This window comes from Bubalus bubalis, chromosome 21 (genome assembly GCF_019923935.1).
Source record: "Bubalus bubalis isolate 160015118507 breed Murrah chromosome 21, NDDB_SH_1, whole genome shotgun sequence".
Taxonomy (NCBI): Eukaryota; Metazoa; Chordata; class Mammalia; order Artiodactyla; family Bovidae; genus Bubalus; species Bubalus bubalis.
The window spans coordinates 3425018-3497106 of record NC_059177.1 but is presented as its reverse complement, the minus strand read 5'-3'; the positions used below and the strand labels follow the sequence as shown (position 1 = coordinate 3497106).

At 39.7% G+C, this 72089-nt stretch overlaps 1 long non-coding RNA gene across 1 annotated transcript; it reads right to left on the bottom strand.

Moving 5' to 3' along the window:
• Nucleotides 1-40921: 40921 nt before the first annotated feature.
• On the bottom strand, nucleotides 40922-63744 carry LOC123330969. Its single transcript, XR_006547335.1, has 2 exons — nucleotides 63680-63744; nucleotides 40922-41495 (listed from the first exon to the last, which is right to left on the bottom strand). It is a non-coding gene; the product is annotated as an uncharacterized LOC123330969 (long non-coding RNA).
• Between the last annotated feature and the right edge of the window lie 8345 nt (nucleotides 63745-72089).

Below are 72089 nucleotides of genomic sequence, written 5' to 3'. Positions count from 1 at the left end.
CTGCCTGCAATGCAGGAGATCTAGGTTCCATCCCTGAGTTGGGGAGATCCCCTGGAGAAGGAAATGGCAATCCACTCCAGTATTCTTGCCTGGAAAACCCCATGGACAGAGGAACCTGGCAGGCTACAGTAGCCAATGTATGAGCAAAATAAATCAATTCCAGACTACAATTCAGTCTACAATAGAAGCATTTATTTGGCATTATTTATATATCAGAATCGGAGAAGGCAATGGCACCCCACTCCAGTACTCTTCCCTGGAAAATCCCATGGACAGAGGAGCCTGGTAGGCTGCAGTCCATGGGGTCGCAGAGAGTCAGACACGACTGAGCAACTTCACTTTCACGCATTGGAGAAGGAAATGGCAACCCACTCCAGTGTTCTTGCCTGGAGAATCCCAGGGACAGGGGAGCCTGGTGGGCTGCCGTCTATGGGGTTGGACAGAGTCGGACACGACTGAAGCGACTTAGCAGCAGCAGCAGCATATATCAGAATGCACTGTAATTTTGACTTCAATTAGACATTAGAATGGTATACATAAAGGAATGTCCCTTTACATACACTGTGTGTCATTAACACGCCAGCTTTAAATAAAGCAGAGGTTAGTTAATATTCAGATGGGGGAAGGATGAGTGATAAACAGACTTACTAATTCAGAAGACACTGGTCCCAGTTCAGAGAAAAACAGAATAAGGGCTTGGTTCTCATTCCACTTTGTCTTCCTTTCCTCTCTTTCTCTACCCTCCCCCTTCCTTCTCTGCCACAGCATACCCCTCTACAGAACCCTTAAGAATCTAGTTCCATTTTTCATGAGGGAACTAACTGAAAAAGCTAAAATGCCTATGAGGGTCTGAGAGAGGCAGAAAGCCTGGTTATTTGGAGTTCTGTAGGCCAGCTCATGGCATTCACACTTAAGGAAGCCTCCTGCAACATCACCCAGAATGAGCACATGGCAGCCCTCCGTAAGCAACCATCACTAACTATTCAGTCATGTTCATTATGTTTGAATTAACGGTGACAGGACACATCCTGTTTATTAGATGATGTTTCTATTTAATTCCCTATTATCTATTAAAATCTCTCAGCTCTTGCAGAAAGGACGCACAGAAAAGTCATGCACAGAGCTCAAGGACCACCCACATATTACTTTTCCCATTCTTTTCAAAGTACAGTTCAAAAGAGTGGGCTTTAAAAATCAGCACCACCACATTAGTCCAGCACTGTAACCTCACACTTCTGGTTCTGACTAGAGTGTTGGGAGGAGAAAGGCACTGTTGCTTTTATCCCCAGCTGGGAGCCAAGTTACCCTCAGTCCTGGGGAGCAAAGTGGAAGTGACACTGAACTGCACAGTTGCTAGGTGAAAAGATGGTTTCAGTATACTGCTGGTGGTATGGTCATGTAAGCTATGCTGCACTACATCCTCTGAATCTACACACCTGTCAGTGGCTCAGTGGGCTAGCATCACAAGACTGGAAATGAAGGCTAGCGTGGACCTACTTAAAGAGCACTGCTTCTGTCACATATGTCTCCAATATTGCTCAACTGACATGATGTGGGAGGGCTGTGAAGATTAACTGCAAGGTAGCCACTCAGGAGGGGTTTGAGCTAAGACCTTGATCCTGTGGGTTAGCTCAAGTCAAGCATCTATGGAGCTTTCTATTGGGATTTTCTGAGATCTGATAGCTTATCACCACCTCTCAGTCTCTCATCCCAAGTGACCACTATGCTGATGGGATATAGCCAGCACTGGGATGGCCACACATAGACTCCAATCTCTCTTAATTTTTGCTTGAAGGGTGTTCTTCTAAAGTTGTAGGTTACCCACTGCTGCAAAACAGCTATAACCCCTCTAGAGTTTTCATTCCCATGTACAGACTTCTCTCTTCCCCCACTCTGATTTGATTAGAGAAAAAACAAAAAAATGCCTGCAGAGTTAATCGTCAAGTTCATCATGTCACAGCATGAGAAACAAGAACTCTATATATCTAAAACTAACTAACAAGAGTAAGATATTTATTTTTGTGGGGTTTCTGATTTTTGAGGTTTATGTAAAAATGGTCATCTCTTTTTGAAGACAGGAAAAGTAATACAATGACTCAGAGTGGGCCTTGGGTACAATGTGTAGACATGGCTGAATGTCCTCATACCACTTAGATTTCATTAACTCGAAGTTAATCCTGTTTTCAGGACTGATTATTCTTTGCTAAAGAGGAATTACAAAATTTTTCTCAGCAGAAAAACTGACACAAAGTCTTATTAGTAGCCTAAAGACTAAAAATTCATTTATGCAGTGCATTTTGTTTAAATTAAAGTAGCATATAATCTATTCAATGTCTGAGTTCATTTGTAAATAAATGCCTACCCCTGCTAATAATAATGATAACATGCTGCATGTGTTACAATCTTTTATACTTTTAAACACTTTCAATATGAAGTGAACCACTTTTAATTTCAATAAATATCCATAAAATTTACACATTGATTTAATTGTCAATGTTCCACCAAAAAGAGATATTGAAATCCTAAACTTCGCTACCTCAGAATGTGACTTACTTGGAAAAAGTAAGATTAAAATGAGGTCATTAAGGTAGACCCCACTCTAATATGACAGTATCTTTATAAAAAAGAGGAAAGTTAGACACAGACAGGTTCAGAAGGAAAATGATGTGAGGAGACAGCAAAAAGACAGTATGAATCAAGCCAGGGAATATCTGAGACCTCCAGAAGCCAATTTTCTTCTGCTTACCTGGAATCAGTCATTTCAAATATTGTTTTATTTAACGAGGGTTCTCTTGGAAGATCTGACATGGAAGCTGATGGGTTCTGCTTCCTAGATGAATGAACTATGGTTACAAAAGTGCTGAATTTCTAAATTTACATAATGAGTGTTCAAGTAATATGATTGTGTACCATGGAAAAATAATTTCAGGGAGCAAGTTCCTTCTTTCTAAGTGAGGGCCTGTAATTTCATTGCATAAATGTCCTAGTATATTCAGCATATATTTATGAAGTACTTATTATGTGCCTGGTACAGTATGAGACAGAGGATCATTCGTGAAACACACAATTAAACTGAGATGTCATTATAAGTAGATCTGGCAAAAGAATGACAAGTTTCCTAAGCACTCAGGGTGGAGCCAGGAATAAAAGGAGTCCCCACCCCCGCCTTGGAAAGCTTGAGCTAGGTTTGATACTATCATGGAAGAACTTGGTATATTCTCCATTAAAATAGAGATATTTTTGTTGGGCTTAATAAATAATATTAACAAGCTTTATTGTTCCATTAAGGTGATTGAATCAAATGAGATTATTAGCAATCCTCACGGTAGCAATGCCTAATCTTTGCTTACCAGCATCACTATGCTCAAAATTGTCAAGCACTCTCTTCTTTGATCTTTTCAACCACTTTATTGGGTAGGTACTACAGTACTACCTCACTTTTAAGATGAATAAACCCACACATAGAGGAGCGAATAACTTACTTATTAGGTCACAGATGTAATAACCATGATTGTCTGTTTCCAGAACTGACAAAAGAAGCAAAGGACTCTCACTTTCTAAATAGCACATCCACTAACTAGGTTAAACTTTGAGTAAAGGGACTTCCCTGGTGATCCAGGGGTTAGGATTCCAAGCTTCCAGTGGGGAACATGAGGGGAGAAGGGCTTGATTCCTGGATCAAGGAACTGGTATCTCACACACTGAGTGGAATGGCCAAAAAATTTAAACAGAAAGAAAAAAAAAAGAAATTTGGGTAAAAATTCACCTCTGAATCTCATGAAATAATAATAGCCTTTGATTCACAGTTATGCAAAATCCTCCCTTCATTTTTACAAAGTCTAGTCTAAGAGAGTAACAGTACTCCAAGAAAAGAAAATACTATAAAAACTACAGAGAGCACGGTTTACAGATCCCTCAGAATGTGAATTTCATTTGTTGAATAAATCACTCCAGAATACAAATTAGTATTTCAGAAGAGGAAAAAGTGCGTATAGATGATCATTGGAGTAAAGGAGTTAACAGATGGCAAGTGGAACCTTTAAAAATCCAGTATCGGTGAATCAGACACATGAGATTCGAAAATAGCCTTTTGTTTCTACCTTCAACAATTCTCTTCCCAGATAAAAATTCTCCTGTAAGCTATAGAGTTTATATCAAATCTACCACAAGTGTTCAAAACAAAGAGAAACCATGGTGGTGTTAAATGACAGAATTGGAAATCGCCTTAGAGACCATGTGTAACCCTCATACAAAGGTTGAAAACTCAGCACAGAGAGTTAAAGTTGGTAACAACTGTAGATGGAAATCCTATGGCTAAAATGCATTCATTGTTAATGTGGGAATCGTAAGAGTGTATGTCCAAAGTATTCTTTCTTCTCTGTGTATTCTTCTGGAGGTGAGGTCTGACATGTTTATTAGTTCAAACTGTAACTCTGTTAAGAGCACCCAGTGCTCATATATTTTCTAAAGCTGACTTTCACCAGTAAGGTATTTCATTTTCACAAGAACCTTCTCACTCATGGGCCACATGCCAATGCAGCATTTTTCCCTCATAATCTTGAACGGTGAGGCAGATTTGACCCCACCCTTCTTCCAGAGCATGTGGGCAGAGTATCAGCCACAATGACTGTGAGGAGGGTGACTTCACTGAGTTCTGGTCCATGATACACAGCGGAGAGAGGACAATTATTTTAAAACATGCTTCACATGTCCCAGCCTCTCTTCTCCTTGCATGGTGGCACTGGTAGTCTTTTGTTCCGCATGACATGACCTCAGTATGGAAACATCTCAGGTTCCTGGGTCATCACTTGAAAGAAAGCCACCCAGGAGAGCTGCCCGACCTCCATGTACTATAGTATGGGTGACAAATAATCATTCTCTCACAGCACAGAGAATTCAAGATGTGCTTGTCACCGCAGCATCACCTAACCTCTCCTGACTATCATAGGGAAGAACTCTCTGTAACAACCACTCCTACAATTGTGCTTACTCAGAACTGAGAGCATCCTGAACACATGCACACAGCTTTCCATATCACGATGGTGTTGAGAGCAAATAAAAAATCTAAAAGAAAGTAACATAGCTGGCTCTATTTTCTCTTTCTCTGGGTCTCTCACTTCTGTTTCTCATTGTCCACCTACTCTGGGGATCAGTCTATATCCCTGACATGCCAACACTAGGCTTGTCAGCTCTACACTACTGGATCAGCCTTCTCCATGTCAACACTAACAATTTCAGGCTCCACATCTTTGGTATCTGATTTGTTTTATTCACTGGGTTCATTTTTACATAACTGATTCAATCCATGTTGACATCTACTCAAGTAGTATCTCTAACTTATTAGGGTCTGTTACAAACACAGACTGTGGCTGGTATCCCTGCATATATGATAAGGATGTGGAATCAAATATCCTCTAGTTGGTGTAGCTTTCTATTTCTTCTCCAGGTTTAGGCACCATTATGGTTAACAAGGGCTTCCCTGGTGGCTCAGATGGTAAAGAATCCACCTGCAACACAGGAGACCTGGGTTTTATCCCTGGGTTGGGAAGATCCCCTGGAGGAGGGCATGGCAACCTACTCCAGTATTCTTACCTGGAGAATTCCAGGGACAGGGGAACCTGGAGGCCTACAGTTCATGGGGTCGCAAAGAGCTGGACATGACTAAGTGACTAAGCGCAGTACAGCACAACACAGCCAAAAACGCCCTTCACATTTGTTGGTTAGATAGGACTACCAGAAAATCGCTTGTTTTCACTTTTACCTTTTCCCTTGATAAGCAGTTTTACATAAATATATTATTCACCTTATCTATGTTGATAGACATGAGTGATTCCATTAACAACAAAATGTCAACAACAGCAGATACACCTAAATCTTTCCCCTATTATGGGAATGTTAAGATCTCATGAAACTTCTAAGGAGAGAATTCCCTTCAATTGGAGTTGAATGTTGGAAAAATTTCTCCTTGCTTTCTGACATGATATGAGACAGTTGCAACAGTGATGGAGAAAGAAAGGGGATGATTTGGGAGGAGACCTTGAAATGAAGAATTGAGAAGAGAGGAATTTGAGACTAGTCTGCTCCTCTGAAACCGGCAGGAATCACCAAGTCAGTAAAACCTCCAAACATCTGAAGACAGACACATATTTATAGTCTTATTTTCCTTTTCTAAAGAGGAAAATCACTACATGGGGGGAAAAGAGTGAGAATATTTGCAGCAACAAGAAACAACCTAACACCAGAGATAAGCACATGTAAAGGACACCTGCTTGCTTATGAGACACAGAAAAGAGATTATCTTTGAAGATATACAAAGAATTGCCTGAAGGACTAGAAGCTTTTATCCAGAGGAAAAATGGGAGGAGAAGGCAAATCTGAAAGAATTGTCAAGAAAACACAAGAATATGTGCAAACCATGCCCAACCGTGAGTGAGGAGGAACTCAGTCACTTAAGGAATGGGCAGTGGCTCAGAACACCAACAGCAAAGGGCATGCACACCACCCACTTCATTCACAACTTATTGGTTCTTGGTCAACAATTTTAACCCATTGTCATAAGTCAACAACCCTAACACTAACCCTAACCTGATGCCCAGTATTAATAGTGTCTGCCATGGTATCTTCACTTGACCTGTTCTGATTGGTGATACAGGACACAGATCATCACTCTGTGATCATGGCACCTATTTCTCTAGCTTTCTAGAAACTGGGACCTAGTCAATATATTTTAATTTACTTATTTTCTGCTTAAACCACTAACGATTGATTTCTCATTTGTAACCATATCACTGGAGTGGACATTTTCCATGCTCTGCTCAGATCCTCTGATTTCACTCTTCAGTGCTGTGAGGTTTCCCCTCAGATTTCCCCCTGTGCACTCTTGGTTGTAAAGGTAACTCTTGCAACTTTCTTTGAAAGGACTACCCTCAGAGTATAAAAGTGTTTTGTACACAAGCCCACAGAGCTGCAAATGCTTGAAAACTGATGCCCTCCTTAGGCAGTATTTGACAAATGATCAACATGTTAGGAATATGAAAACTCCTGTATCAGCTGGCTAGGGCTGCTATAACAAAGTACCTCAGCCTGGACACCATCAACAATAGAAATTTACTTTCTCACAATCCTGGAGGCTAGGAGCCAAAAATCAAAATGTCATTAGAGCTGGTTCTTCTGAGGCTGATCTCCTTGGTTTACCTTCTTCCTGTGTCTTCACGTGGTCTTGTGTGTGTGTGTGTGTGTGTGTGTGTGTGTGTGTGTGTTCTGATCTCTTCTTAGGAGGACACTGGTCATATCGGATTGGGGCCCACCCATGTGACCTCATCTTAACTTGTTTTTCTTTTTAATTGGAGGGTAATTCCTTTAAACTGTTGTGTTGGTTTCTGCTGTACAACAGCACAAATCAGTCATAAGTACACAGACATGCCTTCCCTCTTGAGACTCTCTCCCACTCTACCCAACAGCACACCACACCAGGTCATCACAGAATGCTGGGTAGAGACCCCTGCATACAGCAGCTTCCCTCTATCTCCTTTATACATGGTGCTGTGTACATGTCAGTGCTAGTCTTTCAGTTTGTCCCACCCTCTCCTTACCCCATTGTGTCCATCCTCTACGGCAACGCCACTATTCCTGCCCTATCAATAGGCTCACCAGTACTGTTTTTCTAGAATCCATATATATTCAGTAATTTGGTTTTCTCTCTCTGACATTTCACGCTGTATAACAGGTTCTAGGTTCATTTACCACATTACAACTGATTCAAATTCATTCCTTGTTGTGGCTGAGTAATAGTACACTGTGGGCTTCCCAGGTGGCTCAGTGGCAAAGAATCCACCTGCAGTACAAGAGACATGCGTTTGATCCCTGGGTTGGGAAGATCCCCTGGAGGAGGGCATAGCAACCCACTCCAGTATTCTTGCCTGGGAAATTCCATGGACAGAGAAGCCTGGAGGGCTACAGTCCATGGGGTCACAAAGAGTCAGACACGACTTAGTGACTAAACAACAACAATATTCCATTGTATATATGTACCATAACTTCCTTACCCATTCATCTATCAATGGACATCCAGGCTGATTCCATGTCCTGGCCAGTATAAATACGGCTGTGATGAACACTGGTGTGTATATGTGTCTTTTTTAATTATGGTTTTCTCAGGGTATATGCCCAATAGTGGGATTGCTGGGTCATAAGGGGCTTCCCAGGTGGCACTAGTGGTAAAGAACCCACCTGCCAATGCACAAGACATAAGAGACATGGGTTTGATCCCTGGGTCACAAAGGTTCCCTGGAAGACAGCATGGCAACCCACACCAATATTCTTGACTGGAGAATCCCATGGACAGAGAGAACTGGAGGGCTACAGTCCATGGGGTCACAAAGAGTTGGACACAACTGAAGCAATTTAGCATGCACACATGCAGAGCACATGGTAAGTAAAGACATTAACTCCAAATATAGTCACATTCTGAGGTACTGAGAAGTTAAGACTTCAATATCTGAATTTTTAGGGGGACACAATTCAGCTTATATCAGTGACCTCCCTTGTCTCAAGGAGATATAAACAGTGAGACATGGAATAGTCCAGAGAGGCTCTGAAAGATGAAGCTGAGGCTGGGACATGGTCTAAAATCACACTCTTTCCTGAGTTTCTTGCCCTTGTTTGGCCAGTTCCACTCAGTGTTTCAGTAGTTTCTCCTGGGAGCCCTTCCTTAATAAATTACTTGAACAGGAATTATCATCTCTGGCTCTGCTTCCTGGAAAGCTGAACCACTAGATTATCCTGAATAATACACCTTCCTTTGCTCAGATGGTATTCCAACAGAAGAAGCTTCAAGAGGATATGCAGCTCTATCCTCTGTAAAGCATCAGGAAGTGCTGCCAGTGAGACAGAGAACTGAGGACTCTGAAAACCCTCTCCTCTACAGAAGCGCTGAGGACATGGGGGACGTTGTCAGAAATCACCTTTTCAGGGCTCTGGAAATTAACCAAAGGCTTCAACACTCTAGAAAACACACATCCAAGAAAAATGGCTGAATCTCAGTAAGAACAGATGACTTGCAGGATTTCAACTTGTCTACTTCTATCCCCCTTTTCCAACACTGCAGTAGCCTTGAAAAACCAACACCCTCACAATCAGTGAAAACTAACATTCTAGCAGCCTCTGAAAGTGTCATAACAAGGATGAAGCTATTCCAGCGCCCAAATCCCAGAGAACTGCCGTTATCTGACCTGCCTGTCTATTCCCTGGAAAGGAACTCTCATAGAATCAGCTTTCATTTCACCTAATTCAGAATTCTTCCAGGGAAAACAGCTTTTCAATACACTGTAATCAAACTATCAAATGTGAAAGCAACAAGAGATTCTTGAAAGCTGCAAGAAAGATGTGTTCATCACGTACAAGGGCTCCTCAATAAGATTAGTAACTGATTTCTCATCATAAATCATAAAGACCATAGGCAGTGAAGTGATGCATTCAAAGTGCTGAAATAAAAACACTGTCAACCAAGAGGTGAAGCAACAATTCTACAGAACCAAGACTTTTACATCCAGTAAAATTATCCTTTGAAACCTAAGGAGAAAGTAAGGTATTTCCATATAAACAAAAATGGAGAGAAGTGGTCACTAAATTACCTGCTCTACGATAAATACTAAAGGAAGAAATGAAGGAACACCAGACAGTAACTTAAATCCACATAAATAAATAAATCACAGCAGTAGAGAGAGATAAACAGATAAATATAAAAGACTCTACAATGTATGTATTATGTATAGTACTTTTTCTTCCTAACTGATGAAAAGAAAACTGCATAAAGCAATAATTATAAATCTGGGTAGACGAGCCTATAAAGAAAGAAGATGCAATTTGCATGACAATAGCAGCAGCAAGGATGATGGAGAAACTAGGGCCATTTAGGAACAAAGGTTTTTAAACTACTGGCATTAAATTTGTGTTAATATGACTAGACTGTATAAATTAATATGTTGATCATAACTCCTAGGGCAGTCACTAGGAAAATGATATATACAATAAAATAAATGACAAGGGAATTAAAGTGATACACTGGAAAATCAGAACACAAAAGAAGGCAGTAAAAGAGGAAATGCAGAACAACAAGAACAAAAGAGACATGAGGCATAGAGAAAATAAATATAAAAATGGAAAACATAAGTATTACCACATAGCAATTTCATTAAATGTAAAGGGAATAAACACTTCAATTAAAAGGCACTGCTTGGTAGAATGGATTTTTTTTTTTAAAGAAAAAAAAAATCATGATCTGACTACATGTAAATCAAAACCACAATGAGATACCACAATATTCTAAGGTATTGTTTGTTCTTCCTTCTCTTTTAAAGTTTCTAGTGTTTGGGGATCTGAGTGCTTTGAATTAAACACTGAATCATACCTCACCTCTGTGTACATACAGGTACACACACACACTAGCATATTTTTATGTCTCAGTTCTACATGCTAAAATGGAGGAAACGCAATAGATAAGGGCCAAGTAATGATATTCATAGAACTTAATGCTATGTCAACAACATGCCCACATCTATCCAAATGTAGGATTTCCAAAACATTTTAGAAACAAAATTTATACTCACAAAATATGCCACATACATGCAAACTGGGCCAGAGAGCCTTGAAGAATCAGAAGGGACTATTCTGCAAATGTACTATCTCATTTTATCTCCATTGCAACCCTGTGATATAAATATTAACAGGTATTTTAATCTCCACTTAAAAAATAAAGACTTAGATGTCAGGAAGATAAATTATTTGCAGAGGCTATACAGTTAATTTGTGGCAGAAACAGTATGAAAACATACCCTGATTCTTTCCTCTCATCATACAAGCAGCCCATTGAAGCAGCAAGTGAAATTGTTCTGACTTTAGTTAAAATGCCTGAGAGAATTTTAAAGTAGGTGATGAGATTTTGCTATTCTATAACTTAATTTAAAAAGGGGAATGAAAGAAGTTGTGCTGAGAATGGGATGCAAGTCTTTAATGGCATACTTGCTTAAAATATTGTAGAGGGAATTGCCCATGAGCTGCTTATTGAAATCAAATAAATTTCCTTAAATCACTGTCTTTTTCTTTTCATTAACAAAGTCTGCATTGGCAATGAGTTTGCAGTCATCACAGTGATAAAATGCGGCCTATCAACCTGTCTAGAGGAAGTCAATAGCACACTGAACTAAGCCCCCTCCCTTCAGCATGTACACACACAAATGCAATATCCTCATTTTATGGCCTGAAGTATTTTTCTCTTCTACTGTGTGCTTTTCAAAAAGTGGCAATGCCTTGGAAGCAAAAGGAGGACACTCAAGCCACTTTTGGAATAAATTCAATATCTGTTCCTGTTAGAGAAAACTGTCATAAACCACAAGGCATCGTATTTTGGTTAAACTATCAGCCAGCCACCTTTTATGGAACTGTCTTTACTACCTACTGCATTTCTTGAAATTGCCCACGTTGCTCATAAATGTCAAACAAGGTTTGCATACTTATCTGGGCTTTTCTATTTAGCAAGTGACAGCAAAATGCCCTCCCAGTAGAATGCTATCTGTGTAATTTAGCTGAGAAAGTAAAACTAAGAACAAAGATGTCTCTTGCCCCACCATGGTTGCACCGCTGAACAAGAAAATGTCCTTTACCCTCACTGAGCAGCAGCACCAAGAGAGAGCATAGAGCGTGTTTGCATGCTGCAACCAGCTGTGCATGGAATGAACCCTTAATTAAAAATTACTTAAGAGTAATAAAACTAGGATCTCCACTGTCATTTTAATTTCAGTGGACTTGAAAGACAATGCTCTGCCAGCACTAAGCCTTTCTGTTTCATTTCTATGTCCTTCTCTAGGATGGGATAGCCAACACAGTAGAGGTTTCCAGTGCTACAAGAAGAGATTAGGTGGGAAGGCAATCAAAGACTACTTTAAGGCACAGAAAAATCCCTACAACACCTATGATATTCTTCTCCCTGCTTATAAAAAAGGATTTGGCTCCCTATTTCTTCATCTATAAAATAGTAATAAGAATATCTGACCAAGAAAACTGTTGTAAAGACCAAAAAAAAAAAAAAAAAAAGCGTGTATCAAAATCTTCTGGTTAAGATGATACCAAAAGTCTGCATGGGAAACACCACCCAAAGTCACCTCTAGCCAGGCTAACCAAGAATAAAAGACAACACAAATTGCTAGTGTCAAAAATGGATGAAATACCATCACAACTGATCTCATAGATATTAAAATGGTAACAGAGGAATACTTACTACAAAAAACCCTATGGTCACAACTTTGGCCATTTAGATAAAACAGATGAACTCATTCATATAAGGAGAAATAAATAAGTTGAATAGCCCTATATGTACTTTTTAACTGAATCAATATTTAATAGCCTTCAAAAAAAAAAAAAAAAAAAAAGTATCAGGCTTAAATTGTTTCACTGGTAAATTCTACCAAACACTTAAAAAGAAATTATACCAATTCTCTCCCAAAAAATAGAAACAAGAAATAATTCTATGAGGTCAACATTATCCTAAAACTGAAACCAGATGAATATTACAAGGAAACAAATGACTAGTATCCAAATAATTAAGATCAGGAACATATATGCGTGAACTTCCTTATGAATATTAGCAAACGACTAAAAAACTGCATAAAAAGAATTCTATAGCACAACCAAGCAGGATTTTTTCTAGGTATGCAAGGTTGGTTCAAAAATCCATCAATGTAATCGATCTTAGTAACAGAAAATTCTAGATAACTTAAAAGGATCAGAAGCAAAATAAGAATAATCATAGCAACAGAACAACAACTGAACTCACTCACTGAGTCCTTAAAGAAGCGCCCTTTCTGCTCACTGCCATACCAGTTCAGTCTTGTCCTACTAGGAACAAACAGAAAAAGGGCAAAAGGCAAGGCCAGAACGGAGGGGCTTTCTTTCTCCTTTACCCGAGAGTCTGAATGAAGATCTTGAAATATAGCTGTTTATATACCCATTTCACAGAACAGAGAAAATCAATACTCAAAAGACTAAATAACCTGCTTTGGAACAACCAGTGCTTAGGTAACAGACCAGGAAATGATGCCAGGTGTGACAGCAAAGCAGTAGCCATGGAAGCACACTGGGTCTTAGAAAGAGCAAAAAGGAAACTCCTGAGCAACAACAAAGGAGCCATTTGGGATATCCCTCTGGGCAAAGGGGCCTGGATTAAGATAAAAGCAAGTGAGTCTGCACCATAGTAGCAAACAAGGAAATCACCCTCTTCCCTCTGTGCTACTTGATTCATGGAGAGAGTGACCCTGGAGCACATGGAGCCCAAGGGCAGAGGGAGAAGCAGACAGGTAGGAAAAAAGGTATCTGCAACACTGCGGGTGTAGACAGGGGTGCTCTGCAGTGTTGGGGGTATGCCTTACCTTGGTGACTCACAGAAGGCTTCACATTGAAGGGAAGAAGTGAAAGTGAAAGCAAAAGTCACTCAGTCCTGTCGAACTCTTTGCGACCCCGTGGACTGTATAGTCCATGGGATTCTCCAGGCCAGAATACTGGAGTGGGTTCTCCAGGGGATCTTCCCAATCCAGGGATCGAATCCAGGTCTCCCACATTGCAGGCGGATTCTTTACTAGCTGACCCACAAGGGAAGCCCAGGAATACTGGAGTGGGTAGCCTATCCCTTTTCCAGGCGATCTTCCAGACCCAAGAATGGAACCGGGGTCTCCTGCATTGCAGGCGGATTCTTTACCAACTGAGCTATGAGGGAAGCTTCTTATGAAGGGAAGAGCCTTAAAGATGAATGGACATCAAAGAACTTAACTGTTCACTCTTCTATTAACTAACTGTGTGAGCCTAAGTAAGTTACATAACTTCTCTGGAGTTTGCAATGTTTCATCTAAAAAATAATAGAGGAAGGTGAGAGTTTTTAAGCCTTCTCTTAGTTCCATCAATCAAAAATTGTATGAATTTGTAACAGAATGGAAATACGTCTGACTCTCCCCCACCATCTCTCACGCATGCCGTGTTTTTCCTTTCCCTTCCGCTTGCCTTGCCAACCCACACTACCCTACTACACCCCTACCACCACCACCGCAAAGAGAGGAAGTGAAATCAAGTTTTAAAATGGCAAGTGCCTTTACTCTTAGCTAAGTTTAACACGCATTTAGTCACCTGTGGTGGGTTATTTTGGCTTTAGACTCTATTTATTCTGTCAGTCAGTAAAAAAAGGTACCACTCAACACACCACCACCACAGCATATGTGCAGACTCTAGCATGGAAAGAGGACTCCTTTCTGTGGAATTTTAGAAAAGCTATTAGTTTTATAGCATTTCACTAATATTTTTGGCATTTCAACATACGACTTCAAATCTTAGGCATATGGAATCTCTAGGAAGTCTATTACATTTGAATAAACTGTAATATTTTATTGTTAAAGGGCTATTTTTTAGATAAACTAAAGATAAAAAAAATGATGAAAATGCTGAGTCATTGTAGAAACAGAAGGAAAAAGAGAAAAGTACAGAGGAATTAGTACATATAAAAACCTTGGATTCTGACAGGTTCTAAAGGGCAGAGATGACTCAAACTAACATAGGAAGATCCAATTCTTCAAAATCTTCCTTCCATTATCAGCAAGGAAAATCAGCATCCCTGTGACCATGTTCTGTCAGATAGCTGAGCTGGAATGGCAGAGTCTAGCCTTTGCGTGAGCAGACCCAGCTTCTGAGTGCTGTGTGACTTTGGAGAAACTCTTTAACTTCTCTGAATGTCAGTCCCCGATGTGCAAAATGAAGTCTTTTGTGAGGAGAATAGAAAGTGGAAAAAATAGATTTTAGGCCATACAATCTGGGTTCATTCATTCACTTATTCTTTACTATATGCTTACCAGGCATAAAGCACTAAGGATTTTCCAATGAGTAAAAACAAACAGAAAGCTATGATAATATATTTAAACCAATAAATATAAAGATGCACTTGTGAGGTGGCCAGAGAAAAGATGTGTGACACCAGAACTATGATAGGAGCTGAGTTGTTCATGTGATGAAAATAAAAGGTTTGGGGGATGGAAGAGAAGATTCTGGGCATGGCCTTGAGGAACTGCAAACTAGAATTAACTAGTCAAGGAGGACAAGCCTCCAAGACAAATAAAGGAAAGGAGAGAAAGGAGGACTTGGGGATATTAACATTGTTGAGACCAGAACAGGTCTCTCAAGAGGCGGCCCGTGGTTGATCCATATGAGCCTGGTGACAATGAGTGAGGAGGCAGGGCCATATCTACATCTCTTAGCTTGGTGACTGTCAACACTTCTTGTGGCCAGTTTGAGTCTCAATTTCCCCAGCTGTGAAAAAAGTAATGGAGCTAACCATATCTCATTTAGAGAGAATGCCACAGTATTTGACAGAGTACGTGGTCACAAAATATTCCCCTGTATGTACAAGATTCATGCAAGAAAATTTTTCATGGCATTAATTCAGACTTAACACACCTTCAAATTTGTCTTGGTGGGGTTAATCAGAATGCTGCTGCTGCTGCTAAGTCGCTTCAGTCGGGTCCGACTCTGTGCGACCCCTATTATGAAATTGACTCCTACAGTCAAATATGCTATAGTTGATAACTTTCAGGTAACAATCTACACAGAAGTATAAACATGCAAGCAAATAAAAGCAAAGGTAAAAGGTCACTAGCAGGTAGCTCAGAAGGGTTATATGCTAGGGCTATTACATGGCCAGCTGCAGTGGTGGCAGTTCCTGTCCCCATCAAGACCAAACCAGCCGCACAGCTCCCAGAAGATTCCACACTTCTTACCCCGTTCTTCTGCAAGAATTAGAACACAACCCTCGCCTGTTGACGTTCCTCAGCAAATGCACAGCATCTACAAAGCACAGGGCACTCCCCTCTTGCTCTCCTTTCTCTGGGAGAACAGTCGGCAGGGTTACCTTTCATTTCACGCTTGTTATGTTCAAATGACCAGGTTACATGCTTCCCACACTTCATCCCCCTAAGCACCTCGCAAACCTGCCAGGAAATTACGACCCGTCCCAGCAGGGGATGAGACTGAGGCTCACCGAAGTTAGATGACTTACAGTCACAAGGCTCATACACGGAACAGCCAGGGTCTGAAATCAAATCCCTCCTGTTCTAAAACCTAACATTTTTTATATAAAATTTCCCCCCAAACTCAATAGCTCAGTGGGGTAACAATATGAGAGGTGGGGAGGGAGGGAAGGGCAAAATACCAATGATAATACTGGCAGTGAAGGAGAATCTTATCTGTAGATACTGCTGCCAGATTTAGCATATAAAAATACAGAATATTAAATGTGAATTTGAAATAACCCTTTTTTTAAAAGCAGACCCCCATGTAATATTTGGGACCTATCCACACCAAAAAAAAAAATTGTTTGATATTTAACTGAAATTCAAATTTAACTAGGCATTCTGTATTTCACCTGGTAACCCTATTTGTAATTTTTTTTAATTTAATTTAATTTTATTTTATTTTTTAACTTTACAATATTGTATTGGTTTTGCCATATATCCGCCACAGGTATACATGTGTTCCCCATCCTGAACCCTCCTCCATCCTCCCTCCCCATACCATCCCTCTGGGTCGTCCCAGTGTACCAGCCCCAAGCATCCACAGTAAAACTATCTAAAACTATTTTATGGAGGCACCTCCATAAGATAAAGAGCAACATATAATCTAGAAATTCCACTCCTGAGCATGTATCTGTAAAAAAAAACTAATTCAAAAAGATACATGCAGCCAATTCCATTGCAGCATTACTTAAAATAGCAAAGATATGGAGGCAACCAAAATGTCCATCAACAGATGAATGGATAAAGATGTGGTACGTATATATGATGGAATATTACTCAATCATAAAAAATAAAGAAAAATGTTATCTGTGTCAACATGGATGGACCTAGAGAATATTATACTAAGTGAAGTAAGTCAGAAAGAGAAAGACAAATATCACATGATTTATTGCTTGTATGTGGAATCTTTTAAAAATGATACAAGTGAAGTTATGTACTAAACAGAAATAGACACATAGACACAGAAAACAAAATTATGGTTACCACGAGGGAAAGGTGGGGGAGGTTTAAATTATGAGTTAAGGGTTGATATATACACACTATATAAAATAAATAACCAAGAAAGATCTACTGTATAGCACAGGAAACTATATGAATATTTTGTAATAACCTAAAAGGGAAGAGAATCTGGAAAAGGATACACACACACACACACACACACACACACACACACACACACTATTCAGTTGTTCATTTTCTAAGTCATGTCCGACTCTTTGTGACCCCATGGACTATAGCATTCCAGGCTTCCCTGTCCTTCACTATCTCCCAGAGTTTGCTCAAATTCATGTCCATTTAGTCATTGATGCTATCTAACAATCTCATTCTCTGCCACCCCCTTCTTCTTTGCCCTCCATCTTTCCCAACATCAGGGTCTTTTCCAGTGAGATGGCTCTTCACATCAGGTGGCCTAAGTATTGGAGCTTCAGCTTCAGCATCAATTCTTCCAATGAACATTCAGGGTTGACTTCCTTTAGGATGGACAGGTTTCATCTCCTTGCAGGGTGGCCCTGCATGGCATGACTCAGGGCTTCATTGAGTTGCCCATGCCCCTTCACCACAACAAGGCTGTGATCCATGTAGGGGATATATATACATATTCTGAATCACTTTCCTGTACACTTGAAACCAATACAACACTGCAAATCTAATATACTTTAGTATTAGAGTCTAACCCCTCTCTCCTTGGATCTGGATTGGTCTGGTACCTTGCCCAACCAAGAAATGTTAGCAGAGTGATGTTCTGACACTTCTAAGCCTGAATATTAGAAGCCTTGGCACTTCCTTCTAGGTCTCTTGTGATGTTCACTTGCCAGATGCTCCCTGTGGGAATACTCTGTCACAGAATTCTGATGAGAACCCAAAGGCATGCAGCCAGGACGTGGGCAAGAACTCTTGTTGACAATCACAGCTGAGCTCCCAGCCAGCAACTACCAATCATATACATGTCCAGTCAGGTAACCCTGCAGGTAATCAGAATCTGTCTCCTCTGACCACACCTGCACAAGAGACCTCAAGCAAGAATCACCCAACTCAGTCAAGTACAAGCTGTGAGAGACAGTCATAAATTGTTCTGCATCAGGGGCTTGATCATACAGCCATAGATAACTGAAAGTGAAGTGAAGTGAAAGTCGCTCAGTCATGTCTGACTCTGCGACCCCATGGACTATACCGTCCATGGAATTCTCTAGGTCAGAATACTGGAGTGGGTAGCCATTCCCTTCTCCAGGGGATCTTCCCAATCCAGGGATCAAATCCAGGTCTCCCACATTGCAGGCGGATTCTTTACTAGCTGAGCCACAAGGGAAGCCTTTCACTTCTCCAGCAGATCTTCCAGACCCAGGAACTGAACTGGGGTCTCCTGCTTTGCCAACGGATTTTTGCAGACGGATCCAACTGAGCTATCAGAGGATGGAGAAGCATAATTAATGGCATTAAAAAATGAAGTTCCACATAAATATTTGGGAAACATTGAAATTATATTTTCCTCTTGGAGATTCACAATGTCATATCAACAGTTCTGGAAATATGCAAGAAAAAAAGGATTTAATTTTATTCAACCACATGTTTCTTAAATAGTCATATAATTCATTCTGTATAAAACTAACATTTTGGGAAACAGTATCTTGGAAAGCTCAGTTTAGGAAACCCTGCCCCATTCCAAGCTATGTTCCATCAAAACAAATAAAATAACAAATCCTGATATTAATAAAATGGTGGACTCTAACAGAGAACTAAGATGTAGAAATATTATTTATATTATACAACATATATGGTAACTATATTCTCTGAACAAATAGGGATATACATTCTAATGAAGAAGAATACACACAGAGAGAATGGGAGGGAATATTTGAAATTGAGATCTATTGATTGTTTGAGGTCTATTCCAGGAAACCTGGGATGCAAAACATCTGAAGCAAAGTCTTTATTGTTAATAGAAAGTTCTCAATTAAAACGCCTTCTATCTTAACACAAGCTAGAGATTTCAACTCAAAGTTTCACCTCACAGTTTAAATTACACAGCTTGTCTACAGCAGACAATCTAATTCAAATCTGCACTTTAAGCCATGCTATATAGATAGGACTTTACTAGTAAAATAAATCACAAAGTACAAGGAATATTTGTCTCCACCCATTTGTCTGAAAAAGATCTCAAGTCATAAAAACTATAATTCTCTACCATTTCTTGACATCTATATACCAGTTGACATATTTTCCCTCTTTAGTTCATGATAGTAGGTGGAAAGATATTTTTTAACTTCTCATTTATCTACTTTTAATAAATCATAAAGATAGCATATTCTTTTGCAGGTTTTTTTAAATATGAGTGTTTTTAAAGTCAACTGCTTGAAGGAAAAGACATTTTTATTTATGGATTCCGCTGAGATGAAAGAAAGTAAACAGCTGTATAAATAAATTGCTACAAACATCTTCATTTTAATGTAGTTATCAAAGTACAACCGGTATTTACAATGAAACACTGCATAGACAGAAGGTAAAAACATGAAATCAACCAAGAGAGATGTCGGTAAGAAGAATTTGTGGTCTTGCTATTTTATTTGTGAAGCTTGAGGATGTTAATGAATGGGAAGCTGGGTCAGCTCAGCATAAGCCACTAACGCAGAAGGAGTTGCTCTTCACAAAACGCTCTTGTTTCATCCTATCTGTTTCACTTTGCAAAGAGGAGACTCCAGCTTAGATAAAAGCCCTCGCCTGCCCTGGGTGTGCGCAGTGGCATGTTCTCCAAAGGTAGCACCTTTTCAAAAATGTTCACATACCACTGTTATCATATATTTTAAAGAAGAGAAAAACAGATGAAGTGGAGTGAAATATACTACAAAATCATTAAGCCTCAGGAAGCACAGTAATCAAAGAGTTTTTGGTGAGTGTGTCTGTGTTGTTTTTTTTTAATGTGTTTTCTCACCTCTACTAACAATGAAACAGGCTCCATCTCTGAAGAAGACACATGGCCCTGTTCTAGGGGTTTTATTCTCATTGAAATATGTAGAAATGGGAATACGCCCCTGGGAATGGACAGGACAGACATGAGCCCTAGAGAGAGGCTCTACCTACCTCTCTCCTCCCCACTGGCTCTGCTGACAGGTTGCTGGACCTGACTATTTCCCTACAGCAAACGAGTTCTTCAAGGTCATATATCTTTCCAAGGAACAGTGGCCCACCCAAAGCGTATACCTAGTCCCTCTGATTTTAAGTCCCATTAAGCTTTTTAGTTACACCTGAACAAGAGAATTAACACCCTAAGGATATGGTAAATAGATCTAGGTTGTCATCAAGTAGGAAAAAGTAACTTAGTTACAAGTGTGTAAGAGTAGAAGCAAAGAAAGCAGAACAGTCCAAATGACCTTGTACAACATGTGAATTCTTAAAATGCTGACTCAGGATGTCTTCCCAAATGTTTGTTAGAGAGACTGAGAAGTAATCTAAAAAGACCAACGTACTCAAGAGATACCTTAGGTTCTCTTGGAAGAAGAAATACTAACAAATTTATACACACACAGAGAATCACAGCTGTGGGCATAGGGTTACTAGAATCAGTTGTATGAAAGCTTCCTTCCTTTTAAACTTTGCAGAACCTCTATAAATAAGCCAGTCCCCTGAAAGTCAAAACTTCACATCCTTGACCTGAGCGCTCCTTGCCAGAGTTTTGAATTTATCTTTTTTCATGTAATAATTATACTTGAAAGTTTATTATAGCATTTACATTCCCATGCTCTTTTTCCAATTCAATTCTCTTGACAATCCAGAGAAACTGGACCAGTTATACAAGAAATCCAAGGACAATAGGCTGCGGTAGTTTCTAGTGACACAGCTACTTAGGGGAGAGGCAAACAAGGTTGGGACTTGAAACATCTTTATTTTCTTTTTTAACTGTTAACTGCTCTTTCTCTAATGCTTGATTCTCTGTTTATATCTCTCTTATTCCCTTGCACCATTTCTGTATTCAATTTTATGGCACTATCAGGTAACTCCCAGAGTTATCTGAGATCATTACAGGAAGGTGACAAGAAAAATCAGGGTTTCCAAGACTAAACTCAGACCAGGAAAAAAGAATCTCTCTATATAACGAATAAAACAGCGCTGCAGTGGTAGGAGAAATAGGCGCTGACCTAAGTAACTTTGGAAATGAGAGGAGACTGTGAAGTTAAAGATAAAATGAACTGAACACAGGCATAGCACTGTAGTTGATAAAGGTGTTTCTCATGGGAGTTGCTGTTTAGTCAGTAAGTTGTGTCTGCCTCTTTGTGACCTCATGGATTGTAGCCCCCTAGGCTCCTCTGTCTGTCCATGGGATTTCCCAGGCAAGAGTACTGGAGTGTGTTGCCATTTCCTTCTCCAAGTCATCTTCCTGATCCAGGGATCAAACCCACGTTTCTTGAATTAGTAGGCAGATTCTTTACCACTTGAGCCACCAACGAAGCCCTTCTCATAAGAGTGAAAGTGAAAGTGAAATCGCTCAGTCCTGTCCGACTCTTTGAGACCCCACAGACTGAAGCCTACCAGGTTCCTCCATCCATGGGATTTTCCAGGCAAGAGTACTGAAGTGGGTTGTCATTTCCTTCCCCATCTCATAAGAGCTGCTGCTGCTGCTGCTGCTAAGTCACTTCAGTTGTGTCCGACTCTGAGTGATCCCACAGACAGCAGCCACCAGGCTCCCCCATCCCTCGGATTCTCCAGGCAAGAACACTGGAGTGGGTTGCCATTTCCTTCCCCATCTCATAAGAGCAGAGGCTACCAATTTTGAAACCACTTTATGTGTATACTGGAACTAAACATATAGGTAAATGGATAGTGGACGGTAGGAGCTAGGCTTCCCATTATTACACTGGGAGGTCACAGATAAACAAGCAAGGAGGTTACAATGAATAATGTGATATAGGTTGGAGTTGGAGACATCAGTATTAACTCACATTTAACTTAATAGAGACACAGATGGATAAAACATAGAAATGATTGCCGACATGTATATAGACACAGGTTAGTAAACGTATATATATATATATGTGTGTATATATATTTCTAAATTCTATTTGCTTTAAGCAATGACTTCCCAGTAGCAATGAAACATCTAGCACCCAGATCTTGGTTTACAACACAATTCTCCAATACAAGGAGAAATGGCTGATTCTAGGGCAAAGGCAGAGAATACACAAAAGGAGCCTGTATGCCACAGTGCCAGAAAGTAAGGAAATGCTCAAAAAACAAAATGATGAGTATGCCAAAGGCACGCAAGAGTCAACTGAAAGTGTTCAATGACCAAAGCTGGAACAATCAGAGCAACAAAATAAATAACATACTACTGGGCTACAGCCTAATATATAAGGTAAATATCAATGAATCCATGCTGATATTAAATAAGTTATTAAATACATAAATAAATAAGGAAGGACAGGCAAATCTCCTATATAGAAGAACTCCAAATAATTTGTGTATGTCCTCCCGCTCATAAGTACAGCATAAGATGCCCTGCATCCCAAGTGTGGGCAGCACATAGTAACTTCCTTCTAAAGAGTACAGTATGGAAAGGGAGGGGAGGAGTAACTTTACAGCCAGAAAACTATTTCAACCAAATGATCAAGAGTTTGACATCACTGGTAAAGAGTCCTGTTGATAGCATGTACTCTTTTTTTTAATTGAAGTATAGTGAATTTACAGTACTATATTAGTTTCAAGTATATAGTATAGTGATTCAGTATTTTTGAAAACACTGGGTGTAATTTCCTGTGTGATGCAGTATGTCTTTGTTGCTTATCTATTTTATATATAGCAGTTTGCCTCTGTTAGTCCCACACCCTAAATTTGTCCCTCCACCACTCCTCTCCCCTTTGGTAACTGCAAAGCTGTTCTCCGTCCCTGAGTCTGTTTCTGTTGTGCATATACATTCATTTGCCCTACTTTTTAGATTCCACATATAAATAATACTGTCTTTCTCTATGACTTGTTTCACTAAGCATAATATTCTCTAGGCCCACATATGTTGCTATAAATGGCAGAATCTCATTCTTTTTTTAAGCTGAGTAATATTCCATTGTATATATGCCACCTCTTATTAATCCAGTCACCTACTGACAGACACTTGGCTGTTTCTGTGTCTTGGTAGATAGTTGTAAGTAGTGGTGTTTTGAACACTATGGTGCATATCCAAGGTATCTTTTCAAATTAGTATTTTCATTTTCTTTCCTGGATTTATACCCAGGAGTGAAATTACTGTATCATACAATGGCTCTGGGCTTCCCCTGTGGCTCAGCTGGTAAAGAATCCGCCTGTGGTGCAGAAGACCTGGGTTCGATCCCTGGGTTGGGAAGATCCCCTGGAAACGGGGAAGGCTACCCACTCCAATATTCTGGCCTGGAGAATTCCATGGATCACAGTCCATGGGATCACAAAGAGTCGGACACGACTGAATGACTTTCACTCACTTTCATAATGGTTCTGTGTTTAGTTTTTCTGAGGAAAGTCATGCTATTTTCTATAGTGGCTACACCAATTTACATTCCTACCAATAGTGTATGAGGCTCCCTTTTCTCCACATGTTGTTGTTGTTCAGTCACCAAGGCATGTCCAACTCTGCGACCCCATGGACTGTAGCACAGCAGGCTTCTGTCACTCACTATCTCCTGGAGTTTTCCCAAGTTCATGTCTGTTGAATTGGTGATGCCATCCAACCATCTCATCCTCTGTTGCCCTCTTCTCCTTTTGCCTTCAATCTTTCCCAACATCAGGGTGTTTTCCAATGAGTCAGCCATTCTCACCAGGTGGCCAAGTATTGGAGCTTCAGCTTCACATCAGTCCTTCCAAAGCGTATTCAGGGTTGATTTCCTTTAAGATTGACTGGTTTGATCTTGCTTTCCAAGGGACTCTCAAGAGTCTTCTCCAACACCACAATTCAAAAGCATCAGTTCTTCAGCACTCTGCCTTCTTAATTGTCCTACTCTCACATTTGTACATGACCTCTCCAACATTTGTTATTTATAGACTTTTTGATGATGGCCATTCTGAGGTAACAGCTCATTGTAGTTCTGATTTGCATTTCTCTAATGATTAGCGATGGTGAGTATCTTTTCATGCTCATGTTAGCCATCTGCATGCCTCCTTGGAAAAATGCCAATGCAGGTTTTCTGTCCATTGGTTGATTAGGTTGTTTTAATACTGAATTATGTGAGTTGTTTATATAGTCTGGATATGAACTCCTTGTTCTCACGTAACTCATGTAAGTTACATCTTTGCAAATATTTTTGGCCGTTCTGTAAATTGTATCTTCATTTTGTCAATAGTTTCCTTTGCTGTGCAAAACCTTTTAAGTTTAATTATGTTTCATTTCTTTATTTTAGTTCATATTTCTTTTCCCTTAGGAGACTGATTCAAAATATACTGCTACAATTTATGTCAAGCAAGTACCTATCTATGTACATATGCCTATGTACTTTTCTAAGAATTTTACAGTTTCCATTCTTACAGTTAGGTCTTTAAACTGTTTTGACCTTATTTTTGTATATGATATGAGGGAGTGTTCTGATGTCATTGTTTTACTTACACTTGTCCAGTTTTCCCAGGACCACTTATGGATATTTTTTATCCATGGCATATTCTTGCTTCCTTTGGCATAGATTAATTGACCATAGGTGCACTGATTTATTTCTGGGGTCTCATATCTGTTTCATTCATCTGTGTGTTTTTGTGCCATTATCTTATAGTTCTGATTATTGTAGCTTTATAGTACGGTCAAAAATCTGGGAGGGCAATACTTCCAGCTTTCTTCTTCTTTCTCAAGATTGCCTTGTCAGTTTGAGGTCTTTTGTGGTTCTAGTTAAATTTTGGTATTTGTTCTAGTTCTGTGAAACAAATGTCATGGGTACTTTGATAGGTACTGCATTTAATCTGTAGATTGCTTTGAGGAGTATGGCCATTTTAACAATATTAAGTGTTTCAATCCAAGAGCATTAAATATCTTTCCATTTCTTTGTATAATCTTTAATTTCCTTCATCAGTGTTTTATAGTTTTCAGAACACAGGTCTTTTGTCTGCTTGGACAACCTTATTCCTAGGTATTTTATTCTTGATTCAATTTTTAATGGGATTTTTCATTTTTTCCTGATATTTCCTTATTAATGTACATAAATGCAACAGATTTCTGTATACTAATCTTGTATCTTTTAACCTTACTGAATTCATTTATTAGTTTTAATAATTTTGGGGCAGAAACCTTAGGGTTTTCTATGTAAAGTCATTCAATTCATTGCAAATAGGACAGTTTTACCTCTTCCCTTCCAATCTGAATACATTTATTTCTTTTTCTTGTCTGAATGCTGTTGCTAGGCCTTCCAGTTCTATGCTAAATAGAAGTGGGGGGGGGGGGATAAATAAATAAATAGAAGTGGGGAGAGTGGACATCTTTATCTTCTTCTTGAATTTAGCAAGAAAGCTTTTTATCATTAAGTATGATACTGGCTGTGGGTTTGTCACAAACGTCCTTTATTATGTTGATATATGTTCCCTGGGTACCCACTTTGATGAAAGTTTTCATCATGAATGGATGTTAAATTCTGTCAAATGTTATTTTTTTTCTGCATCTAATGAGATGATGATGTGATTTTTATCCTTCCTTTTGTTAATGCAGTGTACCACATTTGTTGATTTACAAATGTTAAATCACCCTCATAATCCTGATATAAATCCAACTTGATCATGGTGTATAGACCTTTTTATATATGGTTGAAATTGATATGTGAATATTTTTACATCTGTATTCATCAAAGATATTGGCCATCAAAGATTTTGTTTTATAGTGTCTTGGTATGCTTTTGCTATCAGAGTAATGGCCTCGTAGAATGATTTGGGGGAATAGGTATGATAGGAATTGGTTCCTCTTTATTTGTACATAGAATTCCCCCTTGAAGTTATCCAATCTTGAACTTTTCTTTTCTGGGAGCTATTTTTTTATTACAAATTCAATTTCACTTCTAGTGATCAGTCTGCTCAAGCTGCGTTTCTTCTTGACTCGGTTTTGGCAGGCTGTATATTTCTAATATTTTCATTTCTTCTAGGTTGTCCAGTTTGTTGCTCATAATATTCTCTTACAATTTTATGTGTCACTGTGTTATCAGTTATTGTTTCTCCTCTTTAATTTCTTATTTTGTTCATTTGAATCTTCTTTTCTTCTTGGTGAACCTAGCTAAAGGCTTATCAATTTTGTTTATCCTTTTTAAAAAACCAGCTCTTAGTTTCATTGATCTTTTCTATTCTTTGCTGTTGTTGATATCTATTTTACTTTTTTTTCTCTCTGAGCTTTATTATTTCCTTCTTCTGCTATTTCGGGATTTGTTTCTTCTTCCTTTTCCAATTCTTTTAGGTCATATGTTTAGATTCTTTATTTGCTATTTCTCTTGTTTCTTGAGGAAGGCCCATACATATCGCTATAAACCTCCCTCTTAGAGCTGCCTTTGATGAATCCCATAGATTTTGGAAAGTTGTGTTTTCATTTTTGTCTTGAGGTATTTTCTGATACCTTCTTCAGTTTCATCACTAATCCATTTCTTAAAAGTATTTACTCATTTACTTATTTGGATGCACTGGGTTCAGCAACAGCAGGCAGGATCTTCATTCTCCATGGTAGCATGCAGCATCTTTTAGTTTCTGCATGCAGCATCTTTGATCTTCACTGCAGCACATGTGGTCTTTAGTTGTAGCACGCAAACTCTTAGTTGTGGTATGTAGGATCTATGATAGTTTACAACCAGGGATCAAATCCAGGCCTCCTTAAATGGGACTGCAGAGTGTTGGCTACTGGATCACCAGGGAAGTCCCAACCAATTGATCTTTTAGTAGCATGCTGTTTAGTCTCCATGTGGTTTTTCTTTTCCCATTTTTCTTTTTGTAGCCAATTTCTAGTTTTATACCATTGTGGTTGGAAAAAATGCTTGATATAATTTCTACCCCCTTAAATTTGTTGAGGCTTGTCTTGTGGTCTGATATGTGATTGATCTTGAACATTCCAAGCACACTTGGAAAGAATGTGTATTCTGGGTTTTTTTGGATGTAGTATCCTGTAGATATCAATTAAGTCCAACTGCTCTAGTGTGTCATTTAGGACCTCTGTTGCTTTACTGATTTTCTGCCTGGATTATCTGTCCACTGATGTCTGTGGATTTTAAAGTCCACTACTATTACTGTATTATTGTCAGCTTCTTCTTTTATACCTAATACTATCAATACTCCTGTATTGAGTGAACATGTCAACAAGTGAAATGTCCTCTTCTTGTATTGATCCCTTTGTCATTATATAATGTCCTTCTTAGTCTTTTGTTATAGTATTTCTTTTAAAGTTCATTTTGTCTGATGTAAGTATTGCTATCCCCACTTTCTAGCCATTTCTACTTGCATGAAATATCCCCTCACTTTTAATCTGTGTGTGCTTTAAGCCTTGAAAAGAGTCTCTTGTAGATGGCACATTGAAGAGTTTTATTCTGTTACCCATTAGCCACTGATCTTCTGATTGGAGCATTTAGTCCATTAACATTTAAAGTAATTATTCACAAATATGTATTTTGGCCATTTTATTACTTATTTTCCAGTTATTTTTGTAGTTCTCTCTTCATTTCTTCTTTTTGTTTCTCTCATTGTGGTTTGACAGCTTTCTTTAGTAGTAGTATTTTGTTCTTTCCTTTTAGTTCATTTGAGTCCTCTCTCTTTTCTTCTTGGTGAGCCTAGCTAAAGGCTTATCAATTTTGTTTATTGTTTTACTTTTTTTACTTATACAATAATGTATCTATGGTATGTTTTTGATTTGTGGTTACCACAGAGTTCATATATGCTGATCCATAATTATATTTACTTGTTTTAAACTGACATGTCATTTAAGTTTAAATGCATTCTAAAAGATCTTTGTTTTTTACTCCCTTCTCCCACATTTTGTGTTTTTGATGCATATTTTACATCTTCATGCTTATCCTTTAGCTGTTTATTATAGCTATTGTTGCTTTATAATTTTTTGTCTTTTAATCTGTATACTAACGTATTTAAAAATCTTCAGTCTTTACTATATATCCACCTTTTCTACTGTGATTTCCCTTTACTACAAATTCTTTCTTCCACTAAGCAAAGACTCTTAAACATTTGTTTTAGGGTAGGTTTAGTATTGCTTAATCCTAGTTTTTGTTTGTCTGAGTTCTTATCTCCCCTTCTATTTTAAATAATAATCTTGCTAGGTAGAGTATCTTCAGTTGCATGTTTTTCCCTTTTTGCAGTTTAAATATATCATGCCACTCTATTCTGGCCTGCAAAGCTTCTGCAGCTAAATCAGCTGATAACTTTATGGCAGTTCCCTTGTGTATAACTTTTTGTTTTTCTCTTGCTACCTTTAGAATAATCTCTAACTTTTGCCATTTTAATTATTGTATGTCTTGCCTTGTGTCTGTTTGAGTTTACCTTGTTTGGGACCCTCTGTGCTTCCTATACCTGGGTATCATTAAAATATTTACCAAGTGAAGGGAAAAGCAATGCCATGAATATTTCAAGACACAAGATATTTAAAATTATCTTTATATTTGCTTTGAAAGAAACTGAGACAATCTCTTTCTTCTCTTACCTGATTTCTCTTCTTTATGAGATTTTTCTTGGGCTTATACTAACGTTAACTGAGCATGATGTAGTTACCAGTTGGCAGTGGGAGGCAGTGGTTTGACACAATGGGTAGGGGAGTCTAAGACTCAAGTATTTACAGAAGACAGGCTTGCAAAGTGGACAAGCCACGTGCGGATAAGGAGGAGTTAGTTAGTCATATGCTCGAAGTTTTCATTAATTCTAGACTCAAGAATCCAAAGTGAAACTGGTCTTTTAAATACAGTACCTTAACAGAAAATTACAGCACTAATTAGAGGGCTTCTCTCAACTTAGTCAAAAATTCAGAAGACCTGGGAAGCTTTATTTTCCTTTCTATTTCAATTCTAAGCAGCATATAGAGTTAATATAATGGACAAGCTGAACCCAGCATGGTGCAAAGTGAGTCTCTTTCATGAATGGAATAAGGGGGAGGGGAGGGAGATGCCACAGCAGTAGGGAGGGAGGGACTTGAAAACTACACTTTATATTCCAGTCACTGTAAGAATCATGAAGGTTCTGATCTACTCACTATTAATTTTTTTTCCCATTCCTAAAGAGAACAAACAAAGCAAAAGAAAACAGCTTCAGGCCTCAAAATAGCAAGTTTCAAATGCTGAGAATCATGATGCATGCAACACCTTACGGCAACCCACTGTGCATGATTTCAGAGCAATAGCAACAAGTAGCAAAGGGATACAGGGACATGGTTCACTCCAGCATTACCTGCTAAAAGTTATTACCAATCCCAGCCCAGTGAGGCTGCTCAGGAGCCCTGGGAAGCTGAAAATTCTAAATACTAATGAAAAACCAAACTGAATGCTCTTGGTCTTGATCTCCACTCAGGAAACCCCAAGCAAGTCTGTAAAAGGTTCTCCTTGAATATATTCGCTGAGCATTTGTGATGCTCTAGTCTGGGGTGCATTTGAACATTCAATGGGAAGATTTCTCTATATGAGATGGATCCATAGAATCTTGCTCTAGTTCCAAATTAACTATAGTTTCTGGCTAATTCACCAGATCCTTTCCCCAGGGCCACCTCCTCTTGAAATTCCTGGGAATTATGTTTTCTCCTCTGGGGGCAGCCCAAAGCCGATGACTGGTTCATGGGTACCATTGTTGGTTCTCTTAGAGTGGGACAACTTTTAGTGATTTATCTTCCGGAGCTCCCCATGGCATCAGGCTGAAGTTAGACCTCAGCTGAAACCACAACATCGACTAAATTCTTACTTGTCCTATTCACATTTTCTCACTTCCTTACAGGTTTTACCTGGGAGTAATCCCTCTAGAAAAACTTGTGCCAGAATCCCTTTCTCAGGTTTCTGCTTGTAGACAGTCTGATCTAAGTTAACCCCAATAAAAAATTCTAATGATGATGACATTGGTGACATTATCAGTAACTGCGAACACAATAGAAACTTTCATATACTGAGTGTTTACTATAGTCAGGCACTGTTTTAAGGGTTTTACTGAATAAATCATCTCCTTTAAGCCTCACAAAACCCATGAGGTAGGTACTGTTAATATCCCCATTTGGTAGAAGAAAAGTTTTGGAGGAGTTAAAAATACTTGCCCAAGGTCACACAGCCAGTAAAAGGTGAATCCCAGGCAGTTACTCTCACTCCTGATCTATTTTACAACCACAAAATTCTTAACTCATTCCGGACTAGGGGATTTTTGCACAAACTAATGCTGTGGCCAGTGATTTTTATTTTGGCCAGCCAAAAATTAATTGTTATTTCCCTACTACTCTGAGGGTTATTACACTTAGTAGGTACACCTGACACACCTGCAAAATCTTCTAATTTTTGTGAAATGTTGTCTTCAACCCACTCTTCTGTAGAAGCAAAGAAGCATTCTCTAGCACCATGAGCTTCACTTTTACTTTCCCTATCAGAATCAATCACTGAGAGTTTTTTGTCTTTTTTTTTAAATCTAAGAGTCACATCATCTGAATCAAAACTATATTCTGAAGAACCAAAATAAAATTCAGCAAAAAATTCTTCACTCAAAATTTTGTGATGCATAATTTTTTGAAAATTTTATATTTATAATATACACAAGGTTGGAACAAAAATTTAATGCCGCAAAATGTGAATGATAATGAACTGGATCAATTTTAAGTTCTAACAACTTCCACAGTTATGTTCATTGTATCACTCTCTAAAAACATACTGATACATCTTTAGTCATTGATACATTAAAATCAATCCATTTGTTATAAAGTTTCTTATCTTCAGAACTCAAAAATGTATCTTTGACAACCTTGAGGGATGGGATTTGGGGGCAGGTAGGAGGGATGTTCAAGTGGGAGGGGACAGGGGTAGAACTATGGCTGATTCATGCTGATGTTTGGTAGAAACTAACACAATACCATAAAGCAATTATTCTTCAATTAAAAATAAGTAAATATATATATATATTTTTTAAATGAACAAAAACAATTATTTTTAAGCGTCTAGTCTATTTTGGCCCTGGGATCTAAAGAAAGTGTGAAGAATTGAGGCCTGAAAATACAAATAGGCCAGCTACTGACTAGTAGGGTGTTGGGGACACCATTGAGAGGAAGGGGGCCTATCACTTCCTCTTCAGTAAAACTCAGGTCTCACAAAGTCAAAATCCAGATTCCTTCTGTATCATAGACTAACTTAAGGAAAATGAATACTGAAGCTCCAATACTTGGCCACCTGATGAGAAGAGCCAACTCATTGGAAAAGACCCTGATGCTGGGAAAGATTGAAAGCAGGAGGAGAAGGGGTTGACAAAGCGTGAGATGGTTGGATGGCATCACTGACTAAATGGACATAAGTTTGAGCAAACTCTGGGAGATTAGCGAAGGACAGGGAACCCTAGTGTGCTGCAGTTCACAGGGTTGTAAACAGTCAGACAGGACTGAGCAACTGAACAGCAAGGAAAATCAGGTGAAGGATCCACAGCAGCTGGTATCCTGTACTTTGGGTTCATGACTCCTAGCTTGTAAGAACCCAAACCGGCTGTAAGAACCCAGGAAAAGAGTTGCAAGAGCCTATTCTTTTCTCATTCCCGAGAATAGCTATACATATCCCCTCAACACAGAGCCTCAGGAGGGCTGTTTTTGCTTACAGCAACCAGTGAGAAAGCAAAAGGCCAGCAGTGTCCTGCCAGAGACTTACTGTGCCCTGGACCACTTCCCACATAAACAGTGTGGGGATGCCTTTAAAGAAAGGATGCCCTTGGCTTTCTGAGGGTTAGAGTGATCATCCTACAAAACCGCAACCTTTCCCTGGCCTTGAGTTCCCTGTTTGCAAAATGTAAGTATCTGTGGTTTTACTTCTGCATAACCTATTTTAACAAACCCACAAGAATTTGAGTTCCAGTGTAAGTGATTTGCCAATTACTCCAGTTAGGCATAATTAGAAAAAATAGAAACCAGGGTTTTCAGAGGAAGAAGGCGTTAACTCAAAAGGCAGACTTAGAGGAGGAAATTTGACAATAAAACCCAGAAAGGGAGAAGAGAGGGAAAACAAGGTTAACTCAGGGCCAGATAAAGACTTTTAGGCACTTACCTTTAGTGAAAAAAAAGTTTCTCTCTCTATATGTAATTCAACATCAAGTTTAGACTGTATACAGTCTTATGTCACTTTACACTTATGTCAAAATTAAACCAGTTTCTCCTAGTTTTTTTTTTTTTTTTTAATTAAAAACTTCTGGAGAAGTCCTTAGCAGCTGGACTCCTCCTATCTTTGGAACCTTTGCTTGGCCAGCCTCCTAAGATAGTTGTTGACAAAACAGCATGAGGTAAAGTGAAGCCTAGGTCTTAAAAACTAAATTCGTGTGCTTATTGGGAAGAAGGAAACTGTGATTTGTGTAGTAGTTGCTAATCTCTAAGTTTGCTATAATGGATAAAAACAAATCTGAATGCCTAGATTATTATTCTGCATTTTGGAGGCCAAGGGTGAATGCTAGAGATGGGATATAGGTAGATGGAAGCAATATTTTTGTGCTAAAAATTCCAACACTCTCTACGGCATTGAATGTTTAGGAGAAATCCTACTCAGAGGTGAGAAAAATATCTTGAGGTATGCTCATTATTGACAACAAAGTAAAGCAACTCTACTGCTGCTGCTAAGTCACTTCAGTCATGTCTGACTCTGTGTGACCCCATAGACGGCAGCCCACCAGGCTCCGCCGTCCATGGGATTTTCCAGGCAAGAGTACTGGAGTGGGTTGCCGTTGCCTTCTCCGAAGCAACTCTACAGACACAACCAAATTCACCTGGAATGGTAGTTTTTTGGAGGAGGAAATGGCAACCCACTCCAGTATTCTTTCCTGGAAAATCCCACGGACAGAGGAACCTGGCGGGCCACTGTCCATGGGGTCGTACAGAGTCGGCCATGACTGAGCACATCAGCACAGGGTGGTTCCATGATACTTACATTAAACCACTGAAACACACCTTCCTGGTTGTTAAATGGCTATTGTCCTCAGCATCCTCGGCTCCTCCATCCCTCCCCAGGAATCACAGGATTCCCCAGACCCGGTAACTAAAGGATTAACACCTATATGAACAAAAGGTCCGTATAGTCAAAGCTATGGTTTTTCCAGTAGTCATGTATGGGTGTGCGTGTTGGACCATAGGGAAGGCTGAGCACTGAAGAACTGATGCTTTTGAATTGTGGTACTCAAAAAGATTCTTTAGAGTCCCTTGGACTGCAAGGAGATCAAACCAGTCAATCTGAAAGGATCAACCTTGAATATTCATTGGAAAGGCTGATGCTGAAACTGAAGCTCCAAAACCGTGGCCACCTGATGCAAAGAGTTGACTCACTGGAAAAGACCCAGCTGCTTGGAAAGATTAAAAGGCAAAAGGAAAAGAGGGTGGCAGAGGATGAGATGGTTAGATAGCATCACCGTCTCAATGAACATGAATTTGAGCAAATTCAAGGAGATAGTGAAGGACAGGTCACAAAGAGTCGGACTCAACTTGGCAACTGAACACCACCACCTAGACAGGCTCAGACCAGCGTCCACCCTAAATGGTCAGTGCCCCACTGCTGATGGCAGACCAGTCTGTCAACATGACATTGAAACCACATGATGGGAGATCATGAAATTGTATTAGTAAATAAGAGCTGCAAAATGGAAATGAAGAATATAGTGCCTATTACAATTCATTTATAATAAATAAAAAATATTTTTAAGGAAATTCTCACTTTTTTTTAAAGTTTCTCAGTCATTACTTTTCCCACTGAAGGAGTCTTTGGGCCTAGAAAAGAAAACAACAGTCTCAAAGGCCCTTACTGAATTGTCTAATTTCAGAGAAAACAAAACAGAACTTTAGGTCCCGCCCTGATGCTCTAGGCTGGTTGCATCTATCTGGGACTTATCACCCCCAGTCCAGAAACCTTCCATCCACTACAGCTGCCCAGAAGATTTACCATCCCCTGCCCAACTGCAAATGCCATCTCAACTAAAGATGAGACAAAACATCCCGCCTGATTAGCTTGAGATGAAACATCCCTTATCGCTTCCACAAACCTCCCTATAAATATGGAGCCTCCCTGATCCCTCTCGGTGCTCAGCCTGGTCATTAGGCCAAATGTTGCCCCTCCTTGCCTGAATAAAGGTAACCTACTTCTGTTGAGGTCGTCTTTCCTTTTCTGCCTCAGCCCAAACTATATCTTACACCCACTATGGTATTTTTAAGACTCTAAGCTTTAGAGTTGGAAATACAGGTCACTATATCTAAAATGTGTTGTTGTGGGTGAGTAAAAACCTCTGAGCACCTATTGACCTTAAGTCACATTGAGCTGCTTACATGGGGCTGAGCAGGCACCCAGGACAATGACCTGCCTACAACTCCCCAGTCAGAACTCACATATGAGCAACCAATCCTGTCACACTGCGTCCTGTTTAGAATGATTCATACTTTTTAAAAATTAATTTATTTACTTTAATTGGAGGCTAATTACTTTACAATATTCTGGTGGTTTTTGCCATACATTGACATGAATCAGCCACGGGTGTACATGTGTGCCCCATGCCAAACCCCCTTCCCACCTTCCTCCCCATCCGATTTCTCTGGGTTGTACCAGTGCACCGGCTTTGAATGCCCTGTTTCATGCTTCAAACCTGGACTGGCGATCTATTTCACATATGCTAATATACATGTTTCAATGCTATTCTCTCAAATCATCCCACCCTTGCCTTCTTCAGTCCAAAAGTCTATTCTTAATATCTGTGTCTCTTTTGCTATCTCATGTATAGGGTTGTTGTTAGCATCTTTCTAAATTCCATATATATGCGTTAGTATACTGTGTTTTTCTGACTTACTTCACTCTGTATAATAGGCTCCAGTTTCATCCACCTCATTAGAACGGATTCAAATGTATTCTTTTTAATGGCTGAGTAATACTCCATTGTGTATATGTACCACAGCTTTCTTATCCATTTGTCTGCTGATGGACAGACATCTAGGTTGCTTCCATGTCCTGGCTATTATCAACAGTGCTGCGATGAACACTGGGGTACATGTGTCTCTTTCAATTCTGGTTTCCTCAGTGTGTATGCCCAGCAGTGGGTTGCTGGGTCATATGGCAGTTCTATATCCATTTTTTAAAGGAATCTCCACACTGTTCTCCATAGTGGCTGTACTAGTTTGCATTCCCACCAACAGTGTAAGAGGGTACCCTTTTCTCCACACCCTCTCCAGCATTTATTGCTTGTAGACTTTTGGATCGCAGCCATTCTGACTGGCGTGAAATGGCATCTCATTGTGGTTTTGATTTGCATTTCTCTGATAATGAGTGATTTTGAGCATCTTTTCATGTGTTTGTTAGCCATGTGTACAACTTCTTTGGAGAAATGTCTGTTTAGTTCTTTGGCCCATTTTTTGATTGGGTTGTTTATTTTTCTGGTATTGAGCTACATGAGCTGCTTGTATATTTTTTAAATTAATTTAATAAAAGTAAAAATAAACAAATGGGACCTAATTAAACTTAAAAGCTTTTGCACAATGAAGGAAATGATAAGCAAGGTGAAAAGACGGCCTTCAGAATGGGAGAAAATAAAAGCAAATGAAGCAACTGACAAAGAATTAATCTCAAAAATGATTCATACTTTTAAAAAGCTGTTACATTTCACTATTCCACACTCACATAGGAGAGACTTTTTTGGAGGATAGTTGTCTGGGAAATTTCCCTATATTTTTTTCCAGCTAAGAGCAAACTCTAGCCTGTTGTGCCTCTTGGATCCCTTAGCTATCAAACAAGCTCTGGACACTGAATAAGTCTGAGGACCATGCTGGTGAATTATAGCAAAACAGCAACAAAGACGTAGTTGCATCCAGGAAGAAAGAGATCTCCAATGTGTGTTTCATTGTCTCTCCTTTTCTTTTCCTTCCTTCCTTCCTTCCTTTCTCCTTCTTCTCCCTCCTTCCCTCTCCCCTTTCCTCTCTCTTTCTCTCTTATTTACGATCTATAGTAGCCTTTCTATTTAGAAAGGTCAAGAGAAAAGGAAAGAGGGGAGAAAGATAGAGAGGGAGGGGGAGAAAAAGAAAGAAAGAGGAAGGAAGGTCCAGCTTCTGCGTGAAAGGTTGGTTAAATCTCAGCCCAACAAGTCTTAACATAAAATTGAGAGATGGCCTCTCTGCTTCAAGCTGAGGAACTCAAGTCCTTTTCCCATACATTCCATTTAACAAAGGACCATTCCTCTTTCAATTCAGTATCTGCATTAAGATCCTTCTCACTGCCAGCTGCCAAGACAATATCTCTAAGAAATCACCTTCTTGGTAATACCTTGTTGAGTTTTTTTTTCCCCTAAAACTACACTTTGGAGATGAGACGGTAGACTTTAAGAGATATTACAAAATTAAGAATTGTGCCTGTTGCAGTTTCTTGGAACTAAAGCTGATCCTCATCAAATTATGCTAATTTACTGTACAATGTTTAATTAAATCTTACCCCAAGCAATCTACTTCCAGGGTTTATTTTTATAGCTTAGAACTTTCAAACACAGAAATGCCTTTCAATTTAAATTTTAAAAAAAGAAACTATTCACTGGGGAAACTATTCACTATTTCACTAGGAAAAGAAATGTTCTTTACCTCCTAGGCTTACTCCCACCTTTAGTCTCTTTCTTTCTTGTTCCCATTCATTGTCTCTTTCTCTTTTCAGGAAAACAAAATGCTCCTTGGAAACCCCCTTCTTTATTCTGATTTCTCTCTGAACTGGCATTTTCTTGAACAGGCCATTTTCCCTGGCAGATTGTGTGTGACTCAAAGTAATCATAAGTGACTAGAGATAAGATGAGATCTCTTCCATCAGAGGATGTCACCACTGATCTTGGAGGGTTTCAGTATCTCAAAACCCTCAGGCTCACTGTGGGGAAGAACAGGCTGACCCGTACCAGCCGCCCCACCTTGTTCCCACAGGCCGATGTCGGGGTGGAGGTGCTCTCTGCTCCACCCCAGCCCTGCATGCAGCCCCCAACTGACCCCTCTGTTAGCTGTGCTTCCTAAACCTTCCCTTCTAGAAACCCCTCCACTGCCAAGCCCACTGAGCTTCTGCTGCTAAATGTTCCCTCAAGAATGTTAGACGAGAACCAGCAGATTTGACATTTCACTCCAGTCAGGCATATTTTGTTCTTCTGCACAAAACATTATATCTGAATGTTACGACATTAGCCCCAATTCTTGATTTTAATAGTCTGATGCTTTCAAATTGCTTTCCAGAGAAAGTACTTATGTCTTTATAAGGTTCCATCCTTTTTTGGATTTGAGTTAAAACAGGAAGCACTGACCTCTAACATCTGAATGTCACACACAATTTAAAGTGGACATGGCATCATTGAGGTCCTGGCCTTTTCCTATCAAAAGTCTCTATACCAGGACAGTCTTTTACCTTTGCTGTGTGACCTCTGCCCTTTCCAATGTAAGCCCCAAGGAGGAAAAACAATCTCCCACATAAAAGACCCACTCCACCTCTTTGCAGCACTTGTATAGTCAGCTTCCAGGGTAGTGTCAGTGATGTCTGCCTCTTGGCCTTCCCATCCTGGGTACCCCCTCCTGCATGGTGCCAGGTTGGTCTCTATGGTCAGTCTGATACAGTCCAGTCAATTGCAGACTTCGGCTATAAATTATGACATTGTCTATCGTGGATACTCTCTCCCGCTCTCTCCTCTGCACACCTGGCCTGGGAGAACTCCTTTGTGCCATGCAGCACACAGGTAGCCCACGGAGAAGCCCAGGTGGCAGGGAGTCTCAGCCAACACCTGGCCAACAACCACATGGATGAGCCTGAGAGCAGATTCTCCCCCAGCTGAGCCTTCAGATGAGCCTTCAGCTCTTGCTAACATTATGACTGCACTCTTTTCAAAGATTAAACCAGATTCCTGACTCACAGAAACCATCAAATAAATTTTTGTTGTTTGATGCCACTAAGTTTCAGGGCAATTCATAACATAATTGGCAACTAATACAGCAGTGTTGACTATCCTATCCTTTCCTCTTCTGGTCTCTTCTCGTATCTCTTTCAAAGTATTATTATGAAAGAAATCACTCAGTTATTTTGAACAAAGGGAATCTCAATGCAGAGAGTTGGTTATATAGGTGACAGAAATGCTGAGAACTCAGAGACAACAGTGAGACAATCCAGAGGTTAACAGCATCAAGCAGTCGCTACCACCTCCAGACCAGAATGGCAAAGAGAGGGGGTGGTGTTGCCAGAACCCATGGGCCAGATCACTCTACAGTGCAGTACTATTGAATAGGACCTTCTGAGATAAAGGAAATGACCTGTAAATTGCACCATCCAATATGGTAGCCACCAGAGACATGTGGCTATTTAGCCCTTGAAATGTGGCTAATGCAATTGAAAAACATTTTTTTAAATTTTATTTAAATTTAATGAATTTAAATGTATATAGCTGAATATACAGTAGTGGCCATCATGTTGCACAGTGATGCTCTAGAAGCTGAAATCACAATAGGCCATTCCCTTGGGACATGGAGCTTTGAAGGACATGCAGATGCCACCTAAGATGCTACCAAAGCTGGAAAAGGACCAGGAGGTGGTCCCTGACATCTCTCATCTTCACCATCACTCTCCCCTCTCCAATTTCTTACCAGAGCTTCCTATTGGTTGGATCGAGCAAGCAGCAGATCTGAGGAGCCAGCTTCCCTGTGGGACACAGGCAGGGCAGGAAAAGAGGTGCCAGCTTCAAGGGGGCATGTTCCTAGGAGGGAGGAACTCAAAATACTAATGAGCTCTAGACTCTAGGATGTTGTACAGTACAAGAGTCCTCTCCCTAAAAGGGACCTGAGCAAGTAATGTCTCTCTACCCTGATTTATGTGGCGCAAGAACTGGCATTTCGCACAGTGAGCTGTAAACGGCTGTTATTAGTTTTGCATAAAAAAATTACCCCATATTCAGTGGCTTAAAAAACATATTTATACCTTCTTACAGTTTTCCTAGGACAAGAGTCCAGGGAGAACTTAGCTGGGTCCTTTGCTTAGGATCTCACATGCTGTAATCAAAGTGTTGTCCGGGGCTGCAGTCTCAAATGAAGGCTTGGTAGGGAGGAATCCACTTCCAGCTTTACTCAGGTGGATGGAAAAATCCATTTCTTCACAGCATTGTGGCTGGGGGACCCAGCTTGTTTATGGCAGCTATATGGAGGCTGTCCTCTAGTCCAAGAGGCCCCCCATGGTTCCCTCACATGTAACACTTCCGATAAGCAGGTCAGAGAATGGCTTTTGGCTTCTTCAGGGCCAGCAGGATATGCTCGTGCTCAGACTGCTACAAAGAAGCCTCATAAAACAAAATGCAATCATGGGCACAGCACCCCATCTCCCCTAACATCTAGCATAACCTAATCAAGGACCTGTCATTTCATCACCTTTTCTAGGTCATGGGTTCCGACTGTCCCAAGGGGAAGGGGTTATACAAGGACATTAGTCATTGGAGGTTCACCTTGGATAGGTCCTCCATGCTGCTGGAGAACAAAGTCTATGTCCTACTAATATTTGATGTTTATACTCTTAATAAATACCATTGCAATTAGCACACAAGAGTTGCATAATAACAGTTTCCTGGGTTAGAAAATCATATTTCCAAGGAATTATTTCTCGGGAATATGTTGACACCTGACATGCAGCAAGATGGGAAATGCACAGGAAATAAGTTACTCCTGGAGGCCCACCATCTGTTTGGCTAGAAGACAGTGAGATGTCGCAGCCTTAGGTGTGACAGCACAGGCTCACCCACCTACAAGAGCACAGACACCAGGATTTGCACAGTTCTAGAACATTGTCTAAGACAGAAGTCACACATGCGTTGCTGCATCACAGGACAGGAAGCAGATGGAACATATTTGGCTCACGTGTCTTTTTTTTTTTTTTATTGAATTAGTTGCTAACATTTTCAAATCAGGAAATTTCACACCTAAGTTCAGATTTTTTTTTCTTCTCCTTAAATTGTGTTAATCAGCAGGATATAACTTGCAGTCACCCTTTTTAAATGGGGCATGTACTTTCAGTCCATCTCAATCCTTACCCAGCTCTCTTTTCAGAAGCTATACGAGTTTGCAACCTCTGACCTAAGATAATGTCCTGGTAGGCATAACAAGTTCAACACCTGGGAACAGAGGAAATGACTAACCCCCAGAGATCCAACCAGGGAGCATACACTAGTAATGGACTCTGTGAAGAATGGAGTCAGACTGGAGTTACAATAAGGAGACTGCACGCCACAATCTTTACAAAGAAACTCAGGATATGGATCAGAAAGAAGGTCAGTTCTGTGGAGGTCAGCTAACAAAGCACTCATGTGCTGTAGAATCCCATGAAGCTGGGCTGTAGCAGCGCAGTGAGAAACACACGGTATGCAAGGATGCCTGGTGAGCCCTGGGCCACTCATTCTCAGGGCCGTGTACCTGGAAAAGGAGCCCAATGTGCCTCTCCCACCAGAATGCAGGGACTGAAAGCAGAGCTCCATCCTTCAAAGAGAACTGGCTCAGAAAGTAGAGACGAGAAGTAAACCTACAACTGGGAGTAAATTCCTTGAAAAGACAGGGAGAGAGGCTGGGGTTAATAGATTTCACTTAATTCTTCAATTATAAGAATCAAAAGTTGTTTTAAGAACTATTTGTCTGGCTTTCTTCAGAGTGAAGTTATTAAAGTCTTCTGTTTTCTTTAAAAATAATCAAATACCATCACAGAATATGACATACTTAAAATCATGAATTTTAATGAGTCTAGAACAATTAACAAAAAGTTTCCATTCCAAAGGGTAAACTGCTGTTTTTATGAATTTTTTTAAAGATAAAAGAAGTTACTCTTCTCTGAACTTTTCTTTTCTTGCCATTTTCTCCTTCTACAACATTTCCTGTTTCTTAGTCATCCACTACAAACAAGGGTACAGAAAGATCAACTTCCTCCTGAGAAATTTCTGAGTACTTAACTGTTACCCAATTCTAATGCTTTGTACAGTCCCTGGTTCCCATGGTGATTAGTTGAAAGTAAGTACCACCTGCTGACACCCACAGACTTGCCCACCATGCCAAGCAGCCACCTTATTCTTGGTTCACAGAGGATCCACGTAGTGAATCTGTTGTGCCCCCAGGATCAACCTTGGAAGTGGTGGGCATCGCTGGAAACTGGGTGAAGTGGCTGTAGTCAGCTATGTTTCATGGGAGGTGATGAGGAGCAGTGGACGGCCCTCCAAGGTCAATGCCACCCATTTCAAGGTTGGCTCCAGATGCCAAGAGTGGTGTAGCGACAATGCTCAGGCATGCCCATCCTACAAAGAACAAAATAAAACATCCCCAAGATATACCTAGGGAATATTTCATGCAAAGATGGGCACAATAAAGGACAGAAATGGCGGGGACCTAACAGAAGCAGTAGCGATTAAGAGGAGGTGGCAAGAATATACAGAACTATACAAAAAAGGTCTTAATGACCCAGATAACTACAATGGTGTGGTCACTCACCTAGAGCCAAACATCCTGAGTGTGAAGTCAGGTGAGTCTTAGGAAGCATTACTAGGAACAAAGCTAGTGGAGGTGGTGGAATTTCAGTTGAGCTATTTCAAATTCTAAAAGATGATGCTGTTAAAGTGCTCCACTCAATATGGCAGCAGATTTGGAAAACTAAGCAATGGCCACAGGACTGAAAAAGGTCTGTTTTCATTCCAGTGCCAAAGAATGTTTACACTACCATACAACTTCACCCATTTCATACGCTAGCAAGGTAATACTCAAAATCCTTCAGGCTAGGCTTCAACAATATGTGAATCGAGAACTTCCAGATGTACAAGCTGGATTTCGAAAAGGCAAAGGAACCAGAGATCAAACTGCCAACATCTGTTGGATCACAGAAAAAGCAAGAGAATTCCAAAAAAACATATATTTCTGCTTCATTGACTATGCTAAAGCCTTTGATCGTGTAGATCACAACAAACTGTGGAAAATATAAACAGAAATACCAGACCACCTTACCTGCTGCTTGAGAAACCCGTATATGGGTCAAGAAGCAACAGTTAGAACCACACATGGAAAAACGGACTGGTTCGAATTGATAAAGGAGTACATCAAGGTTGTATATTGTCACCCTGCTTATTTAACTTATATGCAGAGTACATCATGTGAAATGCTAAGCTGAATGAATCACAAGCTGGAATCAAAGTTGCCAGGAGAAATATCAACAATCTCAGATATGTAGATGATACCTGGTCCCATCATTTCATGGCAGGTAGATGGGGAAAAATAGAAATAGTGACAGACTTTGTTTTCTTGGGCTCCAAAATCACTGCAGATGGTGACTGCGGCCATGAAACTAAAAGATGCTTGCTCCTTGGAAGAAAAGCTATGACAAACCTAGACAGCACGTTAAAAAGCAGAGACATCACTTGCCAACAAAGATCTGAATAGTCAAAGTTATGGTTTTTCCTGTAGTCATATATGGATGTGAGAGCTAGACCACAAAGAAGGCTGAATGCCAAAGAACTGATACTTTTCAACTGTTGTGCTAAGGACTCTTGAGAGTCCCTTGGACTGCAAGGAGATCAAACCAGTCAATCCTAATGGAAATCAATCCAGAATATTTATTGGAAGGACTGATGCTGAATCTGAAGCTCCAAATTTGGCCACCAGATGTGAAGAGCTGACTCACTGGAAAAGGCCCTGATGTTGGGAAAGACTGAAGGCAGGAGAAAGGGGCAACAGAGGATGAGATGGTTGGATGACACCACCAACTCAAAGGACATGAGTTTGAGCAAACTCTGTAAGACAGTGAAAGACAGGGAAGCCTGGCATTCTGTAGTTCATGGTGCCACAGTGTCAGACACAACTTAGTGACTGCACAACAACAAAGAAACATATAGCCTGGAATTATGAAGGAGGTGATGGCAACCATGAGAGAAGGAACAGGAGGAACTGAGTGGGTGGGTATGGGACACTGCAGCAGATTGAGCCCCGTTCTCCCATTCTCAGTGTGGTTAAAGGAACATACAATCCCCCAATTCTTTTCTTGGAATCTGGCTGTCACTTCTCTTTCCCCAGCTCCCCACCCACTACCTGGAAGTTTCTTTTATGATACGAGTAAGTCCTTCATTTTTGTATTCTTTCAGTCTTTCTGAATAAAACAGTTGTTGTTGCTGCTGCTGCTGCTGCTAAGTCGCTTCAGTCGTGTCTGACTCTGTGCGACCCCAGAGACGGAAGCCCACCAGGCTCCCCCATCCCTGGGATTCTCCAGGCAAGAACACTGGAGTGGGTTGCCATTTCCTTCTCCAATGCATGAAAGTGAAAAGTGAAAGGGAAGTCGCTCAGTCGTGTTCGACTCAGCGACCCCATGGACTGCAGCCCACCAGGCTCCTCCATCCATCGGATTTTCCAGGCAAGAGTACTGGAGTGGGGTGCCATTGCCTTCTCTGATAAAACAGTTGAATACTCATTAATTTAAAAATGTATCCAGCTACAGTCTTTAAATCATGGCTCAAGGACTATTTGCTCATAAGGGCACCAGGCAAGTGCTCCGTGTTTTCTGTGAAAGGAGAATGTGCATTTATTGTGCTCCCAGGAAGGTAGGCCTTCCCCTTCTGATTGTTACACCCTAAGGGAGGGGGCAGGGTAGAAATGTGTCCATGAAGGATGACTTTATTGATTCTCCACGGGGCATAGCCTGAACTGTAAAATGAACCTCCAGGTGCTAGAAGCTTGGTACAAAACCTCCTCGGAATCACTGCACATCTTTCACCATTAGTGCTCCCTTGAGAACCTGCTAAGTAAACAAGCGTGTCTGGTCCTTGATGATTCTCTTTTTAGGGAAGCTAAGTGTTAACTCATAAGTATGACTGGAATTTGGTTGTAAACATACCCCAAAAGTTATGAAGTGATGCTGCAGACACAAGGAGAAGTCACATGTTAGCCAGGCTCATCCTTTCCATCTGGGGTAGAGCCAGACTGATGGACCACAGTGAACTGCTGCAGGGCTTACGTGAGAAAGCTTGAGAGAAGAAGGATGAAGTTGAAAAGAGATTTATTTTTATACAGTAGACAAAGGAAAGGAGGTCAAGATTGCTACCAATCTGTGGCAAAAATGTCTCCTAACCTTCCGTGACCACCTTAGCTGTGTGCCCTGCCTTTCAGGAATGGTCAGGACCTGACAAATACACCGTCTGTGGCAGGGGTAATATTGTGCCCTGGAATAAGACCCAGATCACAGCTCAGGGTCTCAAATCTCACTTTTATCAGATGCGTTTTCAGTCTATATGGGAAAATGAATGACATAGTAGAGAAATAACTTATGGTTTCTCACATCCCTGTGGCTCGAACAATAAAGAATCTGCCTGCAATGAAGGAGACCCGGCTTAGATCCCTGGGTCAGGAAGATCTCCTGGAGAAGGGAATGGCAACCCACTCCAGTATCGTTGCCTGGAGAATTCCATGGACAGCAGAGCCTTGTGGGCTACAGTCCATGGGGTCACAAAGAGTTGGACACAACTGAGAGACTAACACAAACACACATATAATATATAGTTATAGTTATATACAATGATGTTTTATATATATACATATAGTTCTATTTTGTGTTTTTGACTTTTGTAATTCTAGAAATTAAAGCATACTGTATATATTGTTCTGTAATTAGCTTTTTTAAAATTAACTTTTTCCTTAACCTAGAAAGTGTTTTGTTAGTAATTATTGATTCAAGTCAATATTTTAAGTGCAAATTATTCATTGTTTAAATTTGTGAAAAATACATGCAGTTACTTAAGTAATTAAAAGTAAATATATTAGCATATACTAAGAACAAAAGACACTTTATAAAACCATCCTAGAATCAATTTTCTTGGCACAGTAATGACTACAATGCATCATCTGAACAACTGATCCCTGTCCATTCAAATCAGCCACTAATACTTCTTCCTCTTCTACTCCACAATCTATGCAACACATTTTGACACTTACTCTCAAGTTTGAAAATTGCATATCTTTGCTCCCTAATGAAACAAGTACGTACTTGAAAGCAAGAATCTTGTCTCATAGATAAATACAAAGATACATAGATACACTGATATATACACAGATACATAAACAGTAATAGATACAGAGATTTTTATTCCCTGCCTTCCATTGTCCAGTTGTTTAGCACATAATAAATGTTTGAGAAATATTAGTTGAATTTAACTCTAAATCTCCTTTTTAAGCTAAAAATGTGACTGTTGTAAATGTTTAAAAGGATAGAGGCTAGAGACATACAGGAACACAAACATCTTCTCTAAATGTACATCCTTTGCTTCGTGGATCTCAGGACTAGGAAGGAGGAGGGAGAAGCTCAATTTCACAGGCAGGTTTTTTGATCTGTAACTGACCAACACTGTTCTCTTTATTTGCTGTGGCCTGTGTCACTTTAAAAACTGTCTCAAAATACTGTATTACTGAGTCTTCTAGAGTGAAGGAAGGATAAGTATGACAAAGTAAACTTTGAGGTGGCCTCACTGTGTATGGGCTTTCCAGGTGGTGCAGGGGTAAAGAATCTGCCTGCCAATGCAGGAGACACAAGAGACGCAGGTTCGATCCCTGGGTTGGGAAAATTCCCTGGAGGAGGACATGGCAACCCACTCCAGTATTCTTGCCTGGAGAATTCCATGGACAGAGGAGCCTGGCAGGCTACCATTCATGGGACTGCAAAAAGTTGTACCCAACTGAAGAACTGTGCACACACTCAAAGAAAACTTTTGAGGTATATGGATAAAGTTAGAGATACAAAGAAATTTGTTATAGTGTTATAGTAGAGCAAAATTTGGGAACTAAACATCAAAAATAAAAATATTTAAAGAAATTAAGTTCTACTCCCACATCAGAAAATGCTCCAAAGTCATGTTTCCAAGGCCTAATTCAATACAGTAAGTTAAATCTATATTTTTAAGTCTCCTCCATCATTAATTCCTATAGATATGAAGAGCTGCAATTAAGAACTGGGAAACCTTATGCTATCCTTGGAAATCAAGCAGAGGTGTTATCTAAAAGCCAGACATTTTAAGTAATTAGCAGCAAGATCCAGTACAAAGGAGACTAGATTGAGCAAAGAAATAGGACAATAAATTTACACCTGAGAAGTCACAGACAATTCCAAACAAAACCTGGAGTTTGTCTTCCCTTTTCCCCTCCAGGAATAAAAGACAAAATTTTTTTTTCAATTTACAAGAGAGAAAACAAATTTCTCAATTTACAATTTACTTTCTCACCTTACAAGAGAGGCATCAATTTCTTTTGTTCAGTTCTGATAAAAAAATTTAAAGATGCCCATTAGGATTTTCTGGATGGCTAGCCATGGAAGTATTTAGAGACACTAAGAGCCAAAAGCAAAATGTTCTCACAATGTTCCTTAACCTACACATGAAAGGCAACTGAACTGAACATTCAAGGCTCAGTTCCTGAGCCTTGTTCCACAGTCTTAAGTACTGTGTGTGGCCGAAACAGAAGACAGAAGTGGTTCCTCCTCCAGTCTGTTACCTCTAGTCCCCCAAATTCTCACAAACCTGCATTCACTGAGAGGATGAGTGGGTGATGGATGTAATGTCAGTGAACCTTTTGGTCCATGGTGTCTGGCTATCTAAAGATGCTTATTCCTGGAAAGCCACAAGATTATGTTCTCAAAACATCCTCAGAACATTAGAGATGTTCCACTGCAGCCAAGGCTCAGCCTTACAGAGAATTGCCAAGTTGTGTTCATTAGCAGTCCATGTCTTCTAAAGGTCACCATCATCTTATTTCTTAATGATCTACATGGGCATAAAAGGTCTATTATTATTCCCATCACTGCTTTATCATGCTTAATAAGACAAAGTATATAATATTACTAACTAAAATTTTCTCTCATTAAAAGTTGTACCTTTTCTTCAGTACCATTTTTCTAGATTCTGTATATATGTGTTAGAATACGCTATTTATCTTTCTCTTTCTGACGACTCATTTCACTCTGTATAATAGGTTCTAGGTTAATCCACCTCATCAGAACTGACTCAAATGTGTTACTTTTTATGGCTGAGTAATATTCCATTGTGTATATATACCACAACTTCTTTATCCATTCATCTGTCAATGGATATCTAGGTTGCTTCCATGTTCTAGCTATTGTAAATAGTGCTGCAATGAACAATGGGATACATATGTCTCTTTAAATTTTAGTTTCCTCAGGGTATTTACCTAGGAGTGGGATTTCTGGGTCATATGGTGGTTTTATTCCTAGTGTTTTGGCAACCCACTCCAGTGTTCTTGCCTGGAGAATCCCAGGGATGGGGGAGCCTGGTGGGCTGCCATCTATGGGGTTGCACAGAGATGGACACGACTGAAGCGACTTAGCATACCGTCTTCCATAGTGGCTGTATTACCTTACATTCCCACCAACAATGCAAGAGTGTTCCCTTTTCTCCATACACTTTCCAGCATCTGTTGTTTGTAGCATTTATTGTTTGATGAAGGCCATTCTGACCGGTGTAAGGTGATACCTCATTGTAGTTTTGATTTGCATTTCTCTAATAATGAGCGATGTTGAGCATCTTTTCATGTGTTTGTTAGCCCTCTGTATGTCTTCTTTGGAGAAATGTCTGTTTAGTTCTTTTTCCCACTTTTTGATTGGGTTGTTTGTTTTTCTGGTAGAGAAACAGACACAGAGAATAGACTTATGGACATGGGGAGCGGGGAGAAGAGGATGAGATGTATGGAAAGAGTAACATGGAAATTTACATTACCATATGTAAGATAGATAGCCAATGGGAATTTGCTGTATGGCTCAGGAAACTCAAACAGGGGCTCTGTATCAACCTAGAGGGGTGGGATGGGGAGGGAGTGAGTTTCAAAAGGCAGGGGATATATGTATACCTATGGCTGATTCATGTTGAGGTTTGACAGAAAACAGCAAAATTCTGTAAAGCAATTATCTGTCAATAAAAAATTAATAAACTTAAAAAAATACCAAAAAAAAAGTTGTCACTTTTCCTTTCCTGTAATAGTAAATCAGTAAAGAAAAAAAAAAAAAGATACTAAATTTTATTATTATGGGAAAATTCATTAGTAGTAATAAAAATATACTTTGAGCAATTCAATGAAAATAGAGGTAAAGGGAAGAATGGACATGGTTTGTTTAAATTGATATGATGTGAATGTTGAAATCATGTCATGAAAGAGTATGGGAAATTTATAATACTCAAACAGTAGACTCTCAATTTTGTTTAAATCAGAAGAAAATGTTCATGTGTATTTTCATGTAAGTTTGTTTGTATACATGTGTGTTTATGTATATATATGTATATATGTGTATATATATTATGTAAATATATATGTGTATTTACACACACATAGACAAAAGATATTTCCAATATTCATAATCTCTAGATACTGAAATTACCTATAATTAATTTTCTTTAATCTGTTTAAAATTTCCTATAATCAGCACCTTTTAATAAACACAAAGTAATATGTTAAATTAAAAACCTTAACATAGTCAACAAAAAATGAAGAGACAAATTTGTTTTACTTGTAATAGATTAGAATTATAAATTCAAAAGCAGAGAAAACAGAACCTAAAGGCAAGTCAATGTTCAATACAAAATGAAGACAATTTCAGTATTTACTGTAACCAATTTCATTTGCTAAGTAAAGCTTTTACTACATAATTATTCAATTCTTAACTCAAGTGAATGTTTTTTATAAACAAGAATACCTCATAAGGTTAAATCAGTCAACCAGTCAATATTATACTACACAGGTAGTTTTTTGGTTTTCTGGGTTTGTTTTGTTTTGTTTTTAGTACATAATGAAAAGTGTCTTGAACTTAAAATCAGAGACTGAAACTCAAGAATGTGTCTGACATTTCCCAGCTGTATGATTTTGGGCTGTCCCTTCATATCTCAGAAACTCCCAGAGTCTACATACTACACAGCATTGCAATGCATCTCACGTCACAGGATTCCTATAATGAAATGATAGAATTTTGGCACTTTGTGTAAGACTGTGTAAAGACAACTGCAATTCATTTAATGAGGTGGAATCTGCTTCTGGCACAGTCATCTGTAATTGCTAATGGCAAATCACAGTTGTTGTTGTTTAAAAAAAAAAAAAGCCCTTTAAATTTAATGAGGGAATTGAAAACGTCTCTCAACCTGTCATCCAACATGCCAAATAACTGATAGAATCGTGGCACAAAGTGTGAGATAAACATGATTCGCTTGTACTATTTACGTATGGCCAAGTGCAAGAAATGAGTTCCATGAACAAGGAAAAGTTGGTTAAGTTGGTTAAGTTTCACTTAACCAATACAGGTTAAGTCATGAAAAACTGCTTGCCTTTAAATGACTAATATTTTGAAAGTTAAGAGATTAGCCAAAAGAAAATCTATCACTAAGATACAGACAACTAAGATGGATGCAAAAAGAGCCTTACAGTCTCTATCCAGCCAAGGTTATGTAGCTCAAAATGTAATTGGTGGTAGTTCATTTTTATGAGACAAGATTTTTAAATACAGTCTTTGATTGAAAATAGGATGATTGCAATGCAGCACACCCGAATATAGTCATAATAGTAGATGAAATCTGACAAGTTGAAATACTTGGACAAATAACACAGAAACATTCAACTACTTTGGCACCGGGTATAATTATGATGATAAAATTATGTATCAAAATAATTTTAAAGAGTAAGCACGTATTTGTCAATAGTCTGTATATGTGTACATATATAGATACACACATGTCTAAAAACATTGAAAAGAATAACTGCATATGACACTAGAATAAAACAATGAAGGCAAATATTTAATCAAAATATGCATAATGCATCAGAATGTATTCATGTAACAATGTTACAAATATAAAAATAAAGGTGAAAGCAGAAGAAAATATATGCGGACAATGGCAGTTGTGCCACTTACTGGAATTTCTGCTTATAAGTAATTATTATACTTTTTATTATACCAAGTTATATGGGATCCTATCATATTTTAATGACATTTGGATGACTCCTTGCCAAACCTGATCCTTTCAATTTAAAAATGGCTATCCTAATAATTAAGTATTAAAATGTATATAACGCCAAAATATATTTTCTTATTTTTAACTTTAATAGCTCCCTCAAAACTATATAACAAAATAATATTACCATTATCACACTAGGAATTTAGATGAGATATTTTTAATTGAATCTTGATTTTGTTGAGTTTTTGTATTAATTAGGACATATTTACTCCCAATCACAACCAAGATGGATACTAGAGTAAAAAAATAAAATAAAATAACAAACTCTAATGGAAAGAAACAGATCCAAAACATGTAAGAATTTATTCAAGGAATAAATGGCATTTCAAACTCTTGCAGAGAGATGGAATTCATTAATATAATAATCTGCTCAATGCACAAGCTCTAACTGATGTCTGTGGTATCTATTTAGAAGAATGCCTGCCATGTACTCAACAATCAATAAAAATTTTGTTGAGTAATTCAGTGAAAAGAAATTTTAAAAATATTTATTAGTTTTCACCCACATAGATATTTAAGATGTTGTTATAAGGGGAAAAAAAAAGAAAAATATTTTTAAATGGAAATTATCTCAATTCAGTTTTGTGTAAGCCATACTGAGCAAAACAAAACAGAACAAAAAAACAAGGAGAAAGAAGACATCGTGGGAAATATGGACGGACTCACAAACATAACAATAAAAGCTCTGTTGTTGTTGCTCAGTCCCTAGGTCATGGCTGACTGTTAGTGACCACATGGACAGTCGCATGCCAAGCCTCCTTGTCCTTCACTGTCTCCTGGAGTTTGCTCAGATTGACGTCCATGGAGTCGATGATGCTATCTACCTACCTCATCTCATCTCCTCAGTCACCCTATTCTTTTGCCTTCAATCTTTCCCAGCATCAGGGTCTTTTCCAATAAGTCGGTTATTTGCATCACATGGCCAAAGTACTGCGGCTTCAGCTTCAGCATCAGTCATTCCAGTGAATACTCAGGGTTGTTTTCCTTCAGGATTGGCTGCGTTGATTTCCTTGCAGTCCAAGGGACTCTCAAGAGTCTTCTCCAACACCACAATTTGAAAGCATCAACTCTTTGGCACTCAGCCAGCCTTCTTTATGATCCAATTCTCACATCTGTACATGACTACTGGAAAAGCCATAGCTTTGACTATCCGGATCTTTTTTGGCAAAGTGATGTCTCTGCATTTTAATATGCTGTCTAGGTTTGTCTTAGCTTTCCTTCTAAGGAGCAAGTATCTTTTAATTCCATGGCTTCAGTCACCGTCTACAGTGATTTTAGAGCCCAAGAAAATAAAATCTGTCACTGCTTCCACTTTTTCCCCATCTAGTTGCCATGACATGATGGAACCAAATACCATGATCTTTGTTTTTTGAATGTTGAGTTTTAAGCCAACTTTTTCACTCTCCTCTTTCACCCTCATCAAGATGCTCTTTAGTTCCTCTTCACTTTCTGCTGTTAGAGTAATATTAGCTGTGTATCTGCGATTGTTGATATTTCTCCCAGCAGTCTTGACTCCAGCTTGTGATTTATTCAACCCAGCATTTCACATGATGTACTCTGCATGTAAGTTAAATACACAGGGTGACAATATACAGCCTTGTCATACTCCTTTCCCAATTTTAAACCAGTCAGTTGTTCCATGTAAGGTTCTAACTGTTGCTTCTTGACCCACATACATGTTTCTCAGGTAAGGTGATCTGGTATTCCTATCTCTGGAAGAATTTTCCAGTTTGTTGTGATCCACACAGCCAAAGGTTTTAGCATAGTCAGTGAAGCAGAAGTAGGTATTTTCCCGGAATTCCCTTGCTTTCTCTAGGATCCAACAAATGCTGGCAATTTGATCTCTGTTCCTTTGCCTTTTCTAAGCCCAGCTTGTACATGTAGAAGCAGCTTGAAGCCTAGCTTGGAGGATTTTGAGTGTAACCTTACTAGTATGCTAAGTGAGCACAACACTAGAGTAATTTGTACATACTTTGGTACTGCTCTTCTCTGGGGTTGGAATGAAAACTGACCTTTACCAGTCCTGTGGCCACTGCTGAGTTTTCCAAATTTGATGACATATTGAGTACAGCACTTTAACAGCATCATCTTTTAAGATTTGAAATAGTTCAGCTAGAATTCCATCCCCTACACTAGCCATAGAAAAAACTCTATTTGAAAGAATAAATACAAATAAAGAAAAATGGTAATATGGGGAAATGTATGCCGTACAGATCACAAAAGGTGAATAGAATTTGACAAATCAGAAGGAAAAGTAATTCTAAGAAAAACTGTCCAAGAATAGCATAGTGAAATCACAAAATACAAATAAATGATCAATAATCCTGAAAAATACTCAAGCTTACTAGTAATGAAGTGAATACAAATGAACAGTGTGATGAAATGCCATTTTAAACTAAAGAATCTCAACAATTAAACTAAAAGCTAATAACCAAGATGGAACTTTTCTGAAAGGCAACTAGAGAGTATAGATGAAAAGATGTGAAAGCATAGTATATGCTGACCTAATATTCTGTATTTATCTCAAATCAGTTGTCAAATATGCACATTAACACTAATAGACAAGAAATCTTTCTATGATATTTACAATAGAAAAAACTGAGAAAGACTCTATATGCCTACAGCGATATTATTAATTCCTCCCATGCTCCATTTTCTCCTTTTTCACTTTGTAAAACACCACCACTCTCCTCCCCAGGTTTTATCAGACCATACTGTTATAAGAAAGTATAAAGGGCAGGGACATGGAGCTCATGAAGTAACTCCAGGCACCCAGAAGAGGAGGACAGCCCTGGACATGGTAGAGCAGCAACACAGGAGAGACCTGGGTTTCCAGGAGCTCACAGAGCAAAGCGCCCATCGCAGGGAGAACACCTGCCTCTCTCTCAGCTGTCACTGCTCAGACTGAATGGCAAAAGCTCAGGTCTCTGTCACATCTGCTTAGCCTCTACCCTGGTTAATTCAATACCTAACAATACAGAATTGCCTACATGTATCATACCATACTGTTAATTTGGTGCAATACTGTTCAGCTACTGAAAATCTGTCTTGAAAAAACAATGTAAGAAATAGGGAAATGTTCATGACATGGAGACTATTTACCAATCTGGAAAAAGCATATGAATAAATAATAGATGTAATAAACATATCAGAATCATAATTTAGAGATAGAAAAAAGATGGGTTTAAAAAGAACAAGAGTAAAATGGTTCTAACTAGATAATGGAAATACAGATAATTTGTTTTTCTAATTTTCTATGATCACTTTGTACTCTTTAGATAGAATGTAATACACTGGGGGAAATGTTACCAGAAAAGCATAAAATATGATAGAGGAATGCCATTGCCACAGTTAAACAAAGAGGTGTCCTACCTGAGTATTTAAAGCTCTCCCTGACCCAGAGGAGTGGGACAGTTACATTAAACTGTGTATACAGGGAGCTTGTGTGTGTGTGTGCGTGTGCTCACTCAGTTGTATCTGACTCTTTGCAACCCATGGGAGTGTAGCCCTCCAGGCTCCTCTGTCTGTGGGATTTCCCAGGCAACAATACTGGAGTGAGTTGCCATGCCCTCCCCCAGGGGATCTTCCCAACCCAAGGATCAAGCCCTGTCTCCTGTGTCTCCTGCATTGCAGGTGAATTCTTTACCCACCATGCCATGAGGGAAGCCCCACAGGGAGCTTAATACATGATTATTAAATTGGACCAAAGCAAACACATTTTCCATGAAACCATTTAGTAGTATTTTAATCAACTAATTTAAGAGCATGTTAGAGTTTAGTATGAATTTTAAAAATTGCTACTATTGACAACATATTCAACAATATTTCAGCAAAAGCTAAGGGAATATTAAGTGTTTTTTTCACATTTAATAATTCAAGTAAGTAACTCAAGTAATAATTCAAGTAAAAGTCACATTTAATAATTCAAGTAAATGCATTTATCTTTTTGTGTGGCTTACAAGCTGATGTGATATTCAACAGAAAAGATGCTGTTAGTCATCCAGCTTGTTTGGGCAGAAGATTGAACTTATTGGTCATGGAAACCTGAACAGTAAACACAAATGTAAAATGAGAATTCACAAAATCTTGTAGGTAATACAGAACCACAAATTTTAAAACACGGGATAATCAGCTTCTCATGCTGATTTCTTTACTGCTATGTAATACCTTCCTATCAAGTTTTTTTTTTTTTAATGTAGGCAAAGGATAGAAAATAGTAGGCATTTTCAGAATTTATGTTTCCTTCTTAATTTCCCAACCCACTTGAGCATAAACACTGTAAAATATACTTTTTAATTGTTAACCAATGTCAAGTCCAAGGAAACTGAAGTTTTCTCCATGGCTTCCATTAAACTTTTATTAATAAATGCCTTGATTTTTTCAGTGATTTTAGGATGATCACAGAGACTGGAATGAATAAATTTATGCTGTCCTGAACTCATGACCAAAGGTCAGGGTGACCTCAGCCTTTATCCATGGACCTGTCAGCTCAGTTCTTAAGGAGTCAATCCAGACAAAAATGGATGAGTTGAGCATTTCCAAGTAGAAAGAGATCCAATTAAAGCTCACTCTAAACTTAGCAGGGAGGCTTTTGAGATTTAACCCATCCATCTCAACGTCCACATTTTCATAACAACAAATGCCCTGAGGTGACAGTTTATCTGCTGGTGGATATAAGGGGACTGTCACAGAAAAGGATTCTTCTGGAGCATTCTTCTACTCCCTGCATGCCGTGTGTGTGTGCATCCTCAGTCACCTCAGTCGTGTCTGAGTCTTTGCAACCCCATGGAATGTAGCCCACCAGGCTCCTCTGCTCATGGGATTTCCCAGGCAAGAATACTGGAATGGGGTACCATTTCCTACTCCAGGGGATCTTCCCAACCCAGGGATCCAACCTGCATCTCTTGCATTGGCAGGTGGATTCTTTACCACAAGCACCACCTGGGAAGTGCCTCCTTCATCCCATATTTTCAATAAATGAAGACTGTCTTCCGTTGTCTAACAACTCTATACCCTCCACTAAACTCCACAGAAAAATAGAACTATTTCAATATTGTTCACTGTCTTGTCCCCAGCAAAAGTACGATGCCTGAAAAACGGCATTCAACTGTCAAATTACTGAAATGCATGCATGGATGAATGAATGAACAACTAATGTGAGAGACAGGTCTATCATTTTATCACCTGCTCACGGGCCCAGGATCCAATGTTTCTTCCAGGAATGAGGAGTGGTTATGTTATAGCCATCTCTCACTGAACCTCACTCCTCACTGAAAACCAGTTATTACCTCTGCCAGTAAACTCCCAAACTCCTCCTCCGCATCACATGCCCCAGTCTTGCTTAGGACTTTTTGAATGATAAGGAAAAAAAAATGCAAGAGTACTTCTTGCTAATTCTTTGAAGGGGCATCAACCTGGACTGTAAAAAGGGTTTATTTTCTTGGCTATGTTGCAGCTCTATCTGCTAAAATCTGTGCACATTTAGTGTAGATGAAATATTTCAGTATATTATGCATATAAGAATATGCAGTAATATAGTCATATTATTTTCTGAATGTTAGGGTTATCATCATATAATCAACCTGCTGAGGTAAATTAAGACAGTCATTTAAGACAATAAAATGAGAGTAAAGTGGGAAGCTGGGTGGAGAAGAGTTGCAGATTTGAACCGTGACTGTTACCATCACTTTTCACATCCACCAGCTGGGTTCCCTGAAATCAGGAAATCGAGTAGAACAAGGAAGATGCACTGGGGCTCAAATATCAAGAGTTGCCTTTGGCTCCATCACAGGACTGAGATCATAAATCTGAACTGCTCATCCAATTTCCCCATTATGAAATTTACAGACTATTTCTTCTTTATATTCCAAACACTTTGCCACCCAACTGTGGTCCCCATCTGGCTATAGCTTTCTCCGTATCAGTCCTGATTTTCTGGTTGATGATTCTACTATGGAAACTCTTTTTGAACAAAATGTTACAGGAAACAGTCTCAGCTGCTGAAGAAGTCAGTTCTAAAATATCCTGTTTTAATCTGTCAACCTTAAAAATCTAGAAAACCAGAAACTTAATTTTGAGTCTCTGAGAAGAATCAAGATAATTAAATTCTTAAAATAACAACTGAGATGTTATACAAAATTCAGCTTAATTTTTTTAAGAGGTGGGAAGGAGGCAGAACAATGACGTTTATATTTAATGTTTAGTGTTTTAATGGTTTATTGTCATTCTAATTTCTGCAGTTTCTATCATTCCTAAAAATGGCTGCCACTGAAGGGATGTGAACGTTTGCTAACAGTGCTAAGCCAAGTATGCATATTTTAAAAATCCTTTTAAAATATTTAAGTATTTCATAACATCTTACCAAAACCCAAATGAACTTTTTGGCTAACTCAGTATTTTTACAAGAGACCCCAAAGAAAAAGATCTTATTACATTCTATGAGATAATTGAAACTTCAAATATATTGGAACCTTATTGGTTGCAAAAACTCTAAAAAAAAAAAAACAAGGCAATACCTCCACACGAAAAGAGAAGTAGAAAATTGAGGCAATTAGTAAGATCTTTCAGGATAAGAGAAGCATCTTAACCTTTTACATTCACTCACTGAAGCAAATGCTTGCTTTCTTATGAAAAATAAAAATAATTGTTGAAAGCCCCTATTTCTTGCTTCTTGTGGGAAGGGGCAGATAAGAACAGGGGCTCTCTCTTGCTTCCTTGTCACTGAAGCCCTTATGAAGCTCTAGGTTAAGATGTCCCAGGGAGGCAAGAGCAGGAGACCTTGCCAGGTGCCTGGGGCAGTGGCTGTGGGAGATGCAGGTACTAGCAAAGTGCTTTACACTCGGGAACCCCTGTGTCCATCCGCTAATGGTCCCTAACCTCCTACTGGGTAGTGACAAGCATCCAGCACAGGACCCAGAGATAGCAGGGGCTTGGAAAACAGGAGTTATTGGTCTCAATTAATTTGGGATGAACTCTGAACAGTTCTTGTCCTATATATGCATAACTACGTGCATTGGTCCTAAAGGGCAAATACCTCAGTTTCAGGACCAACTAAGCCTGTATCATAAAAACAGGGCTGGTTGAAGCCCTCTATCAGCACTCCTACATAAAGAAACCTGAATCGATGTAGCCACACCCAACACAAAATACGGTTTTGTGTATTTTGAAACAACTGAATTTTTATTGTCGAAAGTGTGAATTTAAGTGTGAATTTAGGTCTGATTTGATTCCTCAGCAACCATCAGTATCTTCTTATGATATGAGTTATCTGATTTATCATTGCTTTCTAAATGTGATACAGTCTATCCTAATAAATTTAATGATTTCTGCAGTTGAGGACCATCCCTGAGAAAGAAATCATTGACTACTTGTCCAAGACTTTAAATTCCAGCTCTAGCTCTTTCAAGCTGGGTGACCTTCATCAATGGCCCCTTTGAGCCTATTCTATGAAATAACATCACTGTTTCCACATCCTTCATCCATGTGTTGTGATGCTTACATGAGAAAGTATATGCGTAGGTACTTGGTAATGTGTAAAAACATTAATACTTGGAGAAACAAATGGAACAAAAGCAGTAGTAGCAGCCTCAAAACCATATCCAGACTCTTTTTTTCCCCATTTTTCCATATCCTAGGTATTAAGTATGAACACAGAACATCCTGGGTGAGGGCAAGCGGTGTAACAAGACCCCATATCTACTTAGAAAAGGAGCAGATCAGTGGCTTTCAGCCCAGCTTGGGAAGTGTGGCACAGAGAGGTCTACACAACGTTTGGTGACAACATTCCTTTCTTAGCAGAGATACAAGCCTCAGGAAACAGGGGCCTCTTATGATGAGAACCCACCCTCCAGCAGCCATTCACACAGAGCAAGGGTGGGCCCCACAAGTGGCCTGCTCTGACTCCCTGGAATCTTCTGTGGCTTTCATCAGAGTTTATGACAGTGAAACGAGGCCAGACATCTTTTCAGGGCCAAAATGGTTTGGAAACAAAAATATGCTGTACTGCAAACCCACCTAAGCCGAGGCAGCTGAATAAGCACCCAGCACACAGCACAGGAAACTGGGCTGCCCTGTAAATAAAATTAACGTAATGCAACTCTGTCGCCATCCCATGTCTGAGCTAAAACATGACTTCTGCCAAGTCCTGCATCCAATCAGATAATTGTGTCTCTGAATAAGCATGAGACTTTTGACTAGAGACTTTCCAATGGAAATCTGGAGTGCCCACGCAGCAAAATTACTATTTATTTATTTTTTACAATCCATCTCCCTAAAGAATTATAGCATAGAAAGAACTTCTCTTATTCTCTGATTTTAGGAGCCAATTAATGACACCAAATTCTATTTTAACTGAGAAAGGGATATAAGAGTGAATATATAAGAAACAGGAAGAGAGGGAGGGAGAGATAAAGATAAAGAGAAGGAGAGAGAGAGGTTTTCACTAAAGTATTTTTCCTATGGTCTCCAAGCTAATAAAGAACTAATGACTTATGGAGAAGGAAATGGCAACCACTCCAGTATTCTTGCCTGGGAAATCCCATGGACAGAGGAGCCTGGTGGGCTATAGTCCATGAGGTCACAAAGAGTCAGACACAACTCAGTGACTAAACAACAATAACAAACATACCAGTTATGAAAAAAGATATTTTATATCTTTTTATTTTATATATTATATATATTATATCAACAACATATTTTTACTTAAGTTTTTTTTTTTAAGTATAAAAAAGTTAAAATTACTCATTCTGGATTTGCTCTGTTCTATTCTCCTCCCCCTAAGAAAATTCACTCTGCTGGTGAAGAAAGCCTTGCAATTATTGGGAGAATAAAGTTGAGTTGACCCTTAAACAAAAAGAAAAGAACTAATGACTTAGATATATCTCTGACCCCTTTGTAATAGGGTACCCAATTAAAGAGACTCTCAAAGGATTTATCCATGAGGAAAGCAAATTCAGTCATATAAACAAGAAAAGGGAAGAAAATTGCTACAGATATGTCACAGCCTTATCTCAATAGCTTGGCTGTGTATTCAGATACTTGGCTGAATTAATATATCCCACTAAGTAACCTTGCTGTCTCCTGTCGCCTGCTCAGTGAACAAGAGAAAGGCAATCAACAGCAGGTGATGATATTGTATGTAGTCCTTGTTGCTGAAATCAATGACTAATCTTGCATGGCTGGAACGAATGAAAATGTAGGGAGTCTGCTCTGACTGAATAATGCCTTTTATAATATTTGCATTGAAAACCTTTAAATAACACACTCAGCCATGGTCATCAATGCTCCATAGAAATACAACAGATTAGCTAGTTGACCCCTACAGTGTGATCAATTTATCCCTGCTCCATGTATATCCTTCTGAATGTGTGCTTGTATGACTTTGTGTTTCAGCAGGCTGAAAATCTTCTCTTCCCTGGGTTACTCTCCATGGCAACTAGGTCATGACTCTACCCACTGTAGACTCCATCCAGTGGTCCCAGTTGATTGACTTATTGTAGGTGAAACTTGGAGACATTTTTAGGGAAGATGATGGTTGGGAACATTGCATAGTTTAAAATGACCTGAGTGCAAAAATCTCACAAACTACCTTTTGGAAGCAGGCCTAAATGTTTAGAACTAAATTTTGTAAATAGGCTGGGTATAAGAAATAATTAGACAAAAAGCCAAAGCGTGTTTATTTTTTTCATGCATATCAAAAAGTAGGGGGGGAGTGGTCAGTTTAAAGAAAATTTCAGAAGCGTTTGCTCCTAAGTGGCTGAAGTGGGTGAGTGGAATGAAACTGCAGATTCTTATGTATGCAAAATAAATCTTGCTATACTATGGTGATAACATGGTCAAAACCAGCTCTCAGTCACCATAAAAAATAGGTTACAATCTCTAAATAGTAGTCTCCCCATCCATAAGACAGGGGTGTTACTTATTAGAATTTTTGTAAGGATTAAACAAGATAAAGCACATAAAGTGACCATAAGTGTGTCCAGCAAAGGATGAAATATACAGCAAACATGGCAATGACTACAGCATTAATGTAGAGGATAAATGTGCCTAACAATGTTGTCTATGTGCCTAGGCTATGAAAGTTTACACTAACAATCCGTGTGCCACTTAGAATTACAATTCAATTCAAATGCAGAACTCTTGTTCCAGTTATTTAAAAGCATACTGAAAGGTAATGATTTAAAGTTTTTATTTATTGCTAGAGCTAACTCTAAGGGGAGTTAAAAGAAAGATTGGAATGTGCAAAGAGTGATGGCACTGTATACAAGCAGAAAGTAACAACCAAGAGTAGAGACAGAACCTGACTCACATATACGCCCTGGTTACTGTCAACCGCAGCGAAGACCTATCAAAGAACAGCAGGCCAAACGCGGTGTGTCTCCTCCCAGTGGAGTCTCTTCACTATCTTTAGTGAGGCATCTTGTAATATAAGGGTGATTTTAAGATATTAAGTTAGCCTCTGGAGTTAAAAAGTAAACAGAATTATAAGCTCAGACCACCTCAGAGTTAGAAGTCTTTAGATTACCATTTAACTTTCACTCCAAATAAAAATCCCCACCTGGAAAGCTGTCAGTTACACGTCTCAACACTAACAACCATGGAAGCTCAAGGCCTCCTAAGGCTTTCTACCCCAGTTTCACACAGTTCTAATAATTAATAAGTTCTTTGTGATGAATTGCATTCCACACTCTTATTATGATTTCTACCATCTACTAGAATAACGCAAAATTATTCTTTGCTCTATATAAAAGCCCTTTATAAATAAAAATTGTTATCAGAGCATCCCTAAATCTTTCTCCCTTAAGCCAAATAACCAGAGTACCATCAGAGAAGTTTTGGTTTTTGTTTTAATTTCAGGGAAAGTCTCTGATCACTCTCCTCTTGGCTTATCACTGAAGCAACAACTAGATATTAATACCATTCTCTGGTGTGAACCGGGAAGCCCAGCATGCAGGAAAGGATCATCCCTTGGACTTCATGTTAACCTGTTACTGATGCCATCCAAAGAGTAATCAGAATTCTTAACAGCTACGTCCTTCTGTTCCCTTACAGGAGAATTGATTTGCATAAAAATCTGTTCATGTATATGTTGACAGCAGCCCAGATAGGTCGCCTCACCTCTGTTCTTCCTTGTTTTCTAACCCCAACAATTGTATCTGAATTTAATCATGATAAGTGGAGTTGTCTTGGTTTGGGCTGTCTGTTCCAACCTGCCTAAACCATCTTGAACTCCACATTTGCTACACTATGTGAGCCTCGGTTTTCAGTCATTTGCACACCTTTTCAATCCACATTTGCCTTTACGAAAGGGTCAGGGACTAGCATAGGGCATGGAGGCTGGGCATCCCTTGGCCACCCTCAGAGAAATGCCTCATGACCACATTCTTTATTGACAGTGTAGCAATTTGTCAACAGGAAATCAGTGAAAACTGTTAAATGTCTTGCTGAAATTAATGAAGACCTTGATTTTTTTTTTTAATCACCTGATCTAGAGGTCTATCAAAAAAGAAATCAATAGTAATTTTTATGCATGGCCTAAGACCTAAATATAAGGCATGATACCATAAAACTCCTAGAAGAGCACATAAGCAAAACATTCTCTGACATAAATTGTACCAATATTTTCTTGGTTCAGTCTCCCAAGGAAACAGAAATAAAAGCAAAAATAAACAAATAAGATTTAATCAACTTATTTGTTCTTCAATCAACTTATAAGTTTTCAGACAGCAAAGGAAACCATAAATAAAGCAAAAGGACAGCCTACAGAATGGGAGAAAATATTTGCAAACAATGTAACCAACCGGGGCTTAATTTCCAAAATACACAGTCGACACACATCATCAACAACATCAAAACAACCCAATCAAAAAACTGTCAGCAGACCTAAACGGACATTTCTCCAAAGAAGACATACAGATGGACAGTGTGTGCGTGAAAAGCTGTTCACTGTCACTCATTATTAGAGAAATGAGACTCCCCTGGTAGCTCAGCTGGTAACGAATCCGCCTGCAGCACAGGAGACCCCAGTTCGATTCCGGGGGTGGAAAGATCCACTACACAAGGGATAGGCTACCCACTCCAGTATTCTTGGGCTTCCCCAGTGGCTCAGCTGGTAAAAAAATCTGTCAGCAATGAGGGAGACCTGGGTTCAATCCCTGGGTTGGGAAGATCCCCTGGAGAAGGGAACGGCTACCCACTCCAGTATTCTGGCCTGGAGAAGTCCATGGACTGTATAGTCCATGTCCATGGGGTCACAAAGAGTTGGACACAACTGAGTAACTTTCATTCAGTTCACTTCATTAGAGAAATGCAAATCAAAACTGCAATGAGGTATCACCTCACACAGGTCAGAACAGCCATCATCAAAAAGTCCTTGATTATGCCTCATGAAAAAATATCTTAGGAAAACTCATAATATTTATAGCACCATTTGTGACATTTTCACCTTTGTGTTTTATCCATCCCTCTTTGTTCTAGCATATTAGAGGATGTGATTTTCCTTATCCTTAATTTAATACATGTAATTTTTCATGTATAGATAGACAAGCAGAGAGTGTCATCACTGTTTGCTAACCAGACAAGATATTAAATAAAAACTGTATAATGATTTTAAAACCTGTATCAGCAGCATCTCTACATAGCACATTAATATCTTTGCTCATTTAGATAATTCACAAATCATCTGGCCAGAAATGCATTTTGGAACTTCTTCTCTACCCGTTGAGCCATATATAATTTTACATTATTTGTCAATAGAAGCACATTCTTCTGGATTCCAAGATCCAAGGAAGATAGATGATGTCTGTTACATTTCACATCTAGTAGCCTTACCTAACACACCACTGGGCTCATAGTACATACTCCAAATCTACTGTTTGACTGGAATATGACTCTGAATAAAACATAAATATCTACTTTAATTCCATGACACTATTCAACTGATTATGCTCAAGTCATTAGATTCTGGTAGAGCCATGAAAAGAGCTAAGAGTTCTAGAGAGAAAGAATACAGTTTCTTCCCTCAAAAAAGAGGGAAACAAACAAGCAAACTAAAAATCGAGATAGATGCTGGAGCAGAGTAGCTTATGCGCTGGTAACAGAAACCCTAAAAGGGGCACATGATGTTACTGAAAGTAACATTGAAGAAACAAACTGAAAGAAACATTGCTCTCTGGGGGTAAGGATTCTGAAAAAAAAATATTAAGTCAGATTTCTCTAACTGCATATGCAAAAACAATCAGTTTTTGGAGTTTCAAAAGAATTTCATCTTAATGGATTTTCTCCAGTCTAAATAATACTGTTTGCCATATATTGTTCCCATTTTACAGAAGGCAGCAAGAATACCACTCACACAAATAGAATACACAGTCACAAACCAGAAGACGGAATTGTCACAAACCCCCAGAGGACATGGCGGAGAAGGCATTGGCACTCCACTCCAGTGCTCTTACCTGGAAAGTCCCATGGGCGGAGGAGCCCGGTGGGCTGCAATCCATGGGGTCGCTAAGAGTGGGACACGACTGAGCGACTTTACTTTCACTTTTCACTTTCTTGCATTGGAGAAGGAAACGGCAACCCACTCCAGTGTTCTTGCCCGGAGAATCCCAGGGACCGCGGAGCCTGGTGGGCTGCCATCTATGGGGTCGCACACAGTTGGACACGACTGAAGCGACTTAGCAGCAGCAGCAGCGCAGAGGCTATGGAGTCCCAAACAAACAATTCCCAACAGAAATGGGCCTCGATGACAGATACACGTCAGAACCGGCCAGCAAAGACACCCAAATGACACTCAGTGTTCATAAAGGGTCCTTAACAGCAGGGACACATCAGAACCAGTTGGCAAAAACGCCCAAATAGCACTTCACCCTCAAAAGAGAAGTTAGCCGGACGCACACCGGTGGATTTACTGCGTCTTGGACCTCGTCACCTTGTCCAGAGGCGTCTGTCCGTTTGACCAAGGAAAAGCACAGGCTGGCACTTAGTGCTGAGCAGGGGAGAAACAGGGAGGATCCCCAAAATAAATGGTTTTGGCAGCTGCTGGGAACGACCCCCAAAGCCCCCCCTCAGCGCCAGTGAGCCACAAACTGCGGTTCCTCACAGCCTCCCAGGTGAATCATCCGGCAGCTTCACTTGGTTCCCCCGCCCTCAGCCAGACATCGCGAGAGCACAGCCTCACGTGGGCACCAAAATCTATTAGCGAAAGTGGGCTCAGGAGCTTGAGGTTCCAAAGCTAATGAAGCAAGGTTAGTGGAGAGGAGAGCTTGCTTTATTTCCAAGGCCTGCAACCGAGAGGGGAACTTCCATCCAAGGGCTGACTCCACCCCCACCAATCAGTAAACAAGAGCTTTTCAGGATGACGGAAGGGGGCTACATGCAGAAACTTCACAGTCGGCTCTGATGGTCATCCTGAAACTGGTCATCAGTGGTCTGATCAGTGTCATCTTGACTGTTTTAAGTATAGCCTTCAGTTCCAGGGTCAGTCTGTTCCCGTTTCTTCGGAGCCAATTTTCAGAATTGTGGCAGCTTGTCATGGCTACTGGCTTCCCTGGTGGCTCAGACAATAAAGCGCCTGTCTGCAATGCAGGAGACCCAGGTTCAAAACCTGGGTTGGAAAGATCCCCCGGAGAAGAAAATAGCAGCCCACTCCAGTACTCTTGCCTGGAAAATCCCATGGACTTTCCCATGGAGGAGCCTGGTAGGCTGCAGTCCATGGGGTCGCAGTCTGGTCATCATGTAGTTAACTTCTTCCACCTGCAGGGATTTCGGTTATCTATAAGATAGCTCACAGGACATGTTTCTGAATATTATCTATAGCTCTTGTGGAACTAAAAGTCCTTGACTTTGCTTAGTAACTAAACTGTTACTATTTGGTCTTGTTGGACTGTTTTCCTGTGTCTCTGCATTTTCTTGCTTCTCTGATTAAAGTTATTGTTTGGCTAAAGTTTCTCCACAGACAAAAGGAAGGCTAAGGACATGGGAGGAAGGCCCAGAGGGTCCAGATCTATTAGTAACAGGGCCTGGAAGAACATGGCCAGGAAAGGAAACTCTAGTTATAATCCTAAGTGGAGACGCCAGGTTTAATACTCTTTAGAGCTGCAAAAACATCCATGACAGTTCCTTTTCAGTCTTTATCACGCACACTTGAAAAGCTCATAATCCCCTGTTTTTTGACCCAGAAAACTCACCTTATCTGTTCTCCCTGTTATGATGAAATTCAGAATATATTTGTTTCCCTCAATGCCAAAAAGGGTATTTTAGCACATCATAAGAGGTTGTTATATGCTCACAAAATATAATATGTACTAAGGCAAGAGAACCATCTTTCAAGTAGTCTTTGTTTTTGATCTGTAGAGGATTCATAGCTGAATTTAGGGAAACGTTCTTTCTCCAAATAATTACAATATCTAATTCTAGCTGAAACAAGCTCTCGTCATTCTGCTTATTCACACACCTACATGAGCAAATGCAATTTCCTTGAGATAAAGTATATTGCCTGGATTGGTAAGAAAAAAATAGGGAAAGTAATTATTAAAAAAAACACAGAAAACAAAAGAACCCTGGGCTTACTTATTAGTTCTTTGGTACAGAGCCATGATTCGAGGTGGGGGGCTTGTGTAAGTGCACATCTTATGCTTGGCTTGGAAATAAATAAGGAACAAATGCACAGCTTATGGAGGTATAGATACAGGAGATTTTCTTTTGATGATCAATTACTGCACATATTATGGTAGCCTTACATATGAAAGTGAAGTTGATCAGTCGTGTCCGACTCTTTGCGACCCCATGGACTGTAGCCTACCAGGTTCCTCCATCCATGGGATTCTCCAGGCAAGAGTATTAGAGTGGGTTGCCATTTCCTTCTCCAGGGGAACCTTCCTGACCCAGGGATTGAACCCGGCTCTCCCGCATTCCAGGCAGACGCTTTAACCACTGAGCCACCAGGGAAGCCTTACTTATATCCATCCATAAATATGAAATGATACTATATCAACTTGCTTTTTACTGATGTTGTTGTTGTTCAGTCATGAAGTTGTGTCTGATTCTTTTTTTTTTTTTTTAACCGATAGGCACAAGTTTCCCTGATGCTTCAGTTGGTAAAGAGTCTGCCTGCACTGTGGGAGACCCAGGTTCGATCCCTGGGTGGGGAAGATCCCCTGGAAAAGGAAATGGAAACCCATTCCAGTATTCTTGCCTGGAGAATTCCATGGCCAGAAGAGCCTGGTGGGCTGCAGTCCATGGGGTCACAAAGAATTGGACATGATTGAGTGACTAACACTTTCACAAGAAAATCAGCAAAGATGAAGATGATACCTTCCACTATCTGCAACACGTGGTCTTGGCTGGCCAGTGTCTGAAATCCCTTCCTACCTTTGGAGAATTCACCTCACTTTATAAATTTTATATATATAAGGGAAAAAGAGACCTACTCCAATTTTAGAAGCTGCCCAAGACTCACTCCCCTGCTCCCTTTGCAGTAAGAGAGAAAGGATGAGACCTACATTCTATCAAACCTGAGCAGGTGGCAGAGGCCTTGAGTCCAGAGTGGATCGATGGGCAGCACCCAGGGCTGGTGGCTGTAACAGCTGAGGACAGTGCTGATAATCAGCGGGGACAGCCACGCTGTCTTCAACAGATGGACTCAGTGCAAGGATTTGGTCTGGTGTTTCTGGCTTCCATTTTCTGCTATTTTGCCAACTAGTTTTCTATTCCTCCAAGCAGTTCAGTGATCTATCTAATGGGGTCTTACAAAATTCCTCTTCAGTTTAAAGGACCCACAAATGATTTCTGTTGCTTACCACCAAGAACCTCATTAACAAAATGGTCTTATCAATGATTCTCCTCCATAATGCTAAAGTCTGGGCTTCTATTATTGTGTCTACCCCATACTATGGCGATTCATATTTTATATACCTGATTCTCTCCTCTGAAGTCCTTGAGGGCAGGCATCACTTTGATTTTTTTCTACCCATAACTTCAGTCAATAGCACAGTTCCTCACATATAGCAGGCACTTCAAAATGTGTACAGAAGTGAATGGTGCCATTAAAATCCTTTTATTGTTTCCCAGGTAGGTAATTCACCTCACCCTTCGAAACTAAAATGACCGTATACTCTTTCATGTCTATTCTGGGAGAGATTTTCTTATGTGCTTATGAATTTGTCTTCTTTACTAGATGATTAGCTTTGGTGCAAAGACTGAGTCTTAGTCAAATTTGGATCCAGTAACCCATGAATAGATTACTGGTGAATGTGGACACAGCTAAGGAAGCATAGAGCCATGGTGAGGAGTTACATCTACTGGCTCTTGCCCCAGCCGCCTTCAATGCTCTGAAGCAACATCACACCTAGAACAGAAGTCCATCCTTTTTTAAGTTATGTTTATATCACCCATTTGGCCTATTGGCACACAAACAATCCTCATATAAAACATTTATTCCAGCTCCTTGATGTAACCAAACAGGCCCCAGGGGATGAAGGAAGCTTAGAATATCTAATTTTAGAAAAATCAGTTGAAATTCTAGCATGCATAGAATCTGTATCAAATAATTCTAGTTAATTATGCCTAGTATTTTATAGCATGCGTAGCTATCTAAATTATCTTGTCCACATACTTGAAGAAAATAATAAATATTTCTATCATCCCAACGCACACATTGAAACATCCACTACAATCTCCCCCTTAAACCATACTCCTAAGACCAATTGGCCTTTCAAGTAGTCGAGATACTCAAGTTGTTCTGTAGGGATCACAAGGAACATAATTTTTTATTCTATATCCCTCTTCAGCTAACAGTGTCTGCCCAGCTGTCTTACATGTTTATTCAGCCTGTCTGTAGGGTGGCCCAGTGCAAAGAGGGCCAGTTTTTCTGGTAAAAAACTCTAGGTTTGAATCTAGGCTACCCTCCTCAGTCCCTGGGCAAGTTACGAATTTTACTTCCCCTCAGTTTCCTACAGAGATGAGTGTGGTACCTTGCAGAGGTTTGTTAAACTTAAGTGGAAGATTGTATATGATTTTATATCTATAGGCACCCAGCAAGTGGTCACAGAAGTGAATGTTGTTATTATTACTGTGGTTGTTTTCAGGTACTAGGCTCAGTATTTTAATCCACATTACTTTGATAAAAATGTTTATTTTTTGCTGTACTGCACAGCATGTGAGATCTTAGTTCCCCAACCAAGGATAGAACCCATGCCGCCTGCAGTGGAAGCATGGAATCTTAACCACTGGACTGCCAGGAAGCTCCAATCCACATTAATTTTTTTGTTAACTTTTTCAATATTTCACTGAAGTTTAGTTGATTTACAATGCTGTGTAAATTTCTGCTGGACAGCCAAGTGATTCAGTTACACATCATTTTGTTGATTACGTACCACAGGTTTTACGTAAGGCACTGTTCTCATTCCCATTTTACGGACAGGGAAGTCGAGGCTCAGAGAAGTTGAATAGCCTGTCCTTAATCTCCTGTTTATCCAGGATCCACATGCACCTCTCTTCACTCCCGAGACCTCCTGCTCTGTGGCTCCTGCTACTTCCTTTCCCATCACACGCTGCCTGCCCCCTCACCAGGTTCTTGCTTCTAGATGGACGGGGCCACTGCGTTGCAGACCATGAAGTTGCCTCCAGCCTGTCACTTCATTACTCAGGTGCTGAATCACAGGCCTGAGCCTCACCTCACCCCCTCCTCTGCCCACACAGTCCTGATGGTACACTGAGCCCCAGCACCAGCTCCCTCGGCTCTGAGAAGAGAATGACAGACCCTTCCAGTTTATTTATCAGAAGAGCCCTAAGCTTTTAATAAATGACCTCTTCAGAAACACAATTCCAGCGATCTCAGACAGGGCTATAACTGGAGATGGTATTGTCACTGGTGCTGATGGAGGGCTGACTGTATTTGCTCCCCCATCCTCTTATGTTCCCTTCAGAGACCACAGAAACACAGTTAAAAAATAACTTAGCCATGCTGAGATCTCCACAAGGGTAAGCATTTCTGTGTCATTCCCTGCAACAAGGCTGAGGCTATCCTTAAAACGGAAATGCCTCCTGCAATGACCCACTGGTGGCTTCCTAATGACCTGTTTCATTGTTAAATGTCTCCTTTTACCTGATAAATTATTGAACCATAGCATCAATTGTGTGCAAGGCTAAAAAAAACACTGTGCTGCTGATCTTTCCAGAAACAGCCCTACCCCTCACACAGCGCTTGTTCTTTATTCTGCATTCTGGATTAGGTAACCTGCCTGCTGACTCCAAGCTCCTTAGGGGAGGAACTTTCTGTTCTTTGCGCGACACACTTCATTATCTGAGAAAGCTCTGTGTACCTCGAGAGTAGCACATAAATAAAACGACTTGGGAACTAAAGCAAAAGAGAGTAGAGAAAAATGTCATGTTTTGAAAAGTGAACGATACCATGGCTTCATGAATCTGAACATCACATTCATTTTAAACTAAAACAAAGGTATATTATCATACAGAGTGAAGTAAGTCAGAAAGCAAAAAACAAATATTACGTATTAATGCATATATGTGGAATCTAGAAAAACGATATAGACGAGCTTATTTGCAAATCAGAAATAGAGATGCAGATATAGAGAACAAATGTATGGATGCCAAGGGGGAAATAGGAAGGGGAAAAGTTGGGAGATTGGGATTGACACATATACACTACTGATACTATGTATAAAATAGGTGACTAATGAGAATTATGCTAAGTCGCTTCAGTCGTGTCCGACTCTGTGTGACCCCATAGACGGCAGACCACCAGGCTCCCCCGTCCCTAGGATTCTCCAGGCAAGAACACTGGAGTGGGTTGCCATTTCCTTCTCCAATGCATGAAAGTGAAAAGTGAAAGTGAAGTCGCTCAGTCGTGTCCGACTCTTAGCAACCCCATGGTCTGCAGCCTACCAGGCTCCTCTGTCCATGGGATTTTCCAGGCAAGAGTACTAGAGTGGGGTGCCATTGCCTTCTCTGTAATGAGAATTAGTTGTGTGTTAATTCTGTAAAGAGAATTATATACTGTATAGCACAGGGAACTCTACTCAATGTTCTGTGGCGACATGAATGGGAAGGAAGTCCAAAAAAGAGGGGATAAATGTATACATATGGCTGATTCACTCTGCTGCACACATGAAACTAACACAACATTGTAAAGCAACTGTACTCAAATAAAAATTAATGTAACAAATAAACTATATTTTTAAACTCTGGCAATTCACTCCAGGAAAGGCACTGGAAGAAAAGCTTTGCATTGGCAAACAAAACTAGATGTAAAATAATAACTTATATGAAAAGAATGTCTTCAAAATTAGAGTACTCAGCTTTTGAATGAAGGTATTGTGGAGCCAATAAAATGATCCTTATGGAAACTATATGATGATATGGGGTACATAAAATATTACCTGTTCTTGAAATTATGGCCACTCTTACATAGAAAAATGCAAATAAGGTTTCCTAGATTTAAAGGACCTTACACTAACCATGTGGTGTGGAAGCAGCAGCTGCACGGTGCTGGAGTGGCCAAGAGGAGATACCCCACGTCCAAGGTCAGGAGCAGCAGCATGAGGAGATACCCCATGTCCAAGGTCAGAGAAACCCCAGTAAGATGGTAGGTGCTGAGAGATGGCATCAGAGGGCAAACAGACTGAAACCACAATCACAGGAAACTAACCAATCTAATCACATGGACCACAGCCTTGTCTAACTCAATGTAACTATGAGCCATGCCGTGCAGGGCCACCCAAGAGGGACGGGTCATGGTGGAGAGTTCTGACAAAATGTGGTCCACTGGAGAAGGGAATGGCAAACCACTTCAGTGTTCCTGCCTTGAGAACCCCATGAACTGTATGAAAGGCAAAAAGATAGGACACCAAAAGATGAACTCACAAGTTCAGCAGTTGCCCAACATGCTACTGGAATCAGCAGAGAAATAACTCCAGAAAGGATGAAGAGACAGACGCAAAGCAAAAGCAACACCCAGTTATGTATGTGACTGGTGATGGAAGCAAGGTCTGATGCTGTAAAGAGCAATATTGCCTATGAACCTGGAATGTTAAGTCCATGAATCAAGGCAAATTGGAAGTGGTCAAGCAGGAGATGGCAAGAGTGAACACTGACATTTTATGAATAAGTGAGATAAAATGGACTGGAATGGGTGAATTTAACTCAGATGACCATTATATCTACTACTGTGGGAAAGAATCCTTTAGTAGAAATGGAGTAGCCATCATAGTCAATGATAGAGTCCAAAATGCAGTACTTGGATGCAATCTCAAAAATGACAGAATGATCTCTGTTCATTTCCAAGGCAAACCATTCAATATCACAGTAATCCAAGTCTATGCCCCAACCACTAATGCTGAAGAAGCTGAAGTTGAACACTTCTATGAAGATCTACAAGACTTTTTAGAACTAACACCCAAAAAAGATGTCCTTTTCATTACAGGGGACTGGAATGCAAAAGTAGGAAGTCAAGAAACACCTGGAGTAACAGGGAGATTTGGCCTTGGAGTACAGAATGAAGCAGGGCAAAAGCTAATACGGTTTTGCCAAGAGAATGCACTGGTCATAGCAAACACCCTCTTCCAACAACACAAGAGAAGACTACACATTGACATCACCAGATGGTCAACACCGAAATCAGATTATGTTCTCTGCAGCCAAAGATGGAGAAGCTCTATACAGTCAGCAAAAACAAGACTGGGAGCTGACTGTGGCTCAGATCATGAACTCCTTATTGCCAAAGTCAGAATGAAATTGCGGAGAAGGCGATGGCACCCCACTCCAGTATTCTTGCCTGGAGAATCCCAGGGACAGGGGAGCCTGGTGGGCTGCTGTCTATGAGGTTGCACAGAATCGGACACGACT